At 38.3% G+C, this 72,089-nt stretch overlaps 1 protein-coding gene across 1 annotated transcript; it reads left to right on the top strand.

Moving 5' to 3' along the window:
• Positions 1-63,274: 63,274 nt before the first annotated feature.
• LOC141409565 (uncharacterized) lies at positions 63,275-68,777 on the top strand. Its single transcript, XM_074030635.1, has 2 exons — positions 63,275-63,519; positions 68,250-68,777. Exons 1-2 carry the CDS (start codon positions 63,433-63,435, stop codon positions 68,775-68,777), a joined length of 615 nt encoding a protein of 204 aa, XP_073886736.1. The 5' UTR covers positions 63,275-63,432.
• The last annotated feature ends 3,312 nt before the right edge of the window (positions 68,778-72,089 follow it).

Below are 72,089 nucleotides of genomic sequence, written 5' to 3'. Positions count from 1 at the left end.
GCATCCAGGGGTTTCCATACATCTTCTGAAATCTTAGAGGTTCCCAAACTTCAATTCTTGACTTCTGTGCACCCACAGGCTTAATGCCACTAGGAAGCTGCCAAGGTTTAGAGCTTCCACCCTCTGAAGCCACAGCCCAAGCTGTACGTTGTCCCCTTTCAGCCACAGCTGGAGCGGTTGGGACACAAGGCACCAATTCCTTAGGCTGCACATAGATTGGGAACCCTGAGCCCAGACCACAAAATCACTTTTTCATCCTGGGCTTCCAGGTCTCTGATGGGATGGGCTGTCATGAAGGCCTCGGACATGACCTGGAGAAATTTTCCCCATGCTTATGGGGATTAACACTAGGCTCCTTGCTACTTATGCAAGTTTCTGCAGCCACTTTGAGTTTCTCCCAAGAAAATAGGATTTTCTCTTCTATTGCATAGTCAGGTTGCTAATTTTCCAAACTTTTAGGGTCTGCTTCCCATATAAAACTGAATGCCTTTAACAGTACCCAAAACAATTCTTAAATGCTTTGCTGCTCAGAAATTTCTTCCTCCGGATACCCTAAATCATCTTTCTTAAGTTCAAAGTTCCACAAATCTGTAGGGTAGGGGCACACACCCCTAAATTCTTTGAGAAAACATAAAAAGAGTCACCCTTACTCCAGTTCCCAGCAAGTTCTTCCTTTTCAATTGAGAATTCCTCAGTCTAGACCTTACTGCCTGTATTGCTACCAGCACTTTGAGTAAAGCCATTCAACAAATCTCCAGGAAGTTCAAAACTTTCCCACATTTTCCTGTCTTCTTCTGAGCCATACAAACTTTTCCAACCTCTGCTTGTTACCCAGTTCCAAAGTGGCTTCCACATTTTCGGGTATCTTTTCAGCAGTGCCCTCCTCTACATCAATTTACTGTATTATTCTATATTAACACTACTTATAAAGACATACTCGAGACTGGGAAGAAAAAGATGTATAATTGAACTTACAGTTCCATAAGCCTGGGGAGGTCCCCAAATCATGGCGGGAGGTGAAAGGTCCTTCTTACAATTGAAGTTGAGATTTGGGTAGGGACACAGCCAAACCATATCGTGTATTATAACACAATAAAAAAACACATTTGGTCTCCAGCTTTCAGTTCCTGGCAAAGAAAATTGCCTGGAACTCCTAAAATCCTCTAGATAGAGATGCTAGGGGAATCTGTTTCTCCAATACTTTTATTTGACTCTCAGTTCCTGACTCAGAGATCTTAAATTCCTAGGAACGTTCTGGGTGATAGGAGCGTATTTTGTTCTTCTGGTGGGCTCCTGAAAAGTCTCAGGATGGGGCTGATTTACAGAGAAACCAGCCTTGTCATTAGAGGATTGGAACTCCCTCTAGGAGTTGGAGAAGAATTGAAGGTTGAGTTGATCACTGTCTTAGTTCATTCACAAAATACCTTGCTAGTGAGGAATAAGATGGAGAAGGAGAAAAAGAAGATGAAAGGAGGGATGAGAAGGGAGAAGAAGAAAAGTAAGAAGAAAAGGAAGATGGGGAGATGGAGGAGGATCAGATGAAGGTGACAAGGTGGAGGAAAAATACTCAGAATCTTAAAGAGATGGTAACAATGGCCGGGCGCGGTGGCTCAAGCCTGTAATCCCAGCACTTTGGGAGGCCGAGACGGGCGGATCACGAGGTCAGCAGATCGAGACCATCTTGGCTAACCCGGTGAAACCCCGTCTCTACTAAAAAATACAAAAAATTAGCTGGGCGAGGTGGCGGCGCCTGTTGTCCCAGCTACTGGCGAGGCTGAGGCAGGAGAATGGTGAGAACCCGGGAGGTGGAGCTTGCAGTGAGCTGAGATCCGGCCACTGCACTCCAGCCTGGGCCACAGAGCGAGACTCCGTCTCAAAAAAAAAAAAAAAAAAAAAAAGAGAGAGAGAGAGAGAGATGGTAACAAATGATTACCTCCATGTGATAAGATTTCTTCTTTTTTTTATTTTCAGGATTTCCAAAATATCATTAACTATTATCCTAACTGGTACTTTGTAATACTAAGAGTAAATGACAAACTGAAACTCCAAATTTTCTGAAAAGCATGATGCATAGGAGACAAAACCTGCTATTAGGAAAAACAAAATAGGGGAAATGCCCCAATCATTACATAAAGTAAGTGTTTGTTGTGTTCTGATGAACACAACACGGGATATTGTAGGAAGAAGACTTGAGGTTCCACTTTCACTTTCAGTGACACAGGACAAGCAATTGTCTGCATCTAAGAATCAAGGTTAAGGATAAAGAGGCTTCCTTTTAAGAAATTCTGTGGAATTGGCATGGCCACTGCATCCCCATCAAGATCCCTTTATTTAGTCTCAAGGTGTGGAAGTGTCAAACTGTAAGTCACCCGTAGTGTAATAACACTTAGGCTAAATTTAGACCAGGAAGTGTGGTGTACTCAAAGCAAGTAAACATTACTCTAAAGGTGATTGTCCTACAAACAGATGATACGGTGTTTTGCTACAATTTCCTCACAAATTATTGTTGTCCTATATAATCAGTTGGAAAGAATGGTACTATTCACTTTGGACAAGTATGAAGAAAGTAACAGTTAAATTATAAATCTGTAGTTTACATGCTCACACAAAGAACTGTGCTTTTACTCAAATTAACATGAATGAATACACCTTTCAGAAACAGACAGTTCTTACTCCAGGGCAGTGTGTTAGTAGGAAATTCAGATAATCTGACTGTACTTCAACAAAGGGATGAGTGCCAGACAGATGCTGTTTCAACCACTTTTTGTGGTCCAATAGCTGGTTGACGTGCCATCTGGCATTAATTTGAGATAGACACGTGGGAAACCTAAATTGGCATAACATCCCAGAATGAGATAATCACGTGCCATCCTTTATCAAGTAGCCACTTCAGGTTTGAACTAAAGAAAGATGAGCTTGAAAGATGTGAAGACTGTAGTAGTATTACTTTTAAAAAAAAAAATCTTGTCCTTCATCGACTTTTTTTGGCACAAGAAAACAAAAGTATTTCTTAAGTTAGATCTCTCTTTACACTGGCTATCAGGAGGATAATTAAAACTCCTTATGCCCCATGACAAAGATTTGTTTCAGATGTCATAGTAACTGAGATTTCTTTCTCTGACACACAATCAAACAAATATACAAAGCATATACTTGTATATATTTTAATTTTAAATTTTTTATTGCTTTTTGGTTAAATGTTAGAAATGTTTCAAAAAGCATTTTAAATTATTTAGCTGTTATTTTTGTTTTAATACTCTTTTATTAAACAATTTGTGTCATAAACACATTTTCTTATTTCCCAAAACAGCACACATATAGTAATGTTCCTTCTTAGCCATCTTCTCCTTTTCCAAATGTTGAATTGTCCCAAAACTCCATTCTTGACCCCTGTTTTTTCTCCAATTCTTCTATCTCTGCAGAAAATGGTATCTATTCCCATGGTTATGTATAGCATTTATATCAAGATGACCTCAAATTCTTGTCTCCTGCTCTGACTTCTCTAAATTCCTAAATCTAACTATCTAATTCATACCTACATGTTGATGCCTGTAAGGCAACTCAAAATCAGCACATTCAAAAGACAGCAATTGATTCTAGATCCTACACAAACTTTAACTCTCTTCTTCAGTTTCTGTGTCTCAGTGAACAGCATATGCACTCAGGTATATACACGTAATTCCTGTCTTTCCCTCATCCCACATCCATTAACAGGCTGTATTAATAACTCTTGTCAGGTCTAGTTTTACATTATATTTCACATCTGTTCAACTTTCTTCATTTCCGTTCACATCACATTATTCCATGCAGCCATCATCTTTCATCTTTGTTCTTGCAAAAGTTTCCTAAGTGGTCTCCCAGCTACTATTAACCCCAAATTCCCACATTTTGGATTATAAAATATTACTCTTTTGATCAAAATGCTCCAGCACTTCCAAACACACTTAAAAATGGAAGTGAAACTCTTACCTAGCCAAGAAGTTCTTTTTTGACTAGCACTTATGCACTTCTGCCACCTCATTCCCTCTCACTCTTCTCTCAGTCATGATTGCTTCAATTCTGTTAGCTAAATTTTTTAGTTCATTAAACACTCAACCTTAATTCCTGCCTACAGCTTGTTTTAGAAGCTGCTCATTCTGCCTGGAATAATCTTTCCTGGTATCTTCACATGTCTGAGTTCTTCGCATCTTTTAGATTGCAGTTTACATACCTACTCAAAAAAAAAAAAAAAAGAAAAGAAAAAACAGCTCTGACACTACAAAATGAAGCCCTCTACCAGTCAGTCTTCCTAACATTTACCTGATGTAATTTTTTTTCAGGCTACTTATTACTTACTATTTACTTGACTTTGAATAAGTCATCTTTTTACATTTCGTGTTCCAGGCCTTTAAAAGGAGTGTATTTTATGAAGTTGATTTTGGTATTAAACGAGTTAACACACATCAAGTGCTGAGAGTAAATATTCACAGAAGCAATCAATTTATTCTTCCACACAGCGGTCAGTAAATGTTGATGGACTAGTATTAACTATCATATTATTCAGGATATGAACTAATTTGTTTTACATTGCAAGTAATAATTAAGTATTAATTCTGCCATGCAATGCTCATATCCAATTTTCAAATCATCATTGCTGCCTTCTCACTCAAATAAGTCAGATGGCCAAAGCCTTAAAACTGAGTAGGTTAAAATTACTACATGATGACACTATAACCATTCTTACATATGTCTTTGGTGAAAACAGGTACCCACTTATGTTGGATATTTACCCAGGAATGAAAATGCTAGATCATAGAGAATGTAGGTATTCAGCTTGCAGATACCTCTGAACAGTTTTCCAAAGTTCTTTTTCCAAAATACACATTTATATTACATTTTTAGGTCCATTCAAAAGGTTTTCAAATTAGCTATCATAAAAGATAATTACCCTAGAATGTAATCCATATGACAAAACATATTTCTATTAGCTCAAAAGATTATAATTAGAAATGCATCAGCATAAAAATGATATAGAAATTACAAATTACATATCACTCTATATTTATAAGGCATATATCACTGTTTGGACTATCACATTATTTTAATTGCAACCAATTATTCCAGTTGGAAGAGTCAAAACAAGCAGCATTATATATTTTAAGAATAAATTGAATATATCATCTGATATCTCATCCTATTACCCTACTTCTTCTTCTTTTTTTTTTTTTTTTTCCTTTATTTTTTTGAGTCAGAGTCCCACTCTGTCGCCAGGATGGAGTGCAGTGGTTGCAATCTCAGCTCACTGCAACCTCCACCTCCTGGGTTCAAGAAACTTTGCAGCCTCAGCCTCCAGAGTAGCTGGGACTACAGGTGCATGCCACCATGCCCAGCTAATTTTTGTATTTTTAGTAGAAACGGGGTTTTACTATATTGGCCAGGAAGTTCTTGATCTGTTGACCTTGTGATCTGCGCACCTCAGCCTCCCAAAGTGCTGGGATTACAGGTGTGAGCCACTGTGCCCAGCTTACCTTTTCATTTTTTAAAGCTTCAAAGTTTTCATTAACACTCATAAGAATTGTGAATCCACATAAATATATCATTACGCTGAAAGTTAATATCTTTCAGATGGATTTACCAGCAAGTATGAATGTTAAAATGAGAGCTAATATACATTTCTCATTTTAATGTATTCATCGCAGTTACTCATATTATTGTACCATCTATAAGATTTAAAGATAATTAATGTGGTGATATTCTATAGTTGTTTTATTGGGTTTTTTATTGTATATGAATCTAAAATTGACCCACTATTGACTCCCTACATAACCAAATTATTTTGCAATTTCTTAAAGTAGACAAATGTGCTTATTCCATAAGAGAAATGAATACATTGAAAATAACTTTGAATAATATCTTTTATTTTAAGACACAACTTCAAAATTGACCCACTATTAACTCCCTACATAACCAAATTATTTTGCAATTTCTTAAAGTAGACAAATATGCTTATTCAATAAGAGAAATGAATATATTAAAAATAATTTTGAATAATATCTTTTATTTTAAGACATAACTTCAAAGATTGTGGCATAAAAATTGAGTCTAATAATGTGCCTTTCTAGAGGACTTTACTATCAAAATAAAAATTGTTAGAGTTAACCTTCTATGATTTGGAGCTAGTACTGTTATAAACTTTGTTACTTTGTTGCATCTTTTTAGGCTCTTTCCCCAATCTACTGGCATAACACAGTTAAGCTGAGTTGATGTGATGTGTGGTGTGCTTAATATGTTGCTCTGGTTCATGTAAAGTGTGTTAATTATTCTTACTACTAAGAATATTTATTTATTTATTTATTTATTTATTTTTGTTGTTGTTTTTCTTATCCAATATGGATTAGAAGTGGATATAAAATAAATGCATTTGGAACACATACTAAGCCAGCGTTGGTCTAAACTTCCTCACAGGTTACTTGTTTCCTGATCCATCAAAAACACAAAAACATTTAAAAACATAAAGCGTTATTATTATGGAATAAAAATACCATGACTAAATCCATTTTTACATCACCATATCATTTCTCAGACAAACACAAACAATGTTTATATAAAATAGCCATTTCTTGGAAGAACATACCATGCTCATGGATAGGAAGAATCAAAATCGTGAAAATGGCCATACTGCCCAAGGTAATATATAGATTCAATGCCATCCCCATCAAGCTACCAATGAGTTTCTTCACAGAATTGGAAAAAACTGCTTTAAAGTTCATATGGAACCAAAAAAGAGCCCGCATCTCCAAGACAATCTTAAGTCAAAAGAACAAAGCTGGAGGCATCACGCTACCTGACTTCAAACTATACTACAAGGCTACAGTAACCAAAACAGCATGGTACTGGTACCAAAACAGAGATATAGACCAATGGAACAGAACAGAGTCCTCAGAAATAATACCACACATCTACAGCCATCTAATCTTTGACAAACCTGAGAGAAACAAGTAATGGGGAAAGGATTCCCTATTTAATAAATGGTGCTGGGAAAATTGGCTAGCCAGAAGTAGAAAGCTGAAACTGGATCCTTTCCTTACTCCTTATACGAAAATTAATTCAAGATGGATTAGAGACTTAAATGTTAGACCTAATACCATAAAAACCCTAGAGGAAAACCTAGGTAGTACCATTCAGGACATAGGCATGGGCAAAGACTTCATGTCTAAAACACCAAAAGCAAGGGCAGCAAAAGCCAAAATTGAGAAATGGGATCTCATTAAACTAAAGAGCTTCTGCACAGCAAAAGAAAGTACCATCAGAGTGAACAGGCAACCTACAGAATGGGAGAAAATGTTTGCAATCTACTCATCTGACAAAGGGCTAATATCCAGAACCTACAAAGAACTCAAACAAATTTACAAGAAAAAAACAAACAGCCCCATCAAAAGGTGGGCAAAGGATATGAACAGACATTTCTCAAAAGAAGACATTCATACAGCCAAGAGACACATGAAAAAATGCTCATCATCCCTGGCCATCAGAGAAATGCAAATCAAAACCACAATGAGATACCATCTCACACCAGTTAGAATGGCGATCATTAAAAAGTCAGGAAACAACAGGTGCTGGAGAGGATGTGGAGAAATAGGAACACTTTTACACTGTTGGTGGGATTGTAAACTAGTTCAACCATTATGGAAAACAGTATGGCGATTCCTCAAGGATCTAGAACTAGATGTACCATATGACCCAGCCATCCCATTACTGGGTATATACCCAAAGGATTATAAATCATGCTGCTATAAAGACACATGCACACGTATGTTTATTGTGGCACTATTCACAATAGCAAAGACTTGGAATCAACCCAAATGTCCATCAGTGACAGACTGGATTAAGAAAATGTGGCACATAAACACCATGGAATACTATGCAGCCATAAAAAAGGATGAGTTTGTGTCCTTTGTAGGGACATGGATGCAGCTGGAAACCATCATTCTTAGCAAACTATCACAAGAACAGAAAACCAAACACCGCATGTTCTCACTCATAGGTGGGAACTGAACAATGAGATCACTTGGACTCGAGAAGGGGAACATCACACACCGGGGCCCATCATGGGGAGGGGGGAGGGGGTAGGGGGGAGGGATTGCATTGGGAGTTATACCTGATGTAAATGACGAGTTGATGGGTGCTGATGAGTTGATGGGTGCAGCACAACAACATGGCACAAGTATACATATGTAACAAACCTGCACATTATGCACATGTACCCTAGAACTTAAAGTATAATAATTAAAAAAAAAATAGCCATTTCTATCATGGATGTGAGTTTCTAGTGTCTTGTCTTTGCATAATAGAAAGAAATTTTACATAAGCAAAATAAGCACCATAACGTTGTATTGTATAATTTATGTTTATATCTTGGCTTTGCTGAGAGTGAGATGCAATGGAAAGAAAGAGGGCATTGAAACCAGGCAAATGTAAGTTCAAATCCAAGCTCTGACATGTGACTTCAAGTTGATCAACACACTTTTCTGAACTGTGGTTCCATTTTATGTAGAATGGAGACAACAATATCTTACAAAAATATTTGTAAGGTTCTTAGCAAACCTTAAGGTAAACTGCCCCTGAAAATATTTCCAGCAATTTACAACCTTCCATTACCATTTGATAATTCCACTGACTTCTCTACACCACTGCCCATATCCAACCAGCTGCTAAGCTATTGCTATTTGACCTGGAATAAAGTCAAGAGTAGCTGTATGGCTTTGAATGGCCAGGCAGGAAAGTGGTATATTAGTTAGTTAAGGCTGCTATAATGACATAACATAAACTGGGTGGCCTACAAACAACATATATTCCTCACAGTTTTGTAGGCTAGAAGTCCAAGATCAAGGTACGACAGATTCTGTGTCTGCTGGATGAAATTCCTGGTTCACAGAAATGGTGCCTTCTTGTTATACCCTTACAGGTGAAAGGGCCAATGGAGTTCTCTGGTGTTCTTTTTATAAGCATACTAATCCCATTCATGAAGGTTTTTCCCTCATGGACCTAATCACCTCTCAAAGCCCCCCTCCTAATATCATCCTGTGAGAGTTAGGATTTATTTTTCCTTCCTTTTTGGTTTTGTTATTGTTGTGATTTTGAGACAGTGTCTCTCTTGTTTGCCCAAGTTAGAGTGCAATGGCAAGATCAGGGCTCACTGCAGCCTGGAACTCCCATGCTGAAATGATCTTCCCATGTCATCTCCCCAAGTAGCTGGGACTGCAGGCATGTGTCACCTTACCTGGCTAATTTTTGTAGTTTTAGTAGAGACAGAGTTTCACCATGTAGCCCAGTCTGGTCTTGAACTCCCCATCTCAAGCAATCCACCTGCCTTGGCCTTCCGAAGGTAAGGCAAACTGCCTCTCAAAATGCTGGGATTACAGGCGTGAGCCACTGCACCTGGCCAAGGGTTATGGTTTCAACATAGGAATTTTGGTGACATAAACATTCAGTCTGTTGCCGTAGGTGATAGAAGATGATGCTGCTGGTCTTTCAGGATCTACTTTCTGGAGATCCCCAAGTGTCATATTTAGTCAAACCTGTTATTTACTCTAAACGGCAAAGGCCTTTGAATGTTTCACTTTGTTTAGATGTTCTGCTATTCTGTATTTATCCATTTCTTCCCTATTCTCTTCTCTGGATTATCACATATGTTATGCCAATTCTTATTTCAGATCACAAGGAAACATCTTCTTTTCCAAAATTGAAGTGCTTTTTAAAAAATGTGTTGCCACCTCTCATCTGCTCCTTTTCAAATTCCTGTTTCCTGATAGATGTCAGTTTCTTCATGAAGTTTGACTTATACCTGTAACTGATTTAGTGGCTGTATTAATCTATTCTCACAACTATAAAGAACTACCTGAGACTGGATAATTTATGAAGAAAAGAGGTTTAATGTATGCATAGTTCCATAGGCTGTAAAGGAAGCATGGTTGGAAGGCCTCAGGAAACTTACAATTATGGCAGTGTGCAAAGGGGAAGCAAGCAAGCCTTAACATGGCAAAGGAGGAGAAAGAGAGAGACAGAGAAATGCTGGAAGTGCTACACACTTTTTAGCAATCATTTCTTATGAGAACTGACTTACTATAAAGAGAACAGCAATGCGAAATCCACTCTCATGATCCAATCATCTTCCACCAGGCCCCCCTCCCCACATTGAGAATTACAATTCAACATGAGATTTGGGTGGCAATACAGAGCCAAACCATATCAGGGATCTTTCAGGTGAACTCACATGTACTTACATCTTCACACATTCATCATACTACATTATAGTAGCTTTTGAAAATGTGTCTGTTTCTCCCCATATGCCTTCCATCCCAATAAAGACATGAACGGCTTTGCCGTTGCTCACCATCATATTCCCATAATTCTACCATTCTCTCCAGTTAGTTCTCCTCACTGTTCTCGCTTCCAAGACACCAGTCCTACCAACCTTGGACTTTCTCTTGACTAATTTACTCTCCTATTTGAGATCTCAAGTATCATTCTTTATAGGTACAAGCCCTGACAGATACTGATCAGATAACACAAGCAAGTGAGAACTATTATATATAAAGGATACAGGGGCGTTTTGGCCACACTTGGCACAAGCCCTGGTCACAACATAGTCTACAGTTGTTTCTGTCATTGCTGCTTAGAATTCATTTCATTTTTCTTCCATTTCCTTTTCAATGAGTTTTCTAGTTTCCCCAAAAAGACTTATTTAATCATGGACATTAACGTACTTAATTAATTTCGATTGAGCATGGTTTCAGAACATCTAACACTTACATGCAGGGTCCACTGCTTTCTTTCACTGACTTCCCTGATGAATATTGAGCTGTTTACCCACAGAGCAGGAAATACACATGGTCTCATTAATCTCTACTCTGCCTAACCCAAACCTACTCCCCTGCAAACTCAATGTGAAACAGATTGAGTATCCACTCTCATATATTATTTAGAGAGTACCATTGATTTTTACAACTTTTCGTGGGTCAGGAGGGTATTGATTCATTGGCCCCATACTCAATTTAACTGCAGGGAAAGTTTCTATTTGTTGAGAATACCTTTTCCCAACTGTTACAGGGGGGTTCATCTGGTTTAGCCACAAATGGACTCTCTGGAGGTATAACAATATGAAACATGTGAGGACTATTTTTGGAATATTGTCTGAGAATAGGGTAATAGCTCAAAAGAAATTCCTACAATTATTAAACTGAAAACACCCTATGTCAGAAATTATTCTATTACCTATATAAATAAATTTAAAGGCAATATGGACCATGTCCCCAGACTTCTCAAAATAATGATAAACAAGCACACAGGACGCATTCAGAACTACGTTTCAATCTCTAAATAATTTTTCTATTAGACAAATGCCTACTTCTTGTTAAGCATTTCACAGCACACTTTTATTATTGTTTTCTTGTGTGTATATCTTAAATATTACTATTAGCTCACCTAACTTCCTAAAATTATCAGAACACACAAAATCTCCTCTCATATTTTATATTTTTTAATGTTTAATTTAAAAAAATCTAGTTTAGGAAAAAAATCCTTCAATGCCAAAATCTTAAAACCCTTTGTAAAGAAAAGTCTAACAGTAGTTTAGGAATTCTTTTTCTTGTTTAACTGGCGGCACCAAGAAAAAGAAAGAAAGGTGACTTGGGCAATTTACCTGTAAGCTTGCACATGTCAGACCTCCAGGAAAACAATATAATTGTATTTTGTAGTGGGAGATACCATTACCAAGTTTTTACGATCCACTTTTGCAGAGTATAACTGGTCTGGCTAGTATTGTTTACAGGCTTAGGGACATGGATCCCTGAAAAATGTTACATAAGCTATGTTGCTGCATCTAATTGGAATTGTCTCAAGAAAGAAGCGTCTCCCTTCTGCATAAAGGATTGTCCCACAAGCACCACTTAGAGATCTCCTATTTTAAACCCAGGGTCAGGAAGTGTCCTAATAAAGCAAGAAAGGATTCAAGGAGGAGTGTTCATGGTTCCAGATTTTGCTTTGCCTGTATGAAATTCTTAGTAGCACTCAACACTGGGCATAATATCAGAGCAAGGCTCACTTAATAGTCTAACATGTCTGAGTTGAGTTCTATGCTGATTTTATTTTAGAACATGTTCCTTACCTTTGTCCAAATATTTTGTAGTTTAATATTTTATACCATAACATTCACTTTCTCTGTTGTATTTGTAAAGACAGAAGGCTCAAAATTAATGCACAAAGCACCTAAAGTCAGAAGGAAAAAAAAGAAATAGTAGAGATATGCTGCCTTAAGGATGGTTCCTTTTTCCTCTGAGTCTTTTTCTTTCCTCTTAAACCTCTTTTTTGTTTGACTTAGTCTATATATCATGTTAAAACCTGCATGTCAACTATTTGGTCTGCTTAGACTACTCATTCCATGTTGAGAGTGGCATACTAAAACGTCAATTGGTACCTCTTGTTTTCTAATGGTGACCTTTATGGTACAATAATTCACTAGAGACCTTGCTATTTCACAAGGTGACCATCACTGCCAGCCTCTACATTTGTTTCCTTTGTGTTAGTAAATTTATTGAGTGAGGAATTCTGACTGTCAGCAACTGGCAAACAAGAGGAAAAACAACGGAGCAGTTAATGATTGTGTGTAAAGAATTTAACTGGCCAGGTGCCGTGGCTCATGCCTGTAATCTCAGCACTTTGGCAGGCCAAGCAGATTACGAGGTCAAGGGATGGAAAATATCCTGGCTAACATAGGGAAACCTTGTCTCTACTAAAAATACAAAAATTAGCTGGGCATGGTGGTGCAAGCCTGTAGTCCCAGCTACTTGGGAGACTAAGGCAGGAGAATCCCTTGAACCTGGAAGGCAGAGGTCACAGTGAGCAGAGATTGCACCATTGCACTACAGCCTGTCTATGGAGTGAGACTCTGTCTCAAAAAAAATTAAATAAATAAATAAAATAAATAAAAATAAATAAAGAAATTTTGCAGCAAAAATGTTTGAAGGTGGAAGCCAATAAAGCAATTCCGTTAACTACTTATGTGAAAATTATTCTCCACCTAGAAAATTATGCAAGGCCAGGTAAATTTACCAGTCAAATATGGGTATACACTACAAATATTTTCAGATATAAAGTCTGAAAAAATATATCGTCTTTTCTGAGGAAATTACTAAAGGTTATGCTTTACCAAAAGAGAAAAGGACTGAAAGTAAAGATGTAGTAGTGCCAACACAAGAGAGAAACTAAAGAAATTACAGGAGTAATATGGTGGCAAGAAATTCAAATATCAAAGCTATGTAGCATGTCCGGACCCAGTGAATTCAGTGGTCCAAGAAGACAAAGGTCTTTCTGTTTCTTTTGAAAACAGGCATATATTTCTGTGGTAGAAGCAGAGACAATCCACGAAAATACATAAAAATTAGAAAAGTAAACAAAAGACAAGTATTGACTCCAAGGAAAATCAAAGAACTTTACTAGAAAGGAATGCAATTATTGTTTATCATATAGTTTGACTGCAAACTATTGACGTACAGCCTCAATAATATAAGCAAAGGATACTTGATTTAGCCAATTCTTGTGTTCATTGTAAGTGGAGAGGGAGTGGAAGAGGCACTCCCCTCCACTCCCTTCCCTTCCCCTGCCTTCCCCTGCCTCCCTCTCTCCCTTCTTCCCTCCCTCCCTCCCTCCCTCCCTTCTTTCCTTCCTTCCTTCCTTCCTTCCTTCCTTCCTTCCTTCCTTCCTTCCTTCTTTCCTCCCTCCCTCCCTCCCTTCCTCCCTTCTTTCCTTGCTTTCCATTAGGATTGTAGAGTTCTAGCATGCTTCCAAATGTAGTAGTGTACTCCTTGGTGATGAGCTGATGACAGAGAGTAGGAGATTTATCAAAGAGATAGAGAGGTCCACTCTGCTGTAAAAGTTGGGTGCTTTCATTAGGAACAAAGGTGGTTTGAAGTCATAGGAGTTAAGGCAGAATGTGTGGGCATGATGGGCTAGGGTGGAGGTCAGAGCTTGTAAAATCTCCCTACTGATGGGTTTGGATTTTCCTCCTAAAATGGGAACCGAGGTAATGCACTGAGACTGAGAAGGGAAGAGAGAAGGACTATTGGACATTTCTGAGGAGACAGGAGAAGGTGAGAAATAAGACTAGGTTCTTGCTATTCAGAATGTGTTCTATACCAGCAGCATCAGTGTGACTTGAAGCTTGTTAGAAATGAAGAATCGCCCTACATCAAACAAGCCAAAATCTTCATTTCAGTAAGATCTCGAAGTCATTTCTAAGTCAGCTTTTCTCAAATTTGCACCCTGGAATTAATCAGAACTATTTTAATAATCTTTATGCCCAGGCCACACCCAAGACAAATTTCATAAGAATTAAAAAAAAAAAAATTGGTGTTTTTTTAAAACTGCCTAGGCGGTTCTATCATGAAATCAATTTTGATGACTGAATGCTTTCAGTATTTAGGGAAGTAAATAAACTCAGGAAAGCCCCCTTGAAAATAATGATATTGTCTTTAAAGAGACCAATCTGCTGGGTTGTGAGTTTTTCTCCAGCTATGTATGGCTGTTGAGATGCAGGTGTGGAAGAGGCAATGAAGTGGATTTAATGAGGGTTGAGGTTCTGCCAAGCAACTGAGAACAGCAGGTGATGTTCCACTTGCTGTCCCGCCTTCTCTCCCACTCACTATTCTCCTTTCCAACCAGAACAGTTATCTTCATATCTGTTCTACATTTCAGCTTTCTGAAAAAGAGTTAAAAGCAAGCCGCAAAAATTAAATGCACTGAAATGTACTATGCCTTTCCCCTCTGTATTCATCAGATCAAAGGTCTAACAATACAATGGGTTCCCACTGTGTATGTGTGTGTGTGCACATGCAAGGCATAAATTGATTTTTTTTTTTTTTATTTCAGTTACAGTGTACTCTGTGTGATCCCAGAGTCTTAAATGCCATTTCATTTTTTTGGTTTGCCTTTCCATTTTTTTCTTTATTAATTTATACACGTTCCAACTTTTATTTAACTATAGTTGTAATTTTGATAATTTACATTTTCTAATGATATTTCTCTAAAATTTTCCAATTTGTCTTTGGGGATTTGCGCATAGTGTTGCCTTAAAATTGTTTAATATCTTTTCTCTGTCCTATTCAGTTTCTCATGTCTAATTTTTTAATTTCCTTTTTTGTCTTTTTGTTATAGTTTATAGAGTTTTGTTTATATATTGATTTAAAGATTTAATTACTCTGATTGAATTTTCTGGTATTTTGTATTTTAGTTTTCTTTTTTTATGATATGCAAATATATATATAAAGCTAACATGTAATAAGACAAATTAGACTGATCTGTAGGAAAAGGAAAAGCTAGTCATCAGAGACAACCTAGGCATATTTTAAAATGCTATATTTATTTTTTTAATTCATTTTAAATTTTTGTGGATACATAGTAGGTGTATGTATTTATGGTGCACATGAGATATTTTGCTATAAGCATGCAATGCATCATAATCACATTATGGAAAATTAGGTATCCATTTCCTCAAGCATTTTTCCTTTGTGTTATGAATAATCCAGTTATATTCTTTCAGTTACCTTAAAATGCACAATCAAATTATTATTTCATATAGTCACTCTCTTGTGCTATCAAATTCTAGGTTTTTTTCATTCTTCCTATTTTTTTGGTATCCATTAACCATCTTCATCTCCCCCATCCCCGAACTACATTTCCCAGCCTCTGGTAACCATCCTTCTACTCCCTATCTCCATGAGTTCAACTGTTTTAACTTTTAGATCCCACAAATAAATAAGAACATGCAATGTCTGTCTTTCTGTATGTGACTTATTTCATTTAAAATGATAGAAATTACATCCATATTGTTGCAAATGACAGGCTCTTATTCTTTTTTATAGCTAAATAGTATTCCATTGTGAATCAGTCTCACATTTTCTTTATTCATTCATCTATTAGTGGACAATTAGTCTGTGCACACTCAAAACTCTGTAAAGATGCTTCTATGCATTAATGGATAGACTCTTCCTATTTGTATTTAAAATGATCTTATATGACATTTTTTATTATAACCTTGACTTATTCTTAGTTTGACAGTATAGATAGTAATGAAGGTGGGGATGGAGTTACAGAGATTGGGATTCAAATTCTTACTCTGCCATTGCTTTGTGAGATTAAATGTACAGTATTTCTTATCCATTCTAATAATCTTTTCTTCTCAAGTATATCCTGTGGAAAGCAGAGATGGTCACACCTGCCTCACAAGGATGATGAGAGGATTGTAACTGTAAGTATTTACCACCTCAAGAAATTCACACCTGTGTCAATGGTCATGTTTTGATTTTTATTATTGTAAGCAACTTGTTTTTCAGTCCCTCAGTATGCATTTTGTGTATTTATCTGATAATTTTTTTACATGTTTTAGGATTACTCTTGGTGGATTAAATGATTTAAAAGGTTTTAAATAAATAACCCTCTCTAAAGTGTAATAGTTGATATTATTAATAATACTCGATAGTCTAATACCACTATTGCAGAGATGAAAAATTCTATTGTTTTAATATGAGCTTATTTGAACACTTTAGGGTTAAATATTTATTATTCGATAATATCAAAGAAGAATATACCCAAAAAAGTGATTAAGTCCATGTAGCTCCTTTCAACATGTATTGTTTGAGAGAATCCCTACAGCAATGACTTTTCTTCTGTGCATTTGTCACTACTAGTTGTAAAAAGAGATCATTAAAATAATTTTTATATTGTGTGGTTTGGATAAGAACTCTTCATTAAAAAGACTTAGTGAGAAAAAAATTCAAATTCCTTCACTATATTTAAGATGAATTTTCTTTAAACATGTTTTTGGCAAATTTGGCAAACTGAGCATTGAAAAAGCAGTAAATTGCCTTAGGAGAATTTGGCATTAGATGAAGTGAATTGTGAAAAATCAGTTATTCAATAAAAATAGTTTATGCCACACAGCATAATATATAATGATCTTTATTATTTTCTTACACTTTCCTTGCTTTTTTCTTGCATTTCCTTGCTTTCTATATCAGGAGCAGAGAAATAGGTTATGTATTCAGCTGTCGTATTTATTTTAACTTGCTATTTATGGTTTTCTTTTAAAGATTCAGATTTTCCTCTAACTCATTAATTCTCACATTTATCGATGCTTAGCTCATTGTGCTTTTCAACTTTGTCCAGTTTTCATTTCCTATTTGTAACCAAGTAAGTTGAGAGAATATATTTTTGTTTCTTTGTTTCATGTGAAAAACTCTTATGAATATGAACATGCCTCCAAATACATATTAACTGTATTCTATACACTTCAATATTTAGTGATTTCTTATTATTAATGCCACCAAGTACCACTGTCTTGTTTGCCCATCATGCTCCAGTATCAACATGATTCCAAATGAACATAGTTGATATTTTCTTTTCCTTTTTAACTCTAATTGTTTATTTAAAAATATTTACTTGTTGATGCACTGAACAAAATGCAGTAGATAAGATTGGAGAAATAGTCAAAATATAAGTAAACAAATGAGCAAGAAAATGCTTTATAATTAAAGAAGTGTGATATTGGCAAAAGAATAGATAAGTCAGTGAAGGAAACAAAACAGAGAGATTTAGACATTGACCCCCATAAACGTAGCCAAATTATCTTCGACAAAGTAGCAAAGACAACGCAATGGAGAAAAGATAGTCTTTCAACAAATGGAACTAGAACAAATAATTGCTTATCCACACGTGAAAAGCAAATCTAGATACACACCTTATACTCTTCCAGAAATCAATTCAAAACAGATCACAGGCCTGTATACTATCAAACTCCTAGAAGATAACACTGGAGAAAATATGAACTACTTGAGTTTATGACTTTTTAGATACAACACCAAAGGCATGACACATTAAAGAAAAAATTGATGATCTGGACTTCATTAAAATTAAAAAATTTCAGCCAGGTGCAGTGACTCACGCCTGTTATCCCAGCACTTCTGGAGGCCAAGGCAGGCAGTTCATGATGTCAGGAGTTCGAGACCAGCCTGGTCAGTATGGTGACACCCGAACTCTATTAAAATACCAATGTTTGCCAGGCATGGTGGCACGCACCTGTAGTCCCAGCTACTCAAGAGGCTGAGGCAGAAGAATTGCTTGAACCAGGGAAACAGAGGTTGCAGTGAGCTGAGATCCCAACACTGCACTCAAAGCTGGGAGACAGAGTAAGGCTCCATCTCCAAAACATAAAATAAAATAAATTAAAAATTTAAAATTTAAAAAATTCTGCTCTGCAAAAGACATTATGAATAGAAGGAGAATACAAATAGCAGACTGGAAGAAAATGTTTGCAAAAGACATACTTGATGAAGGTCTGTTACTCCACAATATACAAAAATGGCTTGAAATTAAACAAGAAGAAAATAGACAACTTTGTTACAAAATGGAGAAAGACCCTTAATAGATACCTCAACAAAGAAGAGATACAGATGTTATATGAAAGAAGCATATAAAAAGATGCTCAACATCATATGTCATTCAGGAACTGTAAATTAAAACAACAAGATAATATACACACCAAGAATGGTGAAAATCCAAAACAATGCAACATCAAATGCTGTCAAGGATGTGAAGCAACGAAAACCCTGATATATTGATTGATGGTGGAAATGCAGAATGGTATGATCACTTTGGAAGAAAATTTGACAGTTTCTTACAAAACTAAGCATACTCTTACCATGGGATTTAGCAAACACACTCCTAAGTATTTATCCAAATGAACTGAAAACAGGTCTACACAAAATCCTGCATGCAAGTGATTACAGCACCTTTAGTCATTGTCAAACTTGAAAACAACCAAGATATTCTTCTCTAGTTCTTTTAATCGTGATGTTACAGTGTCAATTTTAGATCTTTCCAGCTTTCTCTTCTGGGCATTTAGTGCTATAAATTTCCCTCTACTCACTGCTTTAAATGTGTCCCAGAGATTCTAGTATGTTGTATCTTTGCTCTCATTGGTTTCAAAGAACATCTTTATTTCTGCCTTCATTTCGTTATTTACCCAGTAGTCATTCAGGAGCAGGTTATTCAGTTTCCATGTAGTTGAGCCGTTTTGATTGAGTTTCTTAGTCCTGAGTTCTAGCTTGATTGCACTGTGGTCTGAGAGACAGTTTGTTATAATTTCCATTCCTGTACATTTGCTGAGGAGTGCTTTACTTCCAATTATGTGGTCTATTTTGGAATAAGTGTGCTGTGGTGCTGAGAAGAATGTATATTCTGTTGATTTGGGGTGGAGAGTTCTGTAGATGTCTATTAGGTCTGCTGGCTGCAGAGCTGAGTTCAATTTCTGGATATCCTTGTTAACTTTCTGTCTCATTGATCTGTCTAATGTTGGCAGTGGGGTGTTAAAGTCTCCCTTTATTATTGTATGGGAGTCTAAGTCTCTTTGTAAGTCTCTAAAGACTTGCTTTATGAATCTGGGTGCTCCTGTATTGGGTGCATATTTATTTAGGATAGTTAGCTCTTCCTGTTGAATTGATCCCTTTACCATTATGTAATGGCCTTCTTTGTCTCTTTTGATCTTTGATGGTTTAAAGTCTGTTTTATCAGAGACTAGTATTGCAACCCCTGCTTTTTTTTGTTCTCCATTTGCTTGGTAAATCTTCCTCCATCCCTTTATTTTGAGCCTATGTATGTCTCTGCATGTGAAATGGGTCTCCTGAATACAGCAGACTGATGGGTCTTGACTCTTTATCCAGTTTGCCAGTCTGTGTCTTTTAATTGGAGCATTTAGTCCATTTGCATTTAAGGTTAATATGGTTATGTGTGAACTTGATCCTGCCATTATGATATTAACTGGTTATTTTGCTCATTGGTTGATGCAGTTTCTTCCTAGCCTCGATGGTCTTTACATTTTGGCATGTTTTTGCAATGGCTGGTACCGGTTGTTCCTTTCCATGTTTAGTGCTTCCTTCAGGGTCTCTTGTAAGGCAGGCCTAGTGGTGACAAAATCTCTAAGCATTTGCTTATCTGTAAATGATTTTATTTCTCTTTCACTTATGAAACTTAGTTTGGCTGGATATGAAATTCTGGGTTGAAAATTCTTTTCTTTAAGAATGTTGAATATTGGCCCCCACTCTCTTCTGGATTGCAGAGTTTCTGCCGAGAGATCTGCTGTTAGTCTGATGGGCTTCCCTTTGTGGGTAACCCGACCTTTCTCTCTGGCTGCCCTTAACATTTTTTCCTTCATTTCAACTTGGGTGAATCTGGCAATTATGTGTCTTGCAGTTGCTCTTCTCCAGGAGTATCTTTGTGGTGTTCACCTGTATTTCCTGAATTTGAATGTTGGCCTGCCCTACTAGGTTGGGGAAGTTCTCCTGCATGATATCCTGAAGAGTGTTTTCCAACTTGGTTCCATTTTCCCCCTCACTTTCAGGCACCCCAATCAGACGCAGATTTGGTCTTTTTACATAATCCCATACTTCTTGAAGGCTTTGTTCATTTCTTTTTCTTCTTTTTTTCTTTAGATTTCTCTTCTTGCTTCATTTCATTCAGTTGATCCTCAATCGCTGATACGCTTTCTTCCAGTTGATTGAGTTGGTTACTGAAGCTTGGGCATTTGTCACGTATTTCTCGTGTCACGGTTTTCATCTCTGTCAGTTCATTTATGGCCTTCTCTGCATTAATTATTCTAGTTATCAATTCTTCCACTCTTTTTTCAAGATTTTTAGTTTCTTTGCGCTGGGTACATAATTCCTCCTTTAGTTCTGAGAAATTTGATGGACTGAAGCCTTCTTCTCTCATCTCGTCAAAATCATTCTCCGTCCAGCTTTGATCTGTTGCTGGTGATGAGCTGCGCTCCTTTGCCGGGGGAGATGCCCTCCTATTTTTTGAATTTCCAGCTTTTCTGCCCTGCTTTTTCCCCATCTTTGTGGTTTTATCTGCCTCTGGTCTTTGATGATGGTGACGTACTGATGGGGTTTTGGTGTGGGTGTCCTTCATGTTTGATAGTTTTCCTTCTAACAGTCAGGGCCCTCAGCTGCAGGTCTGTTGGGGATTGCTTGAGGTCCACTCCAGACCCTATTTGCCTGGGTGTCAGCAGCAGAGGCTGCAGAAGATAGAATATTGCTGAACAGCGAGTGTAGCTGTCTGATTCTTGCTTTGGAAGCTTCCTCTCAGGGGTGTACTCCACCCTGTGAGGTGTGGTGTGTCAGACTGCCCCTAGTGGGGGATGTCTCCCAGTTAGGCTACTCAGGGGACAGGGACCCACTTGAGCAGGGAGTCTGTCCCTTCTCAGATCTCAACCTCCGTGTTGGGAGATCCACTGCTCTCTTCAAAGCTGTCAGATAGAGTCGTTTGCGTCTGCAGAGGTTTCTGCTGCTTTTGTTGTTGTTTAGCTGTGCCCTGTCCCCAGAGGTGGAGTCTACAGAGACAGGCAGGTTTCCTTGAGCTGTTGTGAGCTCCACCCAGTTCTAGCTTTCCAGCGGCTTTGTTTACCTACTTAAGCCTAGCAATGGCGGGCACCCCTCCCCCAGCCTCGCTGCTGCCTTGCGGTTAGATCACAGACTGCTGTGCTAGCAATGAGGGAGGCTCCCTGGGCGTGGGACCCTCCCGGCCAGGTGTGGGATATAATCTCCTGGTGTGCTCATTTGCTTAAAGCTCTGTATTGGGGTGGGAGTTACCCGATTTTCCAGGCGTTGTGTGTCTCAGTTCCCCTGGCTAATGAAAGGGATTCCCTTCCCCTTTGCACTTCCCAGGTGAGGCAATGCCTCGCCCTGCTTCAGCTCTTGCTGGTCGGGTTGCAGCAGCTGACCAGCACCGATCGTCCGGCACTCCCCAGTGAGATGAACCCAGTACCTCAGTTGAAACTGCAGAAATCACCGGTCTTCTGTGTCGCTCCACTGGGAGTTGGAGACTGGAGCTGTTCCTATTCGGCCATTTTGTTCTGCCCCCCCCAAATCACTAGTTTTCTATTTGAAAATATACTGCATTAGATACTGAGTATTTTCTAAGCTATAATCTTTCAACTGATAAGTGAAGGACTCTGCGGTAGTTGGCTGTCAAAGATTTCATGAGTTTTTTTCCATCATACATTATTCAGAAATGAATTATGGTTCAAATCCTAACTGGTGGGTCATCCATTTATGATTATTTAGAGCTCAGATAAATAGGCTTTGAAGAAATAGCTACTGTATTTGATTATGAAATGCATACAAATACATTGATTTGGGTCAGCTCTCAAAAGCTTAGTTATTTTGAACTACATTTTAATTAGAGACTCAGTCACCAGTACAACAATTTCCAAATGAAAACCCTCTTTTGAGCTGTGACCTGACTCAGCTGAAGCCCACTCTTGGCATGTTTATTTCTGCACTAGGTACAGGGAACTTTCTTAGCTTTCTTATGTGGTGATTCTTCTTTGATCATGTCTCCTATTTCCTCATTACCAAAAAAATCCATGAAAGGACAGGGACTTGTGTCTCTCCTGGTATGTCCAGCCCTTGGCAGAGCTAATAGTCAACAAACGTCTGTTGGGTATCTCTCTCCCTTCTCTGTGATTGGAATGGACCCAACATTCCTCCACCTACCTCAATAGTGGGACTAAAGAAGGTTGGCCAATGCTGTTGGTAGCATATTCATTACAAAGGCACAGGGCATGTTTTTAACCAGGTTGGTGCTAGGTGCCAGAACCAGCTACATAATTTCTGGGTCCTGTGCAAAATAAAAATGCAAGGCCTCTCATTCAGAAAGTATGGATAATATTAAGATGTTGGCATCCGAACATTAAGCCAATGGCGAGGCCACTTGGATGGTGGAGCCACATGCAATATATAGGCCATACACTCATGAAGTAGACCTTGCCTCAAATATAGTGTCTCATTTAATTCTCTTATAACCCTCTCTCAGAAAGACAAAATTGCCTAAAGGTCTGTCTGCTAATAAGTGGTTCAGATTGCCCCTGGAACCAATTTATTTTAATATAAAATGTATATTTTTACCAGAGCCGACATACATATGTCAGATTTCTTGCAATGAGTCTTTTTTTTTTTTTTCATATTTTGGTCAATTTTATGGACATCTATCTCAAACGCTTGTTTATTGAAATGCTTCTCTCTCATCCCAATTTTGTGGTTTCAGTAGCACTTTGTTTACAAACTTGCCACAGACATGACTACAACTGACAGCACCAGTGACGGAAATAGGAATGGTGACGTCTACGGTTTGCACAGACTGAATCAGTCTTTGGAGATTCATCTCGGGTACTCGTATTTTAGAAAAGTCTCTTATAAAACCATCAGATGTCATGATACTTATTCACTATGATAAGAACAGTATGGGATGGGGGAAACCTCCCCCAAAATTCAATTATCTCTCACCAGGACCCTCCCATAACATGGACACAGCCAAACCATATCAAGACCCCAGGCCATGGGTTCAGAGCCAGGTGTGCCAAGCCCTGACTACCCACAGCTAGCTATCATTGAGCTGCTTCAACATATGGCTTCAGGAACTCAGAACCTCCTGTATCCACCTAAAGGGAGTGGGGTGACCTTCAGGCAGCCTCCCTAACTCCAACCAAAAAAGTCAGAAGTATCATCCTCCCATGGCACCACCTCAGACAACAATTCTCCCACCAGCCACTTCTTTCACTGGAACATGTATACTTGATCATGTCCCTACCTGGCAGGGGGGTTACTTTACTTCTTCTTCACGCTTATTCCTTTGCTACATCATCCCCAGTCTTCCTGCACTCTCACTGTTTTCTGCTAAATTCTTCATGAGTATTCCAGGCATAGGTTCCACAGTTTAACAGTCACCATCTGCTATCAAGGAGCTATTCATCCTTCCTTCTTTTTAGTTCTGAAAAAGGTTAAAACATCCTCCTAAACATGTAGAATGTTTCTTGTAGAACCTAGAATAAATGTCAATTATTCAATATTCTACTTACAAGTATTACACATTTCTGTCAACAATTTCTCTTCTATTCAATGAACTCAAGTAATTACATGAATTCTCTGAATAGTTATTATCCAAAACAAAGGAACTAGAAAAACATCATATTTTCTAAACAGCAACAGTTTGCTATTGCCGTTATAACAAATTACTACAAATGTAACCGCTTCAAACAAGACACATGTATTGTCATACAGTCTAAGGGTCCAAAGTCTGGTATGTCTCACTGGGAAAATCCAGGTGTCAGCAGGGCTGCGTCTCTTTCTGGGGGCTCTGGGGGAGAATGTGCCTCCTTGCTCATTTAGGTGTTAGGAGAATTCAGTTCCACAGGTTACAGGGCAGATGCCCCCTTTTCTTTGCTGGCTGACAGTGGGGAGCTGCTTTCCTAGAAGTCTCTGTGCTCCCCTGGCATGTGGCTCTTACATCTCCAAACCAGCCATGGTACACAGAATCCAAGAAAGGTGTCCAGTTTTCAAGATTCAGGTACTTAGTTTGGGTCCACTTGGATAATGTGGGATCATTCTCCTATCTCAGACTTTAAACTTAATCACGTCTACAGAATTCCTTTTGCCAGGTAAAGTTACATCTGGACAGGTTCTGGGGATTAGGTTAAGGACAGCTTTGGGCATAATTTTATCTGCCACATAAAAGGGATGGATAGGGAGGATCAGCATTTTATCCAGCATGGGGTAGAATTAGGGAAGAATGCTAGACACGTGGATGACAGTCACAGCTGGGCCCCAGCCAGCTATGTAATTTTGCAGAGGTTACTAAGTATGAAGCGCCCAGCTTCTTTCTTTTCTTTTGTTTGACTTAAAACAAAAATCACTGTTACACTGGGCCCAATTTACGGTGAGTGTAACAGATGCCACCTTGCATCATATCCATTCATTTCACACATATTATGGAGTGTCTACACAATAGCTGGCAGTTTGACAGGTACTGGGCCACGGCAGTGAGCAAACCAGAGAAATCCCTGCCTCTTATAGCTTACATTCTGGTGAAGGAAGATGGATGGCAAAAGCTAAACAGAACAGCAGTAAGAAGCTGGCACACTACATACTATATGTAAATCAGAATGGGATGTAGGAAGATCAGGGGCTGAAAGTTCTGTCATTGCAGACAGACAAGTCAGAGATGGCATCCATGAGAAGAGAAGGGTACGGGTAGAATCCCCCTCATTTTATGACACAAGAGCACACGGTCTGTCCCTAGCTAAACCAGAAGATGCATGTCTGCCTGCTGCAAGCCTTATCTGTCTGTACTGGACATTGATTATTTAAGACCACTCTGCATAGTAGCCCATCTATTCCCTTTACATTGACAAGTCTACATAATATCATCATAAGATTATAGAAAAATACCTTCTGCTGTATGAAAACATGCATCTCCATATTACCTGAAACTTTTTAAGATTCTCACTAGAGGGAAAAACAAGAAAAAATTCCAAGAGATATACACCCTTTCCACCCTACAAATATTCAGTGCATTACCACAGCAGGCACATTGGTATTTGGAAATCAGTCAGCTAGAGTATTTCCCAGAGATGATGAATTCTTACCCAACCAACTTTCAAATGTGTTTGGTTAGAAAGACATCAGAATAAAATGGAAGAAACAAAATGGAACATTGGATTGAAAAGTTAAGAGACTTGGGTACCAGAATTGGTTCCCACTACCAGGCAGGATAATCTTGGGCACATAGGTATGTACATCACATAAAATATTTCAATTCACTTCTCTGATAAAAACCTAAAAGGGACCAGGCATGATGGCTTATGCTTGTAGTTCCAGCACTTTGGAAGCCAAGGCAGGCAGATCATTTGAGGTCAGCAGTTCAAGACCAGCCTGACCAACAAAGCAAAACCCCATCAAGACTAAAAATATGAAAATTAGGTAGGCATGATGGTGCACATCTGTAATTCCAGCTACTCAGGAGGCTGAGGCAGGGGAATTGTTTGAACATGGGAGCTGGGAGATTGCAGTGAGCCAAGATCATATCACTGCCCTCCTGCTGGGACAACAGAGTGAGATGCCATCTTAAGAAAAACAAAAACATAACAGGGTCACAATAACACCAGTCCTACCTGATTTACAAAAGGACTTAAAGGACTGAATAAGAGAGTACATGTTAAAAATCCTATATACACTCCAAAGTATTAGCCACATATATTTCATAAATTATTATTTCTAATAAACTGCATCAGCGACTTGCTTCACATAATTAATGTGAGATCTAAACATTGCAGGAAAGCACTGAACAAGTACAGGGAACTTTTGGATCTCAATGCATTGTGAGGCCACCTCAGGAGGGTTCTTGGTCAATGCTTTTATCAAACACATAATTTACAGAGCAATTAACCATCTATCTGGTCTGATAAGTGATACAGGATCTAAAGAACATGGTAATGCTCATTATATTACAGGAAGTTTTGACATCAGCACTTGCTGATTTCTTCAAACAGGAAATGTGGCTTTGTTGTATGAATGAGGTCCTCCCTGGTGGAAAAGTTGGAGACTAAGTGATTTTCTCCAGTTTTGCTGTTGGTGATGGATACTTGAAGTAGGTTCTGCGCCGTCTTGTGAACATTGAAAGGAAGAATCCCCTTCTAAAGAAGAAAAAACAATCTGCATTATTCACCTTTAATTATTGAACGCCTTGTGAATATTTTACAAGAGAGAATGTTGACTTTGCCACAGTTTGTACAGACAGTTCTGAACACTCTGTCTTCATGTACTTTTGGGAAAAATGTACACTCTATACCTTAGTTAGGGCATGAAGTCATAACAGGGTATTACTGTCCCGAATGACCGCCTTCTGATTTCTTTGGCAAACTTGTAGGTAAATTGGTTACATTCCTAAAAAAAGAAAATTAAGGCCAGGCATGGTGGCTCACACCTGTAATCCCAGCACATTGGGAGGCCAAGGCAGGCAGATTATGAGGTCAAAAGATCAAGACTATCCTGGCTAACACAGTGAAACCCTGTCTCTACTAAAAATACAAAAAGTAGCCGGGCATGGTGACAGACACCTGTATTCCCCGCTACTCGAGAGGCTGAGGCAGGAGAATGGCATGAACCACGGAGGCAGACCTTGCAGTGAGCCGAGATTACACCACTGCGCTCCATACTGTGTCACAGAGCGAGACTGCGTCTCAAAAAAATAAATAAAAATAAAAAATAAAATAAACAGTGTCCCTATATAGTGTAAAGAAAGAAATCATTCCACTTCTAAAACTTAGGATTCTATAGACCCAACAACAAATGTAGGGTGTCACACTATTAAAGGTATGCAAATTTCCCACCTGGCAGGGGCCTCATCACAATTAATTCAGGTTCTTTGCAAGTTATACATTCTCAAAATCCTAATAATTTTTTTTTTTGCTTTTTCCTTTGTAAAGCACCTTAAATGGCTTTTGCCCCCATCTGAAAAATCCTTGAAGGTTTAATCAGAATTTTAATTGAGCACATTTTTCTCAAAGTGTTTCTACAGTGCAATTAACCTTCTCTCTCACCCCAATTTTGTGGTCTCAGTAACAGTTTGATTACAATCCTGCAACTGGCCTGATTACAAATGACAGCACCAGTGACAGAAATAGGAATAGTGATGTCTACAGTTTGCACAGACTGAATTAGTCTTTGGAGATTCACATTAGACACAGATAATTTTATAAAAGTCTTTTAGGGGTGCTTGTATCTACACTGCACGGGGATCTACAGAGGTGACCCAGTCAGTTCATCTTCACATCACCCAGATGTCAACCATCCCACTTGACCGATAAGAAAAAGGAGGATTGGAGAGTTCAAGTATGTGTCCCAGTATCTCATTAAAAATGAGTCTCAGAGCCAGGATTTGCACCCAAGTCTGTTTTTTATTAAACAATGAATTAATTTAGCAACTAACTGGGCACCAGATACTTGGCTAGTACTGGGACTTGGAGAGGACAAGATATAAAGAACCTGTGCTCATGAGATTCATAAGTGCCTCCAAGAGCAGGTAACAGAGGGCTATGAGAGCCCCCATGAGGGTGAGTTTGGCTCTCATTTAGTGCAAAAAATAAATAACAACAGGTAAACTCATTTGAGAATATGAGGACATCAAGTCTCAAATTCTGGTAAATTATTCAATGTCTTAACACTGCAAAATTTCAGTTCAGTGGCTGTATTATTGCAGTGGTCTCTCCTCTCCCCACAAAGATGTCCACATTCTAGTCCCTGGAACCTGTGACTAGGAGATCCTCTACATCAAAAGGAACTTTGTAGGTGCAATTAAGGACCTTGAGATGAGGAAATAACCCTGAATGACCTGACATGGCCCAAAGTCATCACAAGTGTTCATGTAAGGGAAGGAGAGAGATAGGACAGCCAGAGTTAGAGATATTTGAAGATGCTGTGCTTATGGCTTTAGAAATCAAGGAAGGGGTCAGGAACTGAGGAGTCTGGGCACCCTCCAGAAACTGGAAAAGGTAAGGAAATGGATTCTCCCCTGGGGCCTCTGGAGAGAGTGAGCATGGACATATTGATTTTAGACCAGAAAGACCCTTATGACTTCCAGAGTTGAAAGATGATAAACACGTGCTGTTTTAAGCCACTAACTTAAAAGTCATTCATCAAAGTAGTAACATGAAATGAATACAGTGGGTGTCAACTTCCAACCTCATGGGTTCCCAAAGATGACTCTCCAATTTCATATTCATTCTGAGACTTAAATATAAATATGAATTGGAAAGAGGATGAAAGTGAAAGCAGAGGATAGTAAAAACAACAGCAAGAACAACTCAGAGAGGGCCACAGAGCTGAAATGTGTCCCTGTGATGTGCCACAAGTAGGGCTAAGTCAAATGGGGCCTTGTAATGCATACTGCGAAACTTGGGCCACATTATCCTAAGTCAACAGAGAGTCCCTGCCCTGGGGGAAATGAAGTGATCAGATGTGCCTTTGGGTGACAGCACTCTGAGTGCAATGAGGTGGGTGGATTGTAGGGATCTTGAGTGGATATAGGCCGCTGGAAGCTACTAGGTGAGAAATTGGGGTAGACCTACCAAATATGTGTTCATTCTACTGAACTAGACTGCCCATCTACCTGATTTCCTTGTACTAATTTTAATTATATTCAATATTCTGCATAGCCCAGACTTATTCATCTTTGAGTTCCCCACAGAGTCTAGCACCATGATTTCCTTGCAAATTGTGAGGGCTGAGAAAAAGAATTTCAGCATTGAGCTCTTCCACATCAATGTCTAAATTTGCCTACCATCTAAAATATGCCCAGCATCAGGTGCTTCTCTTAATTACGAATGCACAAGCTCAGAGCAAGATTAATTGCACATGTATTTGTCACAAGAGTAAAAAGCTTGAGGAACTTACACCATCAGTGAGAACTGAGTGAACGTGAATCTGAGTAGGTAGAAACATTTGCTAAAAATAACTCAAGGCTATCCCACAAGTGGATTATTTCAAATGCTAAACATAAAGTAAATAAAATAAATTTAAGTCAAAGGTTACTTTGGTTGAAAATTTATTTTGAAGAAGAACAAATGAGGATGCCCTAAGTAAACAAAGGGAGCACCAGATAACAACACCTTTTCATTATGCCAGCACAATCAGACAAAACAACCCCATCTCTCTTTTAGTGCAAAAAAATAAATAACAGCAGATAAACTAATCTGAGAATATAGTGACATCAAGTCCCAATTCAGATAAGTTATTTAATGCCTTACATGGCAGACTTTGTTAAGTATAAGTGATGGTATTATTGCAGTATTTCCAAATCAGGTTAACTAAAAATCACACAATATATTTTTACATTTGCTAAGACTTGTAACCAAGTCTACATAATTCCAAAGCTTAGGATTTGCCCCAGCTCAAAGGAAGATTGCATAAAAAGGAAGAAGTGACCTTCTGGGAGTCCTCTTCTTCAAAAAGAAAACATAGTTACGGAAATGTCATAAGACTTAGTCTCTACTAAAAATACATAAATTAGCTGGGTTTAGCCAGAATGGTCTCGATCTCTTGACCTCGTGATCCTCCCTCCTCGACCTCCCAAAGTGCTGAGATTACAGGTGTGAGGCACTGCGCCTGGCCCAATTTAATTCTTAAAATTTTAAACTTGTTTTCTCCTTATTCCTGTCTGCTTCATATCATATCTCCATGTAACTAGTTAAAAGTCCATCTCCCAGCTGGGTGAGATGGCATGGGGCTATAGTCTCAACCACTTAGGAGGCTGAGCTGGGAGGATCTCTTGAGCCTAGGAGTTTATCTTCAACTTGGACAACATAGTGAGACCTCATCTCTAAAAATAAAATAAAAAACAAAAAAAGTTCAGTTTTCTAATGTAAGGAAGAATATCATATTCATTCACATTTGCCTTTGTTATGTCATTACCAAGCTTAGCACTTGGCACACAGTATATGATCAATTAATATTTGTTTTGGATGATGGATTTAAGTAAATTACCATTGTGATTCTGAATATATAGTAATTTAATTACCCTTTAAAACATTTTTTCTATAATTTGTTTACTTTTGCTTTTCTGTTTTCCTTAGTAATTAGTTTTAAACTGGTTTATTTAGCCATTTATCATAATGTATTAAGCATCTCTTATATAACAAGTGTTGCATTGACACAGGGCATACACAGTTGAGAGAATTCAGCCCTTGTCATCCAGGATGGAGAGTCCAATGGGTAGAAAGACACCTGACTTGTAATTACAGAAATGTGATGATGTGATATTTGCAAAGCCACACATAGATGTCCTGGTTGTACTCACCAGCTAGAGTAGGAAACCTTTAGCTCTGGGAGGTGCCTACAGTAGCACCCAGCACATAAACAAAATGCCCCAGCTTGATGGCTCCTTTTCCTCTCCAGTGCTCCCTTGCAGGAGATTTTATCCTGTATCCCATAAAGGAAGAGAAATTGACATGGATAAGGCATGTTTGTCCACATGTCTGCTCCAGGGACTGAACCGTATCTCAGAATCTTTGATTCTAATCAGTTCTTCCAGTCTACTCTCCCTGTGGTGTTATTTCACTTTCCAGTCTTATCATCTTAACACCTCAATACCTCTTGTCAGTCAACATTACAAGTGCTTTGTTAAAAAAAAAAAATCTCTTGTCATGTGTATTCAATATGCTTATTTTCCCTCTTGCTTGATAACTCCTCTTGTCACCTCCTCCCCAGATCCTGCAAACTGCTGTTGATGACCTGTGGATATTAGATGCATGCACTTTAATTTCAGGGTAATGTGGCCACATTGCTAGAGCACTGCCCTTTCCATGGGGGCTTTAACATAATAACTCATGATAACATGCCCTTTGTGCCTAGTTTAAGCAATATCTTGTCTTGAGACCACCATGGAGTTCAGAGAAAGGAACTTTTGCAATCTTGGAGTAGAACTTTCCATCCAAAACCATAGAAAGAGGGGCTGTTTCATTCCCATAGGTCACCATCTCTAGAGACAAAGAAGAGATGAAAAAGTTCATGTCTGAATGCCACTGTGTGGAGGGAGCCAGCCTGAAAACAGAGGCAGCTTAGAAGAATCTAGAGCTGAGAATAAGGTAAAGAGAGAGAGAAAAAAAAAAAAGAAAAGAAAAGAAAGAGAGAGGCCTTTAGGTGTAGTTCCAATTCTTGAAACTGTGGATGCAAATATAATACTATACATTCAACCAAAAATAGAGATAATAAAGATTTCCTGTTTCTGTTATTGTATTAGAATTATTTGATTACAGCGCTTGCAACTGGCATTCTAGATAAGTATAAGACAGAGCAGGTTAGCTTTCAAAGTTTTCCAACAATATGTTTTATATTTTACCTTTCGTCACTACATCTACCTTTTTCTATTTGTTTTACTTAAGTTAGTTAAAATCGAGTTTCTAAAGCTTCCAAGCCAAACCTGTCTTACTAATGTAAGTGCTTTTTGCATTGCACATAGCTGTTTTCCCTCTATTAGAAACAGTCTCTACAAGAACTGGCTGCTTAAAGGAACACAGGGCAAATTCTTTCTAAAAGGAGTAATGTATTTTCAAAAATTATGAATTACATATATATATACACCATATTACATATATTACAAATATATATGCAAACATATATGTTTATATTATGTAAAACAAAATAAGACTTGTCTTTGATAACAGAAAAGACTTTCTTTGTTTTAGTCTGTCCAGGCTGCTGTAACAAAATACCCAAAACTGGGTGACTTATAAACAATAGAAATGTGTTTCTCATAGTTCTGGAAGATAAGCAAACATTCTGAGATAAGTCACTAGCAGATGTTGTTTTGTGTGGCCCTATTTCCTGGTGCATAGATGGCACCTTTTACCCTGTCCTCACATCGTGGAAGGGGTGACGGAGCTCTCTGGGGCCTCTTTGATAAGGGCACTCATCCCATTCATGAGGCTCCACCCTCAGGACCTCCTGCCCCTCAAAGGCACCAGCACTTTATGCCATCACTGTGGTGCATAAGATTCAGCTACTACATTTTTAGAATGGGACACAAACATTCAGACCATAGCAGTCTGAAAATATAATTCAAAATAGACATCCTTTAGAAATATAATTTATTTACGACTCAGTATACCTGATTTTTAGGTCTTTTAACATGGTGTTGAAATAAAATATCAAACTATTTCTATTAAAGAGAAACATTTTAAAAATATGACATTTATTTTATAAGCTTCATTTTAATTTAATATATGAAGAGTTCCAAATATAATATTTGTAATATTTGAAATGATGTCCATTTAGTGGACATCCTCTAAGGTATCATATTTTCTTTAAAGCCATAAATAAATATACTATTGACATAAACTTTCAAAAATGTTCTTTACAACATCTTCACAAAATTTCTAACAAAAATAACATAATATCCCAAACTGTACAGGTACATTACGTATTTGGAAAACCATAAAAAGAATAGGTAAAAGTGGTTCAGGAGTCTGACCTAGAAGTCACAGTAAAATTCTGAAAGGATATATGGCTCTGCTATGGCCATCTTGAAATCTGTAGTAATTTTATGTTTGAACTTGTGTTTTCTAAAGGACATCCAATGGGGACACTGATATGTAACATAAGCAGAGCAGATACTGGGGTCCATGTATGGGGTCTTTGTGAGCATGGGGCCCTGTTTGACTGGGACAGCTATGATCTATGAAGCTGGCCCTGCTCATATTTAAGACTGCTTTCATTGCTGAGAGAAAAAGCAGAAATGTGGATAAAGAAAAATATTATTAGAATATATTTGCTAAATAAGTAGATTTGAAGTGTTCTAATCATAAAAAATGTTAAGTATGTGAGATAATGCATGTTTATTAAGTCAGTGTAGCATTCCATGATGTAAACATATTTCAAAACATCATATTATACATAATAGAAATGTAAAACTTTATTTATAAATTAAAAAATAATAATACAGAACCCACAGAAGGGGGGATGTCTAGGGAATTGGCACTAGGAAGTGGTAAGCTGCCAGAAACTACGTGTCCTCTTTGGATTTCCAAGGTCTTGTGGATTCTCACTTAACATTGCTTACTTCCATTTCAGGAGATCTGCTTTCTCTCCTTCTTAGTGCTCACATCATGACCAAACCTGGCAGCCCTCAGCTCTGAAGTTTAAATAACTTCAGATAGTAGCAATTAAGCACAGTAGATTTTTAGAAATGTTTGTCTTTAGTTTTTTGAATGACTTTCAGAATAAGATTCATGTGTCCTCCAAAATTACCTGCATAACTCCCCCCCGCCCCCACTAAAAATTGATGCCAGGTGGGTGGCAAGCAGATTTCTTGTCTTCAAGATGTTTTTCTATAACTGTTTCCAGTCTGCCCCCTGCAGACTGATGAGAATTGGATACTGCAGATCACAGAACCAGGTAAGTAACTGCCAGCTAGAAGCCACAACTACCTGGGTTGAAAGAACCAAGGAGGTCTCAATTTCAAGCGGCCTTCTTCTATTGAGAAACCAGCTGATTCTCCCACCTACCTGTATTTTATCCTTTCCCAAACCAACACCAGTAAGGTGTCAGAAACTTTTCAGGTCACAAGTCATCATCTGCTTGCATCTACCTGTGCTGCAGGGCAAGGGCTGCTTACTTATCTGAGTCATGATTGAAATCTCAGTGTAAAATTAAATTGACAAAGATTGAAAAGAGAATAACTCAGTGTTTGTCATTTTTATCTCTTTTGTCTCATGCCTCTTTTACCTTGATTCTGCAGAGCTCATATTGATTTTAAACATAGATGAATTTGAATTTGTCCAGAATTTAAAAATTCAGACGGTCATATAGTATAGCTACTTGTTTAGACTGTTTTTAATTTTTATTTAAAATGTTCACTGGATTACCAAACAGTCATTACTTTATTAAGCCCATATTATGGAGTCATTTTATTTTTTAGCAAAGCAAACTGAAAGTTAAAAATGAACACAAGACCATTTCTACATTAAGTAGTATAATAATCTATTCATTAGATATTAAAATTAAAGCTACTGCTAATGTAACCTTTAGGATAGGAAGGTAGGCTTTAGAATTATCTCTGTGTGTGGATACACACACACTCACCATGAACTGTTCATTTCACAGAACAATATAAGTTCTTGCTATTCTGGTTGGAATTTAGTTTTTTTAAGAAAAAAAGTTTTTGGCTGAGCGAAGTGACTCATGCCTGTAATTCCAGCACTTTGGGATGTCGAGGCTTACAGATGATGAGGTCAGGAGATTGAGACCATGCTGGCCAGTGTAGTGAAACCCCTCTCTACTAAAATACAAAAAATTAATTGGGCATGGTGGCACGCACCTGTAGTACCAGCTACTTGGGAGGCTGAGGCAGGGGGATCCCTTGAACCCAGAAGGTGGAGGTTGCAGTGAGCCGAGATCATGCCACTGTACTCCAGCCTAGGCGACAGAGTGATACTCTGTCTCAAAAACAAAAAAAAAATATGATTTCCAAAGAAATACATGTTCATCACAGACAATTTAAATACAAACATGAATTAAAATTTAAATACAAACAGGAATTAAAAATTGACTACCTATATAAAATTATATGTATAGGTTCACACACATAGGGAAAAGCATTTCATAATTTACTTCGTAGAAATTTCCTTCTCAAATTTTAATACAAAACATTGTATTAAAACCTACCAATGTAAGTTAAACCTAATAGAAGAGCTGCCAATAATTTAAGTGCATACTAGTAAGTTATCTATTAAATATACATTACTCCTTTTTACATATTTTGTTTCCAGACATCTTATCAATAACCTAGACTCATGAGTATAGTTTCTGCACATAATAGTTATAGATAAGAGACCAAAGATGATATTAGATATAGGTGTTTGGTTATTTATTAGATATTGAAGTTAGGTTATTTACTGAGACAACTTCTTTTCACCCACTATTTTTATCAACCATTCTGGGGTGGAATCTGTGTCCTAATAAATTTATAAATTATGACATGCCAGGGGCTTCAATATTAGAAATGTTAAATGCATGAATGACAAGAATGTCTATAAAGTGATAGGATATATTTTTTAACACACCAATCAGTATTTGTTCTTTCAAGCAAGTGTTTTCTTCAGCATAGGTTAAGAAGTTACCAACTGTTTGCATAATTGGTGTGTGTGTTTCCATGAATGCATTTATTCATCATATCAACTAAGAGAACTCTATGTGTTGATATTTGCATAGGCATTGTAGACATAAGGAATGACCCAAGTAGTCTGCAGTCTAAGTGGGGGGAAAGATGATAACCAATGCAATGCACGTATCTAAACCGTTAAGTAGTAGATTGTACAAGACAACGTAGAATAATATCCACTCCAATCCCGAGGGTCAGGTAATATGTGACAGCGTGATTCCTATTCTCAATCTTGGCCAGTGGAATTTCAGGGTATGGCTGAAGAGTTGAGAAGGTACCTTAATATGGACTGTATCATAGTTCCAGAAAATGATAGTGATAGCTCTTTTGGAGTTGCCTTCAAAGGTGTAGGGTATTTTGTTGAATATCTTATAGGGAAGTAAATGATCAACATTTCATGTAATTTGTATTCTTTTTCTCTAGCATGTAATACTTGCAAGGTCAGTGTAGTATTAGAGTCACACTGATATTTTAATAGCTCCAGGGTTTGACAGAGGGACACATAATTACGTCATATGTGACTCTACGCTCAATAGATGCTTATCAATAACAGACTACAAGACAGCTGACAAAATGATTGAAGCATGACTGGAAAATTCTGGTTCATGCCTGTAATCTCAACACTGATGGAGGTCAGGGAGGCAGATCACAAGGTCAGGAGCTTGAGACTATCCTGGCAAACATAGTGAAGCCCTATCTCTACTAAAAATGCAAAAAGTAGCCAGCGTGGTGGCAGGTTCCTGTAACCCCAGCTACTTGGGAGGCTGAGGTAGGAAAATTGCTTGAACCCAGGAAGCAGAGCTTGCAGTGAGCCAAGATCACGCCACTGCACTCTAGCCTGGTGACAGATCAAGACTCCATCTCAAAAAAAAAAAAAAAAAAAAAAAAAAAAAAAAAAATTCTATCTAAAACCAGATGTGACTGCTGAGACAGACTTGCTTGTGTAGCTTGCTAACTGATTATATTGCTTCCAGAAACTCTCCTGCAATAAGATAATCATTTGAACAAGTGAGGACAGGTTGCCAATCTGAGTATTGGTAGCCTGAATATCCCTTGATTATTCAAGTTGAGTACTTTGACAAGGGCTCTAAGCATTTGGATTTTAATGTTCTGATACATTTATTTAAATAAAACAATTACACATATACACATATGTTCACTTTAAAATTACTCTGTTTGCAAGTGTATTGATGCATTTACATATGTACACACATTCACAGACTGCGTGTTTAATTAATGTGGGTTAAGATAAGTCAGCATTTGCTTTTCTTGATTCATGCAGATTACCTGGTTCAAATCCAGGCTCTACCATCTCTGGATGTGTTACTTTAGGAAGGTTAGTTAACCACTTTGTATCTTAGTTTCTTTCTTTTCAATTTTTTTTATTTTCAATTTTTGTGGGTACATAGGTATATATTTTTATGGGGTACCTGAGATATTTTGATGCAGGCATGTAATGTGTAATAACACATGAGGAAACATGGGGCATCCGTCCCCTCAAGCATTTATCCATTGAATTGTAAACAATCCAATTACACTCTTTATTTTAAAACGTATCATTATTATTGACTGTAGTCAGTTGTGCCATCAAACAGGAGATATTACTCATTCTAACTATTTTCTTGTACCCCTTAACTATCACCACCTACCCCCCAAACCCCACTAACCTTCCCACCCTCTGGTAACCATCCTTCTACTGTCTCCATGAGTTGAATTGCTTTGATTTTTTGATCTCACAAATAAGTGAGAACATGTGATGCTTGTCTCTCTGTGACTGGCTTATTTCACTTGAAATAATGATCTCCAGTGCAATCCATATTGTTGCATACAACCTGAATCTCATCCTTTTTATGGCTGAATAGTACTCCATTGTGCATATGTACCACATTTTCTTTATCCATTCATCAGTTCGTGTTGGTGGACACTTAGCTTACTTCCATATGTTAGCTATTGTAAACAGTGCTGCAATATACATTCGAATGAAGATATATTTTCGATATACTGATTCACTGTCTTTTGGGGATTGCTGGATCACAGTAGCCCAAAATTTAGTTTTATTAGAAATTTCCTCTTTCTTTTTTCTTTTTTTGAGATAGAGGCTTGCTCTGCCGCCCAGGCTGGAGTGCAGTGGTACAATCTCTGCTCACTTCAAACTCTGCCGCCCGGGTTCACGCCATTCTCCTGTCTCAGCCTCTGGAGTAGCTGGGGCTACAGGTGCCTGCCACCACTCCTGGCTAATTTTTTTGTGTTTTAGTAGAGACGGGGTTTCAACATGTTAGTCAGTATGGTCTTGATCTCCTGACCTTGTGATCCACCCCCCTCCACCTCCCAAAGTGCTGGGATTACAGGCACGAACCATCGCGCCCGCCCAGAAACTGTCAAACTATTCCCCATAGCGGGTGTACTAATTTAAGGTCTGCCAACAGCGTGCAGTTGCCTTTTCTCCACATCCTCACCAGCATTTGTTATTGCCTGTTTTTTGGATATAAGCTATTTTAATTGGTGTGAGATGATATCTCATTGCAGTATGAATTTCATTTGTCTGATGATCAGTGATGTTGAGTACCTTTTCATATGCTTATTTGCCATTTGTATGTCTGCTTTTGGGAAATGTCTATTCAAATTTTTTGCCCATCTTTTGATTGGATTATTAGATTTTTTTTTTCTAGAGAGTTGTTTGAGCTCATTATCTGTTCTTGTTATTAATCCCTTATTAGATGGATAGTTTGCAAGTATTTTCTCCCATTCTGTGGGTTGTCTCTTCACTTTGTTGATTGTATCCTTTGCTGTGTGAGAAGTTTTAACCTTGATATGATCACATTTATTCAGTTTTGTTTTTGTTGCCTATGCTTGTGGAGTATTGTTCAAAACATTTTTGCTCAGACCAATGTCCTAGAGATGTTTCCCCATGTTTTCTTGTAGTAGTTTAATTATTTGAGGTCTTATGTTTATGTTTTTAATCGATTTTGATTGGAATTTTGTATGTGGTGAGATTTAAGGGTCTAGTTTTATCCTTCTGAATAGGGATATCAGTTTTCCCAGCAACATTTATGGAAGAGACTGTCTTCCCCAGTGTATTTTCTTTTTTATTTATTTGTTTATTTATTTATTAATTATTATTATTATACTTTGAGTTCTAGGGTACATGTGCATAACGTGCAGGTTTGTTACATATGTATACTTGTGCCATGTTGGTGTGCTGCACCCATCAACTCGTCAGCACCCATCAACTCATCATTTAATCATGTATAACTCCCAATGCAATCCCTCCCCTCTCCCCCCTCCCCCCTCCCCATGATAGGCCCTGGTGTGTGATGTTCCCCTTCCCGAGTCCAAGTGATCTCATTGTTCAGTTCCCACCTATGAGTGAGAACATGCGGTGTTTGGTTTTCTGTTCTTGTGATAGTTTGCTAAGAATGATGGTTTCCAGCTGCATCCATGTCCCTACAAAGGACACAAACTCATCCTTTTTTATGGCTGCATAGTATTCCATGGTGCATATGTGCCACATTTTCTTAATCCAGTCTGTCCCCCAGTGTATTTTCTTGACACCTTTGTCAAAAATGAGTTCACTGTAGGTGTATGGATTTGTTTCTGGGTTCTCTCCACTGTTCCACTAGTCTATGTTTCTGCTTTTATGCCAGTACCATGCTGTTTTGGTTACCATAGCTGTATATGTAGTATAATGTGAAGTCAGGTACTATAATTACTCTAGTTTTGTTCATTGTGCTTCTGACAGCTTTGGTTATGCTGTCTTTTCTGGTTCCATATAAATTTTAGATTTTAAGATTGTTTTTCAATTTCTGTGAAGAATGTCATTGGTATTTTGGTAAGAATTGCATTGAATCTGCAGATTACTTTGGTTCAAGTAAAATCGTAACATGTTAGAGAAGTTAAATGTGTGTATTGGGAGTTTTATTTTAAGTTTGTTGGCTGTAAGGCTAAGTTCTAAGGCCATTAAGAATCCTAGAATAGTTAACACTTAGGGCTGTAAGTTTTAGGTGTTGTTTGGGGTGGGGGAGGTTTTACATGGAGTCTTCCAATCCATATACATGAAATATTTTTCCATTTTTTTGTGTCATGTTCAATTTCTTTCATCAATATTTCATACTTTCTATTATAGAGATCTTTCACTTCTTTCATTAATTTCTAGGTGTTATATTTTATGTGTGGCTATTATAATAGGATTACATTTTAAATTTCTTTTTTCTTTGTTCACTGTTAGCATATAAAAATCCTACTGATTTTTGTAGGTTGATTTTTGTATCCTGCAACTTTACTATATTTGTTTATGAGTCCTGATAGTTTTTTTGTATAGTCTTTAGGTTTTTCTAAATATCAGATTCTATTATCCGCAAATACAGATGATTTGACTTTTTCCTTTCCAGTTTGGATGCCCTTTTTATCTTTCTCTTATCTGGTTTCCTTAGCTAGGGCTTCCAGTATTATTTTGAATTGACAGTGGTGACAGTAGTCTGATTTTCTTTTCTGCTCTAATAGAACAGCATGGAGTTCAGTGCTACCACTGTGTGACATGGGGTGGGTAGCATTGGTAATTCAGGACTGCTTTTTCTATGTCTTCAGTTCCTCTTTGAGTGATATGAAGTTAAAACTAGGTCCTTTGAGAGCTCACCTGATTTTTTTGTTCTTATGCAGGTGTTTTTCTGTATAAATATTTATTGACTTGGTATCTTTGCTGTGGGCATAATCTGCAGAGCTTTTTGTCTGGTCCTCTTGTTTCACCTGTGGAGTCCTGATAAGCAACAACAAAGAAGGATCTGCAGGTGGGGAAGGATTCCAGATAAGTGAAGACACCTGGCCTGGTGAGAGAAAACAGTGAAGAAATGTACTGAGAGACAGCCAATCACAAACAAGCCACTGACATAACTACCTCCTTGTGCACATAACCCTAACTGCATGACTTCATTCCACCTGTAGCCTCCTCCAGCACATCCCTATAAAACTTACCTCCAGCCCCTGCCTCTTGACAGACAACCACTTCTCTGTTGTACTGCCTGTTGCACCCTTGCAATGTATTTTTCATACTTTAATACATCTGTCTTTCGTTACTTACAACTGTCTTGGTAAATTCCTTTACATCACACAACACTGGCTCCAGCTAGTCACACTGGCAACATCCCCCTCTCAGTTTCTTAATCTTTACATTGTGGATAATGATTATGCCTAAATTATATGATGTTTATGAGGCAAAATAAGTTTATATATATAAGGAGCATGGGATACTATTTGTCAAGTGTTCAGAACAGTTTTACTATTGTATTGTTATCCTAAATCATGACAAGATTAACATTAAAAACATTTAACTGTTTAGATCAGAATAATCAATAAAATGTGTATTAAGAGGATAATGACTATAGTTAAGCTTTAAAATGTGTCCAAGGCTAAATGAGTTAATATATGTAAAGAGTATAGACTGCTGTTTGTCACAGAGCAAATATTTTGTTATTATCCTTAATCTTAACGATATTTATATCTAAAACATATAGATCACCAGATCAAACTAAAATTTGGAAATACTCTTATTTAGCATGAAGCTTTTTTATTATCTTTAATGTTTTAAATTTGTTGAAAAATAAAAATTACTAAAACAAGAATGAAATTAAATGGCTAATATGGGCAGTAATTTAGAACATTATTTATCTCTCCAGATGAAAAATATACAAATAATCCAATTCCTTGGAACTAAACACATTTTGAAATTCTAATTCCTTTTTCCTATAATTTATAGATCTAGCATAATTAAAATTTTCATATCATTGAGCTAATGTGGCTTAACAAATTTAATTTGCAAAACAAAGATGATATGAAAAGAGCATGATCTGTAATCACTTTTTCCTAAGCCATATGTGATAGGTATTCCATTAAAAAGACAAGCTAGTCATACCTCGTAACTCCATAGAACTGTTCAAATAAATAAACTATTAGAAAACCAGAAAAATAACAGAATTTTGGAACAAAGTATTTCCCTAGAATTTTTTTAAAGAAGTTATTATTGTGTCTCAAATAAGTACATACAACTTGGATAAGGATATTTAAGATGTGTGGAGTCATTTGGGGCCGTTATTTTGGACCTGGGGGTGGGGGTTTGACCACAGTGCAGTCTGAAATCTGTGAAGGGAAGTGGGAGTGCAGTACGATTCAATAGGAAGATCCTCAAGTAACATTGTGTCTCTGAGGAATGTTCAGCCAGCCCAGGAATCTCCAGAAAAGATTGTTCATAAGGCAGCAATACAGAAGATAGGGACACACCCTAGTGTTGGTCACCATACTCCTCCTTGGCTAGGAGCTCCCCCAAGAGGTGTGACTTCCACATAAACACAACAACTGATCTTGAAGCACTGTAGTTGGAGGCTGCCAGCGAACTGTAGCTCTTGAAGCTAGTCGGTGACTTGAGAGCTTCTAGTGGCACATCTCTAAAGCGGATAGTGACCTATGTTTGTAAATCCATTTGAGTATCTATATAAAGTCTGTTCTTGTGCTATAAATGCCAAGGATAGCCAGAGTTTGTTATTGCTACATTTCTGGGTGTCTGCTTTTCTGCAGTGTCTTATCTGAAGACTGTTCATGTGTGGGTTGTTTTATTTAAGACTGTTTGGGAGGAGTGTAAAGATGAGCACAAAGGGCTTCATTGTAATTAAGCTTGCTTAGTTGAAGGGACACTTACTGATATGCCTCAGCTTTGTGTCCCCACACAAATCTCATGTCGAATTGTAATCCCCAGGTATTAAGGGAGGGACCTGGTGTGGAAGGTGATTGGATCATGGGGTTGGTTTCCCCTAGTTTATTCTCACGATAATGAGTGAGCTCTTATGAGATCTGATGGTTTTAGAAGGGGCTGTTCTCCCTTCACTCTCTCTCTCTTTCCTGCCATCTTATGAAGAAGGTATTTGTTTCTCCTTCTCCTTCTGCCATGACTGTAAGTTTCCTGAGGCCTTCCCAGCCATATGGAACTGTGAGTCAACTAAACCTCTTTTCTTTATAAATTACCCCAGTCTTGGGTATTTTTTTTAAATATGTTGAAAAATGTATTTTTTTGGGACAGAGTCCCACTCTCTCACCCAGGCTGGGGTTCAGTTGTGCAACCTTGGTGCACTGCAACATCTGCTTCCTGGATTCAAGCAGTTCTCCTGCCTCAGCCCCCTGAGCAGCTGGGACTACAGGTGTTAGACACCAGGCCTGGCTAATTTTTGTATTTTTAATACAGATGGGGTTTCGCATATTGGCCAGGCTGGTGTTAAACTCCTGGATTCAGGTGATCTGCCCACCTCAGCCTACCAAAGTGCTGCGATTGCAGAAGTCAGATACTTATAGCAGTGTGAAAAAAGACTAATACACTATTCTGCCTATAATACTGTCTAAGCCTATTCAAACTGCTGCAAAAAAATACCATAAGCGAGATAGCTTACAAACAACAGAAATGTATTTCTTAGAGTTTTGGAGGCTGGAAGTCCAAGGTTAAGGAGCCAGCAGATATGGTGTCCTGTGAGGGCCTGTTGCTTGGTTCGAAGACAACACTTTCTTGATGTGTCTTCACGTGGTGGAAGGGGAAAGGGAGCTCTCTGAGGTCCATTTTATAAGGGCACTGATTCCATTCATGAGGCTCCACCCTCATTACCTCATCACCTCACAAACACCCCACCTCCTAATGCCATCACCTTAGGGGTGAGGATTTCAACATAAGAATTTAGAAGAGGTAGGGACACAAACATTCAGACCATAGCACACAGGGATTATGTTATGAGTTCTAGTATTAATAGTAATGATAGCAGTATAGTAACTAGAGTGGTAAAAAGGGGGAGAAAGAGTAATAGTAGTACTAATAGCAGTGATTGTTAATATTTATTGCACATAGTACTAAGACCTTTCATGTAATACCTCATGAAATCCTGGCATCACTGTGAAGCAAGGATTAATATTATTCTAAGAGAGATAATGTTTAGAGAGGTTAAATGACTTGAACCAATTTATCGAGCTAATAAAGAAACAGAAGTAGAATTCAAACCCATGCTTGCCCTCCTCTTATCTGCCACCATTTTGAATTAAGACATGTGCTTAATTATTTTATTTACTCTTTGTATAACTTAAATCTGTGTATTTGCACTTTGTAAGCAATGATTTCCTGTCCTACAAAAAGTTGATAATAATAAGTCAACCTGACTTTCTCACAGGCTTAAGGTTAGATTTCTTTTTTTAAAGGATGACATTGAGAAAGTGTTTTGTAAACTGCAAATTCTTCCTAAATGAATATTGGTCATTATCTTACTGGCATTCAGTATTTCTGTGTTGTAGATATGAAAATAGTTTGCAGTTATACAACTTTGCCAATAGCAATGCCATAAGTTTTTGCTCAAAAATTACGAACTCTGAATTTGAAAGCCTGAAAAGGTTTTGGAGATGATCCAGTTTTGTGTGTGTGTGTGTGTATGTGTGTGTGTGTGCATGGAAACCCCCAAAATCATTCTAATGTACAGTCAGGGAACAAAAATAACTGAATTGGACCAACGCACTTCTTTCTGATAATTAGGGTAGCTATACATTTACCTAGAGAAGTTTTAGTTGACACTTGTTGCTCACTGTACTGGCTGAGGATCCTGTCCTCTTTTGCTCCCAGGTATCACAGGTTGGATGATAAATTGTGTAGTCCCTCTGCTGATAAGGAACTGAGGCTTAGAGAGGCTCTTTGCCTGAGGCTGAGTTCCATGGCTGATGCCTGTAATCCCATCACTTTGGGAGGCAGAGGCGGGTGGATCACCTAAGGTCAGGAGTTTGACCAGCCTGGCCAACATATTGAAACCATGTCTCTACTAAAAATACAAAAAATTAGCTGGGCATAGTGGTAGGCACCAATAATCCCAGCTACTTGAGGAAGGAGAATCATTTGAACCCAGGAGGTGGAAGTTGCAATGAGCCAAGATCATGCCCTTGCACTCTAGCCTGGGTGACAGGAGCAAAATATCAGCTCGAAAAAAAAAAAAAAAGAAGAAAGAAAAAGAAACTGAATGTAATGTCTGACTTGGGCTTTCAGGGACTATGTTGAACACCATATGGGTATGCAGGATGCTTCTTGATCTTCTTAAGCTAAGAGAATTTCTTAATTTTTCTGTAACAATAAAACTCTTAAAAATAAATATATGCAGTGTTTCCCTGTTACTCAACTAAACAATGCAATGCTGAGGTCTGTCATCTGACTTGATTCATTTATGAGGACATTTGATCATTGCTTACAATTGTGGAAAAAAATCTTCTCATGCATGCTGTCAATTGTTCTTTAGGATTTTTTTTTTTTTTAAGAAAACAAACCAAGAGATTTATCTAAACTGCCACAACACTGGCTCTCTGAACATCATTATGCATGGTGATGTGGATCCTGCTATATGCATCGTGTATAATGATGACATTTAATGAAACCTCTAAAGAAAAGACTTGAACAAGTGATTTGCAGTACAGTTCCTCTAATATGTGGTGATGCACTCTTCTAGGTTGAGACTTTTGTGGCCAATACCAAATTTAATTCTAGCATTTAGGTCATCATAATTCATTATGTGCATTATGGATCCTTTTAAGGTAGTATACAGGAAGTTCGTATTCTGAACACATAGAAATCTATTTATATGGGCGTATTTCTACAGTAATAGTATGGGTTTCTTTTCATCATTGGGCATATGTTCCAGTTTGACCCAATCACAAATGTATATCTTGAAAAGTGAAGGTTTGCCGCCAGAGTGTTGCCATTGAAATCCATTAGAATGAAACTAAGGACGGCATAAGTTCCTGTCACCCAGCATTAATAATTTGACCTACTTGGGGAATTCAGAGATCACATGATATTCCAAGCATCCAATGCCTCACCTGGCTGGAGACAAGTATTAACCCATCTTCTCAACAATGATTGTGGGTGAGTGTCAGAAATTGATGGGTAGCAGAGATCGTTTCTGTTACAAAGTCTCAAGAAAACCTTCGCAAAGTATACTGGGAATTCCTTTGATCTAAACGGTTCCATGGCCTCAATATGGATGTAGGGAACTGTGTTATGGCTGTGCCTATGGCCCCTCAGCAAAGTCCTGTTATTTGCAAAGTGTGTTTTCTAGTATTGAGATTTAGAATCTAGGAAATCTATATTCTTATGATTACCTACTTTAAAAAAGAACAGTTTCCCTAGGTATAGAGGAAATGGGACACTTGAAAGTGTTTTTCCTGGTTCATTCAGGCCTTGTTGAGTGTTTCTTCTATGTATTCCTCGTGCATGCACATGCCTTTATCATGATGCACAGTGTATTGTAATTATTTGTTTGTGAGTCTTTCTCTATTACTAGACTGGAGAGCAGAAATCAGGTCAGAAATATTTGCATCCCCTTCACTTAGCAACAAAATTGGAACACAGCAGATATTCAAAAACCCTGAGTGAATTAATAACTACCCAAAACATGAAGAGCACCTTGAGTATCCAGTCAAGACATGTGACCTCGGAGTCCTCTCACACACACTCAGGGAGCCGTAATATTCAGGCTGAGGCCTAATCCTTTGTTTGCCTGTTTCTTTAGGAAGGGTATTGATATTTACTGCTAACCAACAACTGCCTTCAAGAAAATCCTGCAAAATATTTAACTACACAATTTACTGATGACATAAACTATTCCATATGGCTTGGATAAAAGTGATTACATTTCTATTTTTCTAAAAAACAGGAGACATATTAAATTGTAATAACCTTGGGCAACATTATTACTTTTTACAGGAATGTATTATAAATAAGCTGCAGTGAAAGAAAAATTACCTCACATATTCATATGAATATTGTTTGTCTCACTTCTATTCTTCAGTTCTTCAATTTTTAATACACTAAATTGTGTATTTTGAACTATGTGACTGTATTTCTTTTTATTAATTAATGTATTTCTTATTATACTTAAAGTTCTAGGATACGTGCGCACAATGTGCATGTTTATTACATGTGTACACATGTGCCATGTTGGTGTGTTCCACATGTTAGCTCATAATTTACATTACATATATATCCTAATACTACCCAACCCCTTCCCCTGCCCCACTCCAGGCCCCAGTGTGTGATGTTCCCTTTCCTGTGTCCAAGTGTTCTCATTGTTCAGTTCCCAACTATGAGTGAGAACATGCGGTGTTTGGTTTTCTGTTCTTGCGATAGTTTGCTGAGAAGGATAGTTTCCAGTGGCATCCATGTCCCTACACACATGAACTCATCCTTTTTTATGGCTGCATAGTATTCCATGGTGTATGTGTGCCACATTTTCTTAATCCAATCTGTCATTGATGGACATTTGTGTTGGTTCCAAGTCTTTGCTATTGTGAATGGTGCTGGGATAAACATACGTGTGCATGTGTCTTTACAGCAGCATGATTTATAATCCTTTGGGTATATACCTAGTAATGGGATAGCCAGGTCAAATGGTATTTCTAGTTCTAGATCCTTGAGGAACTGCCACACTGTCTTCCACAATGGTTGAACCACTCTACAGTCCCACCAACAGTGTAAAAGTGTTCCTATCTCTCCACATCCTCTCCAGCACACGTTGCTTCCTGACTTTTTAATGAACATCATTCTAACTGGTGTGAGATGGTATCTCATTGTGGTTTTGATTTGCATTTCGCTAATGGCTAGTGATGATGAGCATTTTTTCATGTGTCTGTTGGCTGCATAACTGTCTTCTTTGAGAAGTGTCTGTTCATACCCTTCACCCACTTTTTGATGGGCTTGTTTGTATTTTCTTGTAAATTTGTTGAAGTTCTTTGTAGGTTCTGGACATTAGCCCTTTGTCAGATGAGTAGATTGAAAAAATTTTCTCCCATTCTGTAGGTTGCCTGTTCACTCTGATGGTAGTTTGTGTTGCTATGCAGAAACTCTTTAGTTTAATTAGATTTCATTTTTCAATATTGGCTTTTGTTGCCCTTGCTTTTGGTGTTTTCGACATGACATCCTTGCCCATGCCTATGTCCTGCATGGTACTGTCTAGGTTTTCTTCTAGGGTTTTTATGGTTTTAGGTCTAACATTTAAGTCTCTAATCCATATTGAATTAATTTTTGTATAAGGTGTTAGGAAGGGATCCAGTTTCAGCTTTCTACTTATGGCTTGCCAGTTTTCATAGCAACATTTATTAAATATGAAATCCTTTCCCTATGTCTTCTTTTTGTCAGGTTTGTCAAAAATCAGATGATTGTAGATGTGTGGTATTATTTCTGAGGGCTCTGTTCTGTTCCATTGGTCTATATCTCTGTTTTGGTACCAGTACCATGCTGTTTTGGTTACTGTAGCCTTGTAGTATAGTTTGAAGTCAGGTAGCGTGATGCCTCCAGCTTTGTACTTTTGGCTTAGGATAGTCTTATCAATATGGGCTCTGTTTTGATTCAATATGAACTTCACAGTAGTTTTTCCAATTCTATGAAGAAAGTCATTGGTAGCTTAATGGGGGTGGTACTGAATCTATAGATTACCTTGGGCAATATGGCCATTTTCACTACATTGACTCTTCCTATCTATAAGCATGGAATGTTCTTCCGTTTGTTTGTGTCCTCTTTTATTTCATTGAGCAGAGGTTAATAGACTTTAAACCAACAAAGATCAAAAGAGACAAAGAAGGTCCTGACATAATGGGCATATATGCACCCAATACAGGAGCACCCAGGTTCATAAAGGAAGTCCTTAGAAATTTACAAAGAGACTTAGACTCCCACACAATAATAATGGGAGACTTTAACACCCTACTGTGAACAGTAGACAGATCAGTGACACAGAAAGTTAACAAGGATATTCAGGAATGGAACTCAGCTCTGCTGAGTCAAGATCCATCACTTTGGCTAACTAGAATAACCAATGTAGAGAAGTCCTTAAATGACCTAATAGAGATGAAAACCATGACATGTGGACTACATGAGAAATACACAAGCTTCAGTAACTGACTAGATCAACTGGAAGAAAGGGTATCAGTTATTGAAGATCAAATGAATGAAATGAAGCTAGAAGAGAAGTTTAGAGAAACAAGAGTAAAAAGAAATGAACAAAGCCTCCAAGAAGTATAGGACTATGTGAAAAGACCACATCTATGTCTGGTTGGTGTACGTGAAAGTGACAGGGGGAATGCAACCAAGTTGGAAAACACTCTGCAGAATATTATCCAGGAGAACTTCCCCAACCTAGGGAGGCAGGCCAACATTCAAACTCAGGAACTACAGAGAATGCCATAAAGATACCCCTTGAGAAGAGCAACTCCAAGACACATAATTGTCAGATTCATCAAATTGAAATGAAGGAAAAAATGTTAAGGGCATCAGAGAAAAAGGTCGGGTTACCTACAAAGTGAAGTCCATTGGACTAACAGCAGATCCCTTGGCAAAAACTCTATAAGCCAGAAGAGAGCGGGGGCCAATATACAACATTCCTAAAGAAAAGAATTTTCGACCCAGAATTTCATATCCAGCCAAACTAAGTTTCAAAAATGAAGGAGAAATAAAATCTTTTACAAACAAGCAAATGCTGAGAGATTTTCTGACCACCAGGCTGGCCCTACAAGAGTTCCTAAAGGAAGTACTAAATATGGAAAGGAATAACCATTACCAGCCACTGCAAAAACATGCCAATATGTAAAGACCATCGATGCTAGGAAGAAACTGTGTCAACTAATGAGCAAAATAAACAGCTAACATCATAATGACAGGATCAAGTTCACACATAACAGTATTAACCTTAAATGTAAATGGGCTAAATGCTCCAATTAAAAGACACAGATTGACAAATTGGATAAAGAGTCAAGACCCGTCAGTTTGCCATATTCAGGAGACCAATTTCACATGCTGAGAGACACATAGGCTCAAAATAAAGGGATGGAGGAAGATCTACCAAGCAAATGGAAAACAAAAAAAAAAAAGCAGTGGTTACAACCATAGTCTCTATTAAAACAGACTTTAAACCATCAAAGATCATAAGAGACAAAGAAAGCCATTACATAATGGTAAAGGGATCAATTCAACAAGAAGAGCTCACTATCCTAAATATATATGCACCCAATACAAGAGTGCCCAGGTTCATAAAGCAAGTCCTTAGAGACTTACAAAGAGACTTAGACTCCCACACAATAATAATAAGAGAGATTAACACCCCATTGTCAACATTAGACAGATCAACGATACAGAAATTTAACAAGGATATCCAGGAATTGAACTCAGCTCTGCACCAAGTGGACCTAATAGACATCTACAGAACTCTCCACCCCAAATCAACAGAATATAAATTCTTCTCAGCACTACATCACACTTATTCCAAAATTGACCACATAGTTGGAAGTAAAGCACTCCTCAGCAGATGTAGAAGAACAGAAATTATAACAAACATTCTCTCTCAGATCACAGTGCAGTCAAACTAGAACTCAGGATTAAGAAAGTCACTCAAAACCACTCAATTACATGGAAAATGAACAACCTGCTCCTAAATGATTGCTGGGTACATAACAAAATGAAGGCAGAAAGAAAGATGTTCTTTGAAACCAATAAGAACAAAGATACAACATACCAGAATCTCTGGGACACATCTAAAGCAGTGTGTAGAGGGAAATTTATAGCACTAAATGCCCACAAGAGAAAGCTGGAAAGATCTAAAATTGACACCCTAACATCACAATTAAAATAACTAGAGAAGCAAGAGCAAACATATTCAAAAGCGAGCAGAAGACAAGAAATAAGCAAGATCAGAGCAGAACTCAAGGAGATAGAGACCAAAAAAAAAAATAAAGAAAGAAAGAAAAAACTTCAAAAAATCAATGAATACAAGAGCTGGTTTTTTGAAGAGAGCAACAAAATTGATAGACCATTAACAAAACTAATAAAGAAGGAAAGACAGAAGAATCAAATAGATGCAATAAAAAATGATAAAGGGAATATCACCACTGACCCCACAGAAATACAAACTACAATCAGAGAATACTATGAACACCTCTACACGAATAAACTAGAAAACCTAGAAGAAATGGATAAATTCCTGGACACATACACTCTTCCAGACTAAACCAGGAAGAAGTTGAATCCCTGAATAGACCAACAACAGGCTCTGAAATTGAGGCAATAATTAATAGGCTACCAACTAAAAAATCCAGGACCAGATGGATTCCCAGCCAAATTCTATCAGAGGTACAAGGAGGAACTGCTACCTTTCCTTCTGAAATTATTCCAATCAATAGAAAAAGAAGCAGTCCTCCCTAACTCATTTTATGAGGCCAAAATCATCCTGATACCAAAGCCTGGTAGAGATACAGAAAAGAAATAAAAGAGATTTTAGAGCAATATCTGTGATGAACATCAATGCAAAAATCCTCCATAAAATACTGGCAAACCGAATCCAGCAGCACACCAAAAAGCTTATCCACCATAATCAAGTGGGCTTCATCTCTAGGATGCAAGGCTGGTTCGACATACACAAATCAATAAATGTAATCCAGCATATAAACAGAACCAAAGACAAAAACCATATGATTATCTCAATAGATGCAGAAGAGGCCTTTGATAAAATTCAACAGCCCTTCATGCTAAAAACTCCCAATAAATTCGGTATTGATGGAACATATCTCAAAATAATAAGAACTATTTATGACAAACCCACAGCCAATGTCATACTGAATGGGCAAAAACTGGAAGGATTCCCCTTGAAAACAGGCACAAGACCGGGATGCCCTCTCCAACCACTCCTATTCAGCGTAGTATTGGAAGTTCTGGCCAGGGCAATCAGGCAAGAGAAAGAGATAAAGGGTATTCAACTAGGAAAAGAGTAAATCAAATTGTCCCTGTTGTAGGTGACATGATTATATATTTAGAAAACCCAATCGTCTCAGCCCAAAATCTCCTCAAGCTGATAAGCAACTTCAGCAAAGTCTCAGGATACAAAATCAGTGTGCAAAAATAACAAGCATTCTTACACACCAATAACAGACGGCCAAGTCATGAGCAAACTCTCATTCACAGTCACTCAAAAGAGGATAAAATACCTAGGAATCCAACTTACAAGGGATGTGAAGGACCTCTTCAAGGAAAACTAAAAACCACTGCTCAATGAAATAAAACAGAACACAAACCATTGGAAGAACATTCCATGCTCATGGATAGGAAAAATCAATATCGTGAAAATGGCCATACTGCATAAGGTAATTTATAGATTCAGTACCATCCCCATTAAGCTACCAATGACTTTCTTCATAGAATTGGTAAACACAACTGTAAAGTTCATATGGAACCAAAAAAGATCCCACATTGCCAAGACAGTCCTAAGCTAAAAGAACAAAGCTGGAGGAATCACGCTACCTGACTTCAAACTATACTACAAGGCTGCAGTAATGAAAACAGCATGGTACTGGTACCAAAACAGAGATATAGACCAATGGAACAGAACAGAGCCCTCAGAAATAATACTACACATCTACAGCCATCTGGTCTTTGCCAAACCTGACAAAAACAAGACACAGGGAAAAGATTCCCTATTTAATAAATGGTGCTGCGAAAACTGGCTAGCCATAAGTAGAAAGCTGAAACTGGATCCTTTCCTTACACCTTATACAAAAATTAATTCAATATGGATTAGAGAATTAAATGTTAGACCTAAAACCATAAAAACCCTAGAAGAAAACCTAGGTAATACCATGCAGGACATAGGCATGGGCAAGGACTTCATGACTAAAACACCAAAAGCAAGGGCAACAAAAGCCAAAATTGAAAAATGAGATCTAGTTAAACTAAAGGGTTTCTGCACAGCAACAGAAACTACCATTAGAGTGAACAGGCAACCTACAGAGTGGGAGAAAATTTTTGCAATCTACTCATCTGACAAAGGGTTAATATCCAGAACCTACAAAGAACTCAAACAAATTTACAAGAATAAAAACAAGCAACCTCATCAAAAAGTGGGTAAAGGATATGAACAGACGCTTCTCAAAAGAAGACATTTATGCAGCCAACAGACACATGAATAAATGCTCATCATCACTAGCCATTAGAGAAATGCAAATCAAAACCACAATGAGATACCATCTCACACCAGTTGAATGGCAATCATTAAAAGTCAGGTGCTGGAAAGGATATGGAGAGATAGGTACATTTTTACACAGTTGGTGGGACTGTAAACTAGTTCAATCATTGTGGAGGACAGTGTGGCAGTTCCTCAAGGATCTGGAACTAGAAATACCATTTGACCCAGCCATCCCAATACTGGGTATATATACCCAAAGGAAAATAAATCACGCTGCTCTAAAGACACATGCACACATATGTTTATTGTGGCACTATTCACAAGAGCAAAGACTTGGAACCAACTCAAATGTCCATCAATGACAGACTGGATTAAGAAAATATGTCACATATACACCATGGAATACTATGCAGCCATAAAAAAGGATGAGTTTATGTCATTTGTAGGGACATGAATGCAGCTGGAAACCTTCATTCTCAGCAAACTATCACAAGAATAGAAAACCAAACACCGCATGTTCTCACTCATGATCTGATCTGAACAGTGAGAACAGCTGGACACAGTAAGGGAAGCATCACACACAGGGACATTTTACGGGGTGGAAGGAGCAGGGAGGGATAGCATTAGGAGATATACCTAATGTAAATGACGAGTTAATGTGTGCAGCACACCAACATGGCACATATATACATATGTAACAAATCTCCACATTGTGAACATGTACCCTAGAACATAAAGGATAATTAAAAAAATTAAAAAAAGAAAAGGAGAGTATCCTCCCTAATTCATTTTATGAGGCCAACATCATCCTGATACTAAAGCCCGGCAGAGACACAACAACAAAAAAGAGAATTTTAGAACAATATCCCTGATGAACATTGATGCAAAAATCCTCAATAAAATACTGGCAAACTAAATCCAGCAGCACATCAAAAAGCCTATGCACCATGATCAAGTGGGCTACATCCCTGGGATGTAAGGCTAGTTCATCATACACAAAACAATAAACGTAATCCAGCATATAAACAGAACCAAAGACAAAAACCACGTGATTATTTCAATAGATGCAGAAAAGGCCTTTGACACAATTCAACATCCCTTCATGCTAAAAACTCTCAATAAATTTGGTACTGATGGAATGTATCTCAAAAAATAAGAGCTATTTTTGACAAACCCACAGCCAATGTCATACTGAATGGGCAAAAGCTGGAAGCGTTCACTTTGAAAAGTGACACAAGACAGGAATGCCTTCTCTCACCACTCCTATTCAACATAGCATTGGTGCTGGCCAGGGCAATCAGGCAAGAGAAAGAAATAAAGGGTATTCAATTAGGAAAAGAGTAAGCCAAATTGTCCCTGTTTGCTGATGCATGATTGTATATTTAGAAAACCCCATTGTCTCAGCCAAAAATCTCCTCAAGCTGATAAGCAACTTCAGCAAAGCCTCAAGATACAAAATCAATGTGCAAAAATCACAAGCATTACTATACACAAATAACAGACAGAGAGCCAAATCATGAGTGAACTCCCATTGACAGTTTCTTCAAACAGAATAAAGTACCTAGGAATCCAATTTACAAGGGATGTGAAGGACCTCTTCAAGGAGAACTATATGACTGTATTTCTAACATTCAGGACAGACATTTTTGAAGATTATGAAGTAGATCGTAGTTTTTTGCCATTTTCATAAGCAATTGATTACTCCTGCCAGGAATAAAACATTTTTTTAGTAAAATCTGCACTCTGGAGTAGTGATAGTATTAATTTCAATTTTCAAAATGATAAGGAAGTCATCATACTCAATTAATTTCTAAATGTGTTACTATTTGAATTGCCTGCTGCTGTATTAATGCTAACTGTGTGAACTCTTCCTGCAGTGGAGTTTAGAATCCATTTTTAAAATGGCTCAATAAGGGAGCTAGGGTGAATGCAAGACCCAGAAATCCACTTATATTTTCAGCCTTTTAACACAGTTTTAGTAGAGAGATGCACCTTCTTAGTCCTAAAGAACTAATTATAAATGACCTAGAATGCTTGTGTCTGCTTCATGCTCTTTCTCGCAATACTCATGAATATCCTTTAGTATTTTATAGACCTGCCTGCTCTGCTTAGTTTAAGATTTCAGACAATGCCTAATAAAACTTGTTGCAGTATTTGCTGACTCTCTAGGGCTACTGGCTTTTCCTTGTTCAAACTGTCAGGAAATCATTGCTGTCTCTTTAGATCAGAGAGTTTCTGCCCATACTCTATGCAGGTGACGGTGTTTGCTCTCCGAGACAGATTCTGACTTGATTGCTGCCCTTGTTTGGGCAGAAGCTCTATTTGGCCTCAAATATCACGAAGCCCAACGTCCTAAGGAGAGCAAAATTTTGTAACTGAAAACACAGCTTTTTATCTTTCAAATATATCCACATATTTATGTTAAACTGCAAGGAAACTCCATCAGTTAAAAACAACAATTACATTCTGATGTTACACGATATGATTTCAAGATATTGAGGTCTTGCCTGATTACATCTAAATGCAATTTTATTTTCTCCTTGTTCAAATATCCTCTGTTCTCTATTTTAGCTTGTTGCATAGTTTCTTTGTGGAAATCCTGACTCAAAGCCCTTATTTGTTGGGTTATTTTGTGAACCCAACCTGTAGCCTAGGTCCAGACCCCTTTCTGTATGCTAGCATGGCGCAGTTACCTACAAGATGCCCCATCTTGCAGGCGTGTATTTGAACTGATACTGCAAAATCCACTAGAACCCATATCTCTCCTTTTTTATCCAAATGTGTGCAGTTTTAGTAATTTTCTAAGTACCAACTATGTGGAAGGTATACACAGTAGGCACCATTTTACTATTTATTCTATGCAAGAGCCAAAGTGAAAGATGGACAATCATTTCATCCCCATTTTAATATCAGGCGTTTAAAGTTTACTGAAGTTAAATGACTTTCCTAAGGTGACATAGCAAGTGATTCGACCAACCAGAGTCAAAGATCTGTATGATTCCAAAGTACATACCCTTCACATCCGTGATGCTTCCTGGTTAAGAACTTTGCTTCCATCACTTACTTCCTACCAGGTCTAATGAGGTCTGATTGGCTGGAGCATCTAGCCACATTTCAAGTAGCAGCACCCAGCGCCTCTCTCTCTCTCTGTTTCCTATGTTTCAGTCAGGGTTGTGTTCTTTCATGCATTCCTTATATGAACACACAGCTGCCTGTGTATTCCTGCCGGTTTCCCTCTGCCCTGCCCATTTTGCTAAATCCACCTCACCTGCATCACCCACTTAAGTATTACCTACTGTGTATCATTTTCTTGACTTCCCTCCCTGCTTCCTCATTCTAAGCTCCATGGCATCCCTCCATATATTGAATTGTGGTGACTTGGGGTAGTAGCTCTTTGTTCTACCATGAATTCCTTAAAAACAGTATCAGGTTTAATTGTCTTTGTGTCTCTGAGATCTCATATAGTGGTTAGACCATCATAATGCTGGAATATATGCTTGCTCATTTCATTTGAATTAATATTTCCTGCCAGATTGCTCCTACAGCCCTGTTCTGACTCTAATTTTTAGTCACATTACCATAAGGTCATACCACCTAAGAGAATGCTTTCACTATATCTTCTCCACTCTCCTAAAATGGACCATTCAGCATTTCATCCCTTCTGGTGTGGGGTGTGGCCATGTTATGAGCAATCTGACTTCAAATTCTTGTTCACCTGATTTTCCTTGTCCTCCTGCTTTACCCACCTCTGTCAAATTCTACATGTCCTACTTTTCCATCTATGTCTACCTTGACCTCATGTTTGCCTTGTGCTTCCCTTGGAATAGTTCTCAATGATGCTTATGACTCTTCACGGTTAGTTCGCTTACATAGATGTAAGGTGTTGTTATACTTGACTTCCTGCCTTCCCAGAAAGGTACAGGGGCTTTGAGAACAGAAACATCTTGTGTGTTTTTCACCTCTTGGTGAAAGTCTTTATTGTGAATAATTAAGTTGCCCAAGTTACTCCTCTGTAAGCTCCAATAACTGTGTATTCAGCACCTGATGAGTTATTGTCAGATCTCTGTAATTCATATTTTCTCTTTCTCTCTATATCGGAGTCTCTTTATCTTCATGTCTATCTCTTTCTCCCTCTCTCTCTTTCTCTTTCCGCCTTCTTTCTTCTCTCTTTCTTCATCTTTTGCTTTAAATGTTGATTTTATACCTTCAAATTAACAGAAATAAGGAGGAGGAGGAAGAGGAGCAGGAGGCATTGGTGAGCACTTATGAGAAGAGCTGCATTTTTATACCCTTCCTGACTCTAGCATCATCTCTCTTCACCTGCCACCCTCCCAGGTGTCAAGTGCGTAATCAACCTATATTCTCAATTTGCAAGGATCACAAGTTTTCTTGTGCCTCTCTGCATTTGCACAAACTCTTCACCTTACTGAGGATGTCCTCTTATTAGTCTCCTCATGCTGCTGATACAGATACCTGACACTGGACAATTTCTAAATAAAAAAAGATTTAATAGACTCACAGTTCCACATGGTGGAAGGTGAAAGGCACATCTTACATGGTGACAGGCAAGACAGAGTAAGAGTCAAGCAAAAGGGGAAACACCTTATCAAACCATCATATCTTGTGAGACTTATTCACTACCATAAGAGCAACATGGTGGAAACTCTCCCCATGATTGAGTTATCTCCAATTGCTCCCTCCCAAAACATGTAGGAATTATGGGAGCTACAATTCAAGATGAGATTTGAGTGGGGACACAGCCAAACCATATCACTCTGCTTCCTCCCTTGTCTTGTCTGTTAGCCTGGAATCTCCCTACTTGTCCTTTGAACAAGCTAAATTACTCTTTATTTGAGTTGGCATCTCAAATTATGACCTTCCTAGATAAGGGAGAAACAGAAGTTCCCTCCTATCTTCTTGGTCTTCTATTATAACACTTATCAATTGGTTCATTACTGCTTATTTACATATAAATGATATTTATGTAAGTCACTACTGATTTACATACATGAACCTGCCCAGATTTTGGATTTTGTCTTGTTCCTCCTTGTGTCCTAATAGCATGAAGTGTACCTTATACATCCTAACCGCAAAATAATGACTGAAAGCATTTTCACTGCAGGCAGACTTCATGGACTTGACTATATGTTTAGCCTTGGGCTTCCTTTTGATTCAAAGGATGTGACTGTCCTTCATGAACCATAAGCACAGACATCAGCATTAGTAATTTTTATTTTAAGAGTTGAATTGCTTATTTTTAAAATGTGTCCTATTTTTATGAGCTTGTCATATCTTGTAAACAAGCTAGTGACTCTCATCCAGACTATCATGAGAGCACTGTTAATTTTCTTTATATGTGCTTTGGTAGCATTTCATTAGGATATAATTATACTGCTCTTTGAAAAGCAAGTATTATGAATGTGAAGTGCTGTGAAGAGTCCTGATCTAAGCGGTTCCAGAGGGCCATAATTTAGTGGAATCAGTTTAAGCTAGTTTTGGAGCAACTGACGTTGGAATCTCAGTTTTGTCTTTAATCTGATGTGTGACCTGGTCATGTCTCTTGAACATATAGTTCCTTCATTTGTATAATATAGTATCATATCTCATGATAGAATTTTACAAGAAATAATTTGAAAATGCTTTGTAAGCATAAAGTAATATAGAAACATAAGGGTTCAATAATATTGCGTTACTTAGATTTATTTCACTGCTTTTTCCAATACATGTAACTCTGCTAATCATTATTATCTTTTTGCTTCTTCTTCCTGCTTTTTCTCCACCTCCTCTTCTTCCCTTTTTTCCTCTTCCTCTTCTCCTTCTCCATTTTCTTTCTCTCTTTCTCCTCCTTCTCTTTCTCTTTCTAACTCTTCTTTTTCTTTCTTTTTGCCTCCTACTTATTATCCCTCTCCATCTTTTTTTTTTTTTTTTTACCTTCTTTTCCTTATTCTCTTTCTCCTCCTCCTTCTCCTCTTTTAAAGTTATCCTTCTCTTGACCTGTGCTCCCTTGGATAGGGGTTTGTGTTGCACAGCCAACTAATATGCTCCCTGCAGTAAATATCTTTAGAAATGTTTGTTTGAATACAATTTTTTTCCTAGAAAGGAAAAGCAGAACATAAAAGACAAGCAATATTTAAGGTACAACTGTACATATGAGATACTGTTCCTGCTGTTTTCCACAGTGATTTGATTCTTTCAGTAGCCCTTACAGCAGACACAAGCAGTTTCCTTTTATAGGAAGTCATATAGCCATCCAGCCATGGGACAGGGTTTCCCCTATGCCTGTAGAACTCAGAGGCCAGGTGCAGTGGTTCATGCCTATAATACTAGCACTTTGGAGGCTGAGGTTGGTGGATCATGAGATCAGGAGTTCGAGACCAGCCTGGCCAACATGGTGAAAGCCTGTCTTTACTAAAAATACAAAAGTTAGCCAGATGCAGTGTCACATGCCTGTAATCCTGGCTACTTGGGAGGTTACGGCAGGGAATTTGATTGAACCCAGGAGGTGGAGGTTTCAGTGAGCTGAGATCACACCAATGCATCATAGCCTGGGTGATAAAGCAACACTCCATCTCAGAAAACAAAACAAAAACAGATCCTGTGCAAAAGACTTTAATGCATGCTTTTGATACACTTAGCCATAGAGAGGTACTCAGAGAGTAGTTTGGGGGATCCTAGTTAAAGAAAACAAAATAAGACAAACAAACAGACTGAATGGGTGGACACTTCCAACATCTATACTTAGCATCTATAGCAATATGTGACCTAAATGCACCCCTGGCTCTGCTCTATAATATTGCATCCCAGTAATTTGCTCTGGCTCCTCATCTTGCCACCCCTGAGAAGCTTAGTATGTAGTTAAAAAGAAAATTCCTACAGAGAAAAGTATTAGTGACAGCAGGTGTACTAATTTGTGTTCTTCACTTTCTAATATCTTTATTTTGACTGACATTTTCATGTGAAATAATCTGTCGAAAGTAAAATATGTCTCTTTAATTTCCTTCAAGATAATGAATTCTTTCCAAGGAAATGCTGTTTTCTACAGGACCTTATTTCTATTACTTTACCTTGCTGTTGCTTTGTTTTATTTACAGTTCTGTTCTTTGTTTGAAAATACTGCTTTGCCATGTTTCCAACTTTGTTTTTCCTGCAGATGACTTTTACCTTCTGATTAATTTCTCTGAGACATCATATCCTATGTATTTTCACCTGCACTTCATTGTTTTTCCAGGACACTTCATTCTCTGTGATTAATGTCACAATGAACAGAATCATTACATGAATTTTCTAAATCTGTTTCTTGAATCACAAATGTGTGCATTCATGTGAGAATTTTGTGGAATTCCCACATAATACTGATAAGGTTGGTTGACATTTCAACAGCACTGCTTTTCATTTTTTCCCTAAATGTTTACAAAAACTTGTAAAAAAATATCATGCATAGCATAATATATTTTTATTTTTCTCCTTAAAAAGACTGTCTCATCCTTTAGATATGGTATGAACGCTCCTGAGTCAGATCCCTATGTTTAAGTCTTTTACAACATTTGTTTTGAAAACAAAATCGACAAACTTTCAAAGATATTTAGTTGGGAAATAAAACAGAGATACTATGAAAATGAGTATTTTAAATTTAGCTATTGCAGATACTTGGCTACAAAGAGTAATGGTTCTAAATTTTGCCAATTTGCTGATGCCCTATTTTTCTCTGACTTCAAACTTTGTCCGTGCACCTCATTCTTCCTTCAGGACAGTCAATAAAATGGGCAGCATTGAAAAAGTATTTGCTTTTCAGCTGGGAGATGGGAAATACACATGCACATGTTGTGCCACATCAGCTAAAGTGTTTGGACTGGGCTTGTGAGCAGCAGGAGACATGTCACATGCCTGAGGAAGGTGGGGATGAGGAGAGCTGAACTGGTAAAATTTAATTGTGTGTAGAGGTGTCAAGGATTGTGTGAAGCAAAAGTACAGGGAGCTGACAAGTTAGCCAGTAGTTTGGGTCAGGGAGAGTGAAGAGCACCTGAACTAGAAAGATGAAGGAGGACATGAAGAGAAGAATTTGAGAGCTCTCAGGAAGTAGAATGCAGGTAACATGTAAGCTGATGAGAGCTGTTGAGTGAAGAAGCATAGATATTGTGAGAAATGAAGTTCAGTGTCCCAGTGACCAAAATGAGTGGAAGCTGACAGTTCTCATACGAATTTGGCTGGGAGGCAATCACAGGCCTCAGTGTTGGGCATTCAGGAGAATGGAGAAGACAAGGGAGTGGACTGTGGCAAGCTAAGGAACTAACTTCACTTTGGAAATGGCATCAAGGAAGGTAGCCCTTAACCTATATTGCCACTGTTCATACAGGTACCATCATTTATTTCATTTCATTGTTTTATTTCATTTCATCATTTCACTATTTTCTTTCATTTCATCATTTTATTTCATCTCAACCTACTCCTTATGATGAAAAATCAAGGCACAATGTCAAAATAATGACATGGTTCATAGAGATCTATATTTTCATGGCATTTCAGATTCCTTTGCCATCTTTCTTAGGTTCAGTGTTCTTAGAGCAGTGTTCAAAAGTCTCAAGCTGGCCATTACAGTTCATTAGGGAAAGCTGGCACTACATCCACACACCAGTCCAAGAAAGATGCTAGAGTTGAAAGCTATTACGAAAGCCAGAAAAAATCAAGAGGAACAGATCAATATGCTGAAGTACAATATTAAAAGACATTGTTCATGGTGTTTCCAAGCAGCTCTTGGAAGTAACAGACGGCTCCTACAAGGGAATCATATATAAGGGAAGTAACAGATGGCTTCTATAAGGGAAAAGTACCTAAGCCATTTTCGGCTTTGGCATGAAAGCATTCTTCAGTCACTGAATATAAATTCTATTACATGATGACATAAAGTATGATGCTAGAAGGCAATATGAAAGAAGGCCCTCCATTTCAACTCTTCTATTTTTAAATTCTAACCATACATTTTAAGACAAGATTTCAAAGGAACCTCTTAATTCAACCTGGTCTGTTATACAAGGCGCATTGAGAGAGTCATCCACCAATTCTGTGAGATAATACAGAAAAGGGGTGGATCCTGAAATAACAGTCCCCATTTGTTGAATGTTTTGTTTTATGCTAAGATTACAAACAACACTACCCTGACAACACATTCACCTCAGCCTTCTCTGTCTTGCATTTTGTTTATAATATCTTTAGTTAGGTAAGTGTGATAAATAGCCTAAATTTCTAAAGTCCTGGCAGGTGAAGATGAAAAAATTCATAACTTTTTATAAAGTAGATTGTAAATATAATCAAGCACAAAATAATTATATCAGGTCCTTATACATTTATCATCATTTTTGAAGTTAATATTAGCCTTCTTGAAATGATGTTTAAAGATATATTTTCTATAGTATGAAAATGGACTTTTTTTTTTTTTTTTTTTTTTTTTTTTTTTTTTTTTTTTGAGATGAAATCTCGCTGTGTTGCCAGGACTGGAGTGCAGTGTCACAATCTCTGCTCACTACAACCTCTGCCTCCTGGGTCCAAGCAATTCTCTGACTTAGCGTCCTGAGCAGCTGGGATTATATGAAAGTAACACCACTCCCAGTTAATTTCTGTGTTTTTAGTAGACATGGGGTTTCACCATGTTGGCGAGGCTGGTCTTGACTCCTGACCTCTTTATCCACCCTCCTCGACATCCAAAAGCGCTGGGATTACAGGCATGAATCATCGCGCCTGGCTGAAAATGAACTTTTTTTTATTGTGATAATACTTATTAACAGCTGTTCTTATGCCCTTTCAAATATAGATGCTTACCTTTCACTATTAGATATGAGATTGTTATTTTTAGATTTTGTTTTATTATACTTTATGCTCTAGGGTACATGTGCACAATGTGCAGGTTTGTTACATATGTATATGTGTGTCATATTGGTGTGCTGCACCCATTAACTCATCATTTATATTACATATATCTCCTAATGCTATCCCTCTGCCCATTCCCTACTCCCCAACAGGCCTTGGTGTGTGATGTTCCCCTTTCTGTGTCCAAATGATCTCATTGTTCAGTTCCCACCTATGAATGAGAACATGCAGTGTCTGGTTTTCTGTTCTTGCCATAGTTTGCTGAGAATGATGGTTTCCAGCTGCATTCACTTCCCTACAAAGGACACAAACTCATCCTTTTTTATGGCTGCATAGTATTCCATGGTGTATATGTGCCACATTTTCTTAATCCAATCTGTCATTGATGGACATTTGGGTTGGCTCTAAGTCTTTGTTATTGTGAATAGTGCTACAATAAACATACGTGTGCATGTGTCTTTATAGCAACATGATTTGTAATCCTTTGAGTATATACCCTGTAATGGATGGTTGGGTGTCCGGAGCTGCATGCCCCGGCCATAGCGAATAATAATTAAGGATTAAACGCCTGAGCTCTATTCATTTCCACCTTCTACCTCCTCCCTATCTTTGCCTTTATTCCCCTGTACTAATACCTCATTAAAGATGGCGCTCTTCCTGCTTCTTCTTCACTCACTTTTCCCGCGCCCGGGAAAATTGTTACTTAATAGCGCAAGCGCAACATGACGTCCGACCGGAGAAACCGAAACTAACCTGGCCACGCCTTCGGCAATGAGATCATTTCCGCCTTAGCCCAACCCCTTCCCTTCCAAGTGTATATAAGGCAGTGCATTACCGCCATTAAACGAGACTTGATCAGAGCACTGTCTTGTCTCCATTTCTCGTGTCTCTTGTTCCCCAAATTCCCACCCCCTCCTCCAGGGCCTACACTGACTATCCCACGGGCCGGGATACGTGGCGCCCGAACAGGGACCTGGAAACGAGGGACTCCGTGAGGAAGAGGATGCCAAAGGACGGTCGACCGCTAACAAAGACAAAAGGAGTCAAACTCTTCCGATCACCGCGGGAACCTGCCGCGTCAGAATCGAAGGTAAGTGACGCGTCCGAAATGGGACAAGAATTAAGCCAACATCAAATATATGTAGGACAATTAAAAGAGGCTTTAAAAATATGAGGAGTAAAGGATAAAGGTAATGATTTGTTTAAATTTTTTGATTTTGTAAAAGACACTTGCCCTTGGTTCCCACAGGAAGGAACTATTGATATTAAAAGATGGCGTAGAGTAGGGGATTGTCTTCAGGACTATTATAATGCTTTTGGGCAGAAAAAATTCCTGTAACTGCCTTCTCTTATTGGAACCTCATTAAAGATTTAATAGATAAGAAGGAGGCCGATCCGCAAGTCATGGCTGCGGTTGCTCAGACAGAGCATATTTTAAAGGCTAGCTCCCGCTCTAACCTCGCAAAGCCTCTGCAAGATACGGAGGAGGATCTCATTTCCCTCGAAAGTGATCATGAAGAAATAACAGATAATGAAATACCACACGAAAACAAACCAAAAAATATCCAATTTTACAGATGCTTCAAAAGGAGGAGGAAATTAATAAGCCTAATCAATCGGATATAAATTGGGATGATTTAGAGGAAGAGGCGGCTAAATATCACAACCCTGATTTGCCTCCCTTTACTTCATACCCACCCCCATATAATAAGACACATAATGAGGCTTCTGCGCCCATTGTTATGGCAGCAATAGATCCCAAAGAAGAATTAAAGCAAAAAATTGCTCAACTAGAAGAACAGATTAAACTTGAAGAGTTACATCAATCATTGATAATTAGGCTCCAAAAGCTAAAAACAGGAAATGAAAAAATACCTAACTCAGATGCCATGGAGGCTTCCTTGCGCCCACTTCAGCAGCCTGGACAACATGTTCCAAGAGGGGGGTTAGTTGCTAGCAGACATAGAGAAGACTCCTCCCCTAAAGACGTTTTTCCGGTCACTGAAACCATAGATGAACAGGGACAGGCTTGGAGGCATCATACTGGATTTGATTTTACTATTATAAAAGAGTTAAAGACTGCTGCCTCTCAGTATGGGGCTACTGCTCCATATACTCTTGCTATAGTGGAATCTGTAGCTGAGAATTGGCTCACTCCTACAGACTGGAATACCTTAGTCAGGGCAGTTCTTTCTGGGGGAGACCACTTAATTTGGAAGTCAGAGTTCTTTGAAAATTGTAGAGATACAGCTAAAATAAATCAACAGGCAGGAAACGGTTGGGATTTTGATATGTTAACTGGTTCAGGTAATTATGCAGACACTCAAGCCCAAATGCAATATGACCCTGGACTGTTTTCACAAATCCAGGCTGCTGCTACAAAAGCCTGGAGAAAACTTCCCGTTAAAGGAGATCCAGGGGCCTCGCTCACAGCGGTTAAACAAGGACCCGATGAGCCATTTTCAGACTTTGTGCATAGACTTATGACCACGGCAGGTAGAATCTTTGGAAATGCAGAAACGGGTGTAGATTATGTTAAACAGTTAGCTTATGAAAATGCTAACCCCGCCTGCCAAGCGGCAATCAGACCTTATCGAAAGAAAACAGATTTAACAGGATACATTCGCCTTTGTTCAGATATTGGGCCCTCATATCAACAAGGCCTAGCAATGGCCACCGCTTTTAGCGGCCAAACAGTAAGAGATTTCCTCATTAACAAAGATAAAGATAAAGGGGGATGTTTTAGATGCGGTAAAAGGGGACACTTTGCAAAAGATTGCTGTGAAAACCAAAATAAGAGTCCAGAAGCAAAAATCCCAGGCCTTTGCCCAAGGTGTAAAAGAGGAAGGCACTGGGCAAACGAATGTAAATCTAAAACTGACAGTCAAGGAAATCCTTTACCCCCCAGGCAGGGAAATGTGATGAAGGGCCAGCCTCAGGCCCCGAAACAAGCATATGGGGCAGTCAGCTTTGTTCCAGCCAGCAACAGCAATCCATTTCAAAACTTAGTAGAGCAACCCCAGGAAGTGCAGGATTGGACCTCAGTTCCACCTCCTACACAATACTAACACCTGAAATGGGACCGCAAACCTTAAATACCGGAATATATGGACCCTTACCACCTAACACTTTTGGGCTACTTTTAGGAAGAAGTAGTGTCACCATGAGAGGCTTACAAGTCCTCCCTGGAGTTATCGATAATGATTATGAAAGAGAAATTAAAATTATGGCCAGAGCTATTGATAGTATTATTACTGTCCCTCAAGGAGTTAGAATAGCTCAGTTACTCCTGCTACCTTTGGTTAAAACAGATAATAATATCCAATACTCTAATAGAAATATAAAAGGTTTCGGATCATCAGACATATATTGGGTGCAACCAATTACAAATCAAAAACCCTCTCTAACCTTATGGTTAGACGGGAAGGCATTCGCTGGACTAATAGACACAGGGGCTGATGTAACTATCATTAAACAGGAAGATTGGCCCTCTCATTGGTCTACTACAGAAACTTTAACTGACTTGAGAGGAATTGGACAAAGCAGTAATCCTAAACAAAGTTCTAAATACCTAACATGGACAGATAAAGAAAACAATTCAGGCCTCATTAAGCCATTTGTCATCCCTTACCTACCTGTTAACCTTTGGGGGCGAGATCTGCTCTCAAATGAAAATTATAATGTGTAGTCCAAATGATATAGTTACTGCACAAATGTTAACTCAAGGATACACCCCTGGTAAAGGTCTTGGAAAAGGAGAGAACGGTATCCCACAGCCTATACTGGTTTCAGGACAACTTGATAAAAAGGGGTTTGGAAATTTTTAGCTCAGGCCACTGACATACCTGCACCCCAAAGGTGCACTGACCCCATTACTTGGAAGTCAGATGAGCCCGTTTGGGTTGATCAGTGGCCTTTGCTCAATGATAAACTAAGTGCTGCCCAATAGTTAGTGCAGGAACAACTAGCAGCAGGACATATTGAGAAAAGTAATTCCCCTTGGAATACACCTATTTTTGTTATTAAAAAGAAGTCTGAAAACCTCTTTTCGATATATTAAAAGGAGACCCTAATCCAAAATCCCCCAGGTCCATTACTAAAGAAGCATTAATAACACTCCAACAGGTAGAACATGCCATTGCAACACAATTTGTTACCGGTATTGATTATTCTCAGCCATTAATATTCCTTATTTTTAACACAACAATAACCCCTACTGGCTTATTTTGGCAGAAAAATCCCATTATGTGGGTACACCTGTCCTCCTCCCCTAAAAAGGTTTTGTTGCCTTATTATGATGCCATAGCTGATCTAATTATCTTGGGAAGAGAAAACAGTAGAAAATACTTTGGAATAGAACCCTCTACCATTTTACAGCCCTACACTCAATCACGCATCCATTGGCTGTTACAAAATACGGAAGCCTGGCCAATTGCTTGCGCTTCTTACACTGGCGCGATTGACAACCATTACCCACCTAACAAACTTATTCAATTTTGTAAACTTCATGCGTTTGTATTTCCCCATATTACCAGTAAAGAACCTCTCAATGACGCATTACTAATTTTCACTGATGGATCTTCCACAGGACTTGCCGCTTACACTTACAATAATGTAGTCGTTAAATTCCAGACCACTCATACATCAGCTCAGCTGGTCGAATGGCAAGCTATAATTGCAGCACTATCAGCTTTTCCTTGTCAGCCACTTAACATTTATACAGACAGCGCCTACCTGGCTCATTCAATACCCCTCTTAGAGACCGTGTCTCAAATTAAAAATATTTCAGACACAGCTAATCTATTTTTACAATGTCAACAACTTATCCGAAAAAGGACTACTCCCTTTTTTCTTGGGCATATTAGAGCACATTTAGGATTACCGGGACCTCTAACACAAGGTAACGCAACAGCTGACACGGCAACAAAAACCATAGCCACAGTCACTACAGACAATTTGCAACAAGCACAAAAAGCACATGCCTTACATCATTTAAACGCCCAAACCTTAAGACTTATGTTTAAACTTAACAGAGAACAAGCTCGACAAATAGTTAAACAATGCGCCAACTGCATAACATATTTACCTGTTCCTCATCTAGGAGTTAACCCCCGAGGACTCATCCCCAACGAAATTTGGCAAATGGACGTTACTCACCACTTAGAATTCGGTCAACTAAAATATATCCATGTATGCATAGACACCTATAGTGGATTCATCAGTGCAACTCTCCAAACAGGAGAGGCCACCAAACATGTCATAGCTCATTTATTACACTGCTTTTCTATTTTAGGAATACCCAAAAAAATCAAAACAGATAATGGCCCCGGTTATATAGCCAAAACCTTCTTACAATTTTGTAATACCCTACAAATTAAACATACCACAGGCATTCCCTATAATCCCCAAGGACAAGGTATAGTAGAAAGAGCTCATCTGTCATTAAAAACTATTATCACAAAATTAAAAGGGGGGAGTTGGTACCCCGTGAAGGGTACCCCCAGAAACATACTCAATCATCCCTGTTTATCCTTAATTTTTTAAATTTGGACAGTCATGGAAAATCGGCTGCCGACCGTTTCTGGCATCCTGAATCTCAAAAACAGTTTGCAATGGTAAAATGGAAAGATCCACTTGATAGTTCATGGCATGGCCCCGATCCAGTTTTAATTTGGGGAAGAGGCTCAGTATGCATCTTCTCACAAAAAATGATGCAGCCAGATGGCTGCCTGAAAGATTGTTAAGACAAATAAATCATAACCATTGTCAGTCCAGGGAAGATAAATCTCCCTGAGAAGTTCTTTCCTTCTTGTTTTTCAGAAAATGAAGCCTAACATGAAATTCCTTTGGAGAATAATCGCTCTATATAACATAGTGACAGTCTATGCAGGTTTTGGTGACCCTCGTAAGGCAAAAGAATTATTACGAAAACAATACGGCCAGCCTTGTGACTGCAGAGGGGGACAAATATCTGAACCTCCGTCAGATAGAATCACCCAGGTGACCTGCACGGGCAAGACAGCTTACCTAATGCCAAACCAGTTATGGAAATGTAAGTCTACCCCAAGAGATACCTCACCTAGCGGGCCGCTCCTAGAATGCCCTTGTAGCTCTTTCCAATCTTCTGTACATAGTTCCTGTTATACATCCTATCAACAATGCAAATCAGGCAATAGAACATATTATACGACCACGTTACTAAAAACACAAACTGGAGGCATCAATGACGTACAAGTATTAGGATCCACTAATAAACTTGTACAGTCTCCTTGTAATGGCCAAAAAGGAAAGCCTGTTTGTTGGAGCACTACCGCCCCCATTCACATTTCTGTTGGAGGAGGTCATTAGATATTGCAAGAATTAAAACCGTCCAGAAAAAAATAGAAGAAATTCATAAAGCTTCTTATCCTGAACTTCAATATCACCCTTTAGCCCTGCCTGAGCTTAGAGATAATTTTAGGCTCAATGCCCAAACCTTTGATATCCTCAATGCTACTTACAATTTACTTCAAATGTCCAATACAAGCCTGGCCCAGGATTGTTGGCTTTGTCTTAAAATGGGCCCCCCTATTCCTCTAGCCATACCTAACCTTTCATTGTCCTATGTCAATTACTCAAATGAATCCTTAGTAAATAATTCCTGTCCTATGACCCCTCCCCCCCTTAGTTCAACCGATGACGTTTTCTAATTCCTCTTGCCTCTTTTCACCATCACATAATAACACTAAAGAAATTGACTTAGGCTATGTTGTGTTTGGCAACTGTACTTCCATAATCAATGCCACCAACCCTTTGTGTGCTATAAATGGCTCGGTTTTCGTTTGTGGAAACAACATGGCATATACATATCTACCTACAAATTGGACAGGGCTTTGTGTTCTGGCCACTCTTCTCCCCGACATTGATATCATCCCTGGAGATGAACCTATCCCCATCCCCGCTATTGAACATTTTATTTATAGACTGAAACGAGCCATACAATTTATTCCCTTGTTGGCTGGACTAGGAATCACCACTGCTTTTACTACAGGAGCCACAGGCCTAGGAGTCTCACTAACCCAATATACTAAATTATCCAATCAATTAATTTCAGATGTACAGACCTTATCCAGTACTATACAAGATTTACAAGACTAAGTAGACCCGTTAGCTGAGGTAGTTCTCCACAATAGAAGAGGTCTAGATTTGTTAATGGCAGAACAGGGAGGGATATGTTTGGCTTTACAGGAAAAGTGCTGTTTTTACACCAACAAATCCGGAATCGTCAGAGACAAGATAAAAACTTTGCAAGAAGAACTAGAAAAGCGCAGAAAAGGCCTGGCCGCCAATCCACTATGGACTGGAGTTGATGGACTTCTCCCCTATCTCCTGCCATTTCTTGGTCCTTTACTCACTCTTCTACTCTTCCTCACTCTCGGGCCTATAATCCTTAATAAGCTTATGGCATTTGTCAGACAACAAATCGAGGCCTTCCAGGCCAAACCTATACAGGTTCATTATCATTGCCTTGAGATGACTGAAAATGGTGAGTCTTATTTACCTTAATAAGACCACCTCCCCTGTGTGCCGAACTGGACAGTCAATGACGGGTAAGAGGACACTATCTCCATCGGAGCCTAAGACAGGAGGGCCGCCCTTGCTGCTGCCTTATCCCATGACGGGCCTAGAAGGTGGGGGTGAGTTGACCCAACCTAAGACAGGTGCAGTTCCCGAGGGGTTTTCTTATCATAAAAATATAAAAAGGGGGACCTGTCCGGAGCTGCACGCCCTGGCCATAGTGAATAATAATTAAGGATTAAACGCCTGAGCTATATTCATTTCCACCCCACACCTTCTCCCTATCTTTGCCTTTTTTCCCCTGTACTAATACCTCATTAAAGATGGCGCTCTTCCTGCTTCTTCTTCACTCACTTTTCCCGCGCCCGGGAAAATTGTTACTTAATAGCGCAAGCGCAACATGACGTCCGACCGGAGAAACCAAAACTAACCTGGCCACGCCTTCGGCAATGAGATCATTTCCACCTTAGCCCAACCCCTTCCCTTCCAAGTATATATAAGGCAGTGCATTACCGCCATTAAACGAGACTTGATCAGAGCACTGTCTTGTCTCCATTTCTCGTGTCTCTTGTTCCCCAAATTCCCACCCCCTCCTCCAGGGCCTACACTGACTATCCCACGGGCCAGGATAGTCGGGTCAAATGTTATTTCTAGTTCTAGATTCTTGAGGAATTGCCACACTGTCTTCCACAGTGATTGAACTAGTTTACAGTCCCACCAACAGTGTAAAAGTGTTCTTATTTCTCCACATCCTCTCCAGCACCTGTTGTTTCCTGACTTTTTAATGATTGCTGTTTTAACTGGTGTGAGATGATATCTCATTGTGGTGTTTATTTACATTTCTGTGATAGAGATGATGAGCATTTTTTCATGTGTCTGTTGGCTGTATGAATGTCTTCTTTTGAGAAGTGTCTGTTGCTATCCTTTGCCCATTTTTTGATGTTTTTCTTTTTTCTTGTAAATTTGTTTGAGTTCTTCGTAGGTTCTGATATTAGCCCTTTGTCAGATGATTAGATTGCAAAAATGTTCTCCCATTCTGTAGGTTGCCTGTTCACTCTGATGGAAGATTCTGTTGCTGTGCATAAGCTCTTTAGTTTATTAGATCCCATTTGTCAATTCTGGTTTTGGTTGCCATTGTTTTTGGTGTTTTAGACATGAAGTCCTTGCCCATGCCTATGTCCTGAATGGTACTACCTAGGTTTTCTTCTAGGGTTTTTATAGTTTTAGGTCTCCTATTTAAGTCTCTAATCCATCTTGAATTAATTTTTGTATAAGGAGTAAGGAAAGGATCAGTTTCAGCTTTCTACTTATGGCTAGCCAATTTTCCCAGCATCATTTATTAAATAGGGAATCCTTTCCCCATTTCTTGTTTTTCTGAGGTTTGTCAAAGACCAGATGGTTGTAGATGTGTGGTATTATTTCTGAGGACTCTGTTCGGTTCCATTGGTCTGTATCTCTGTTTTGGTACCAGTACCATGCTGTTTTAGTCACTGTAGCCTTGTAGTATAGTTTGAAGTCAGGTAGCATGATGTCTCCAGCTTTGTTCTTTTGGCTTAGGATTGTCTTGGAGATGCAGGCTCTTTTTTGGTTCCATATGAACTTTACAGTAGTTTTTTCCAATTCTGCGAAGAAAGTCATTGGTAGCTTAATGGGAGATGGCATTGAATCTATATTACCTTGGGCAGTATGGCCAGTTTCACGATATTGATTCTTCCTATCCATGAGCATGGAATATTCTTCCAATGGTTTTTGTCCTGTTTTATTTCAATGAACAGTCATTTGTATTTTTCCTTGAAGAGGTCCTACACATTCCTTGCCAGTTGAATTCCTAGGTGTTTTATTCTGTTTGAAGCAATTGTGAATGGAAGTTCACTCATTATTTGGATCTCTGTTTGTCTGTTATTGGTGTATAAAAACGCTTGTGATTTTTGCACATTGATTTTGTATCCTGAGACTTTGCTGACGTTGCTTATCAGCTTGAGGAGATTTTTTGCTGAGATGATAAGGTTTTCTAAATAGACAATCACGTGCTCTGCAAACAGGGACAATTGACTTTTTCTTTTTCTAATTGAATACACTTTATTTCTCTCTCTTGCCTGATTG

This window comes from Macaca fascicularis, chromosome Y (genome assembly GCF_037993035.2).
Source record: "Macaca fascicularis isolate 582-1 chromosome Y, T2T-MFA8v1.1".
NCBI lineage: Eukaryota > Metazoa > Chordata > Mammalia > Primates > Cercopithecidae > Macaca > Macaca fascicularis.
This window is presented reverse-complemented; position numbering and strand designations above follow the sequence as displayed.

Coding starts and splice junctions, on each gene's coding strand:
- LOC141409565 (XM_074030635.1), top strand. CDS start 63,433: ATGCCAAAGGACGGTCGACCGCTAACAAAGACAAAAGGAGTCAAACTC. Junction 63,520..68,249: donor CTGCCGCGTCAGAATCGAAG/GTAAGTGACGCG, acceptor CTTGTTTTTCAG/AAAATGAAGCCTAACATGAA.